This window comes from Salvelinus fontinalis, chromosome 3 (genome assembly GCF_029448725.1).
Source record: "Salvelinus fontinalis isolate EN_2023a chromosome 3, ASM2944872v1, whole genome shotgun sequence".
Classification (NCBI taxonomy): domain Eukaryota; kingdom Metazoa; phylum Chordata; class Actinopteri; order Salmoniformes; family Salmonidae; genus Salvelinus; species Salvelinus fontinalis.
The window spans coordinates 18,312,718-18,384,806 of record NC_074667.1 but is presented as its reverse complement, the minus strand read 5'-3'; the positions used below and the strand labels follow the sequence as shown (position 1 = coordinate 18,384,806).

The window sequence follows — 72,089 nt, the reverse complement described above, 5'->3', positions numbered from 1 at the left end:
GATGTTCTAAGTGTTTTACAGTGAAAACACAATATAACGTTATATTAGCTTAGCACAGTAGCAAACCAAACAACAGCATTGATTCCAGCCAAACATAGCGATAACGTATTCACCACCAAAATAATAATTTTTTCACTAACCTTCTCAGAATTCTTCAGATGACAGTCCTGTAACATCATATTACACAATGCATATAGAGTTTGTTCGAAAATGTCCATATTTAGCGGCACAAATAGTGCTTATACAATGAGAAAAGTTGCCAAGCTCCCCATAAAATTTCGGGCGCCATCTTGGAGAGTCACCTAGTCTAATCAATAAATAATCATAAACTTGACTAAAAAATACAGGGTGGACAGCATATGAAAGACAAATTAGTTCTTAATGCAATCGCTGAATTACATTTTTAAAATTAACCTTACTGCGCAATACTGGGTGCAATACAGGGTGCGATAGCGCAAGGTTACTTGGAAAATAATGTCGTCTTTTGCATGGCCAAAAGAATCGTTGCTGGGTTGGAGAACGTTTCCTTCGACGTTTTCCTTCGACTGCAATTAGCAGTGCACAATGGCATTCGAGAGAGAGACACCCAACTCAATACAACGTCAGAAAATGAAATGGCCGAATATCGCAATATACTGACATAAACTACAATAAATCGGTTTTACAATAACAAGATTATGATGTCTTTAAAGCCTATATCGAATAAAAACAGAGCCGGATATTTCTAGTTTCTAAAACCAGAGCTTCTAAAAAGACATTCCAAGACCCTTTTTGCGTCAGCGCGAAGGACCAAAAGGCTGGACACCTCGATTCCAACCAATTTATCAACTTTCTGAACTGCGTAGAAACTCCATTTTAACTCTCCCTATTCGCTAACAACCAGGGGAAGGCGTATGCAGTGCATCTCAACCAATAGAAGACAGTCAGGGTTATCTACAGGTCTGGGAACAGCGTGGAGTCGAGTTCTGTTTCACTTACAGACATAATTCAAATGGTTTTAGAAACTAGAGAGTGTTTTCTATCCAATAGTAATAATAATATGCATATTGTACGAGCAAGAATTGAGTACGAGGCAGTTTAATTTGGAGACGAATTTGTGCTATGTCGAAATGGCACCCCCCTAGTGGCAAGAAGTTAAGCAGTATGTTGCCATGCTGAGGAATGACGCCAGCTGTCCTGCAGACTGAGGCTCAGGCAAGGTGAGAATGGCATCCACATGGGACAGGGTGGGGGTGATGCCCTGGCTGGAGAGCCTGTATCCAAGGAACTCAATGTCTAACACCCCAAACACACACTTTCAGTGTTGAGTCTGGCCCCGTTCTCGAAAGCTGACGAAAAACCTGCTGCAAGCGAGAATCGTGCTCTGTCTGTGATGCACCGTGTACCACAATGTCATCCAGATAGATTGACACTCCAGGGATGCCTGCCAGGAGAAGAGTCATAATCTTCTGGAAACAGCTGTGCACGGAGCTGAGTTCGAATGGCATGTGTTTGTACCTGAACAGCCCCCTGTGTGTTATGAACGCATGAGATCTCGACTCCCATGTGCCAGGGGAACCTTGAGGTATCCCTGCTTCGGGTCTAGTTTGCAGAATACCGTGAACCCATAGAAATGGGTTGTGAGCTCCTCAGCGGTTGGTAGCGGGTACTTGACGGAAAGATTGCTTTGTTCACAGCCCTGAGGTCCATGCAGATCCAAAGATCAACATTTTTCTGGGACGCAACGACCAGGTTTGAGATCCATGGCCAGGCATCAATGGGCTCGAAGATGTCATTCTAGAGGAGGTTGTCAAGTCCCTTGTCAATGGGCTCCCGAAGGGTCAGTGAAACCCTCTGCAATGGTTGGAATACTGGCTTCTTGTCTTTGTTGACTCTAGGCTAATGGACAAAACCTCTGAGATGACCTAGCCCCTCAAACAGTTGTGAGTACTCCATAGGCACTGGTGTAGGCAAGTGTTGCACATGTGCACCAGTTGAATCTGACCGCTTGAACCCTAGGGCATGAAATAAGTCCAGTCCGAGGATGTTACGCCTTCTGTTGCAACATAGAACTGGGTGGCCTGTATGGTTTTGTTGTTGTAACAGACTGGCAATGAGACAGTCCCAATGATCGGTGTGTGGTTGTAGCTGTAGAGGGTTACTGCTGGTCTCTGCAGTGGCACATGTGAGAAGAATGAGTCATAAGTGGCTGTCTTCAAAAGTGACACGTTTGCTCCAGTGTCGATCACCAGTGAGGTTTTAACCTCTAACGCCTACCTAACCCGGATCCGGGATCCCCCCCATCACAAAAGCTGACTAGCATAGCCTAGCCTAAAGTTACAGGGATATCATAAAATAAAATGTTCATGAAATCACAAGTCCAAGACACCAAATGAAAGATACAGATCTTGTGATTCAAGCCATCATCTCTGATTTTTAAAATGTTTTACAGGGAAGACACAATATGTAAATCTATTAGCTAACCACGTTAGCAAAAGACAACAATTTTCTTACTCCACCACTTTCTTACTGCATCAGTAGCTATCACAAATTCGACCAAATAAAGATATAAATAGCCACTAACCGAGAAACAAACCTCATCAGATGACAGTCTGATAACATATTTATTGTATAGCATAGGTTTTGTTAGAAAAATGTGCATATTTCAGGTAGAAATCATAGTTTACAATTGCAGCCCCCATCACAACTATCACTAAAATGACTAGAATAACTACAGAGACCATCGTGTATTAGCTAATTACTCATCATAAAACATTTCTTAAAAATACACAGCGTACAGCAGATGAAAGACACAGATCATGTGAATATAGCCAATATGTCAGATTTTCTAAGTGTTTTACAGCGAAAACACAATATAGCGTTATCCTAGCTTAGTACAATAGTCAGTCACACGGCAGCATTGATTCAAGGCAAAAATAGCAATAACGTTATAAACCACCAAACGCTATTAATTTTTTCACTAACCTTCTCAGAATTCTTCAGATGACAGTCCTGTAACATCATATTACACAATCCATATAGGTTTTGTTCGAAAATGTGCATATTTAGCAGCACACACCGTGGTTATACAATGTGATCAGTAGCAACAGGGCATGCATTCTGGCCGGCGCCATCTTGGAAAGGCACCTACTCTTATCGAAAGCTATTCATAAACTTGACTAAAACAATACAGGTTGGACAGCAATTGAAAGACAAATTAGTTCTTAATGCAATCGCTGAGTTAGATTTTTTAAAATTAACGTTACAAGACATACAGTGTGCGCTACAGCCAGACTAGTGCCGAAATAATTGCGGTCAAATCCGTTTACATTTTTACACATAAATACGGAATAACATCATAAATAGCTCTTACTTTTGGACGAGCTTCCATCAGAATCTTGGCCAAGTGGTCCTTTGTCCAAAAGAATCCTTGCTTGGTTGTAAAACGTCGGCCTTCAACTTCGGAATTAGCCGCTAACAGTAGCTATGTGGTCACGCATGCCCAAATCCCCAAAACGTAATTCTAAGGAAATTCCGAAAATAGCAATATACTCGCATAAAATGATATAACTCGGTTTAAAATAACTTCGTTATGATGTTTCTAACACCTATGTCAAATTAAATTAAAGACGGATATATTTAAGGTCGATAACTGAGCGTTCCAAAATGCCATGCTGAGGTCCTGCTTTGCGTAAAGGCAAAAGTCGAAAAGAGGTCCTCTCGCTCCTTGGCCATTTATAAACTCTGAGAATGACGTAGAGACCCCATTCCACTTCCCATTGGTTACTGACATCCAGGGGAAGGCGGGTGCAGTTCATGTCGATCCATACGATACATACAGGGCTTAAAACTGATCTCAGAGCAGAGCTTCGTTTTCAGACCTTCGCAGTTCCTGTCATGGATTTCGCTGCAGAAAGAGTTCTGGTTCACCCACAGACATAATTCCAACGGTTTTAGAAACTAGAGAGTGTTTTCTATCCAATAGTAAGAATAATATGCATATTGTACGAGCAAGAATTGAGTACGAGGCCGTTTACATTGGGTACACATTTGTGCTATGTCGAAATAGCACCCCCCTAGTGGCAAGAAGTTTTAACACCCTCAATGTAGCAGTCACATTGCTTGAACACAACTGAGTCATCATATACAAAGTTAATGGAGACTTGGTTAACTTCGACCTGCATCTTCTCGATGCTGTCCTGACGCTGCTGAACGACAACTACGGGCAAAATGATTGTATTTCTTGCAGTTCTTGCAGTGTTGCCCCTTTGCTGTAGATGTAGATGCTCTTGCAGCATGCCCACTGGAGACACAATATGAACAACGTCCTGCACATTTTTCACTGGTGCCTTAGCCAATGTGTGAAGCCCCGCCGATCTCTAGGGAACGGGAGAAATGGAGATGGTGGAGGTAAGCTAAACTCGGCCATCCGCACCGCCAAATTTTACAAATGCACAGAGGCTTGTTGTGAATGTCTTTCCTTCAGATTCACATTCACATTTTAACAACTCGTACAAAACTCATGCGTCCAATCCTTACACCTCTGTTCACGCACAATGTGTCTGATACATTCTTAAAGCAACCGTATTCAATACTCAACTGAGCGACGACACCATATTACTGAACACAACAGTTCCTGCACAGCACATTTCCAGTGTTAAATGAACACTGACACTGTTAAATTTAACACTAGTCCAATGTTTATATGGGTCCAAACTTTTCAGTGCTAAATTAACACACTGCTTAGTGTAAAGCCTTATTTGCATATTTCCCAGAGTGCCTTTCCTTTCGAGTGAACTGTTGAGTTACCACCCATGACTATATTTGTTAGTGACAGAGACATTTTCAGTCCTGTGGCCTTCATCAAGTGAGATCCTAAGCGAATATGTTATAACTAAAATAAACAGCTCTACCAAATATTACCCAAATGTCTAGTTTGAAAAGATGTGTTGTGCCCAGTGGGTGGTTATTAACACCAAAACGCGGGATATTTTACACCAATGAGTGTTAATTTAACACTTACGGAGTTAATGTAACACCTGAATCAACACTAGAAATGTTACACTGAAAAATCAACACTAGGTACACTCTTAGAAAAAAAGGGTTCTTTGGTTGTCCCCATAGGACCCCATAGGACAACAATTTTTGCTTCCAGGCAGAACCCTTCTGGGTTCCATGTCGAACCCTCTTGTCACGTTCCTGACCTGTTTTTCCTTTTTCTTGTGTTTATTTAGTTGGTCAGGGCGTGAGTTGGGGTGGGTTGTCGAGGTGTTATTTTCTTGTTGGGTTGTTTGTGTTCGGCCGGGTATGATTCTCAATCAGAGACAGCTGTCAATCGTTGTCCCTGATTGAGAATCATACTTAGGCAGCCTGTGATTCACGTGGTTGCTGTGGGTGGTTGTATCGCGTGTCTGGGTTAGTACCACACGGGACTGTTTGCGGTTTGTCATGTTTGTTGTTTTGTATGTTGAAGTGTTCAGTCTGTTTTCATTAAATATGAACACTAACCACTCTGCATATTGGTCTGATCCTTCTCGCCTCTCCTCCTCGTCCGAGGAGGAGGATTACGACGATCAGTACAGAACCACCCACTAATCTAGGACCAAGCGGAGTGGAGAAGGGAGGCAACAGCAGTGGGAAAAAACCCAGGACTCCTGGACTTGGGAGGAGATCCTGGACGGCAAAGGACCCTGGGCTCAGCCAGGGGAATATCGCCGTCCCAAGGCGGAGCTGGAGGCAGCGAAGGCAGAGAGGCACTGGTATGAGGAGGCAGCGCGGCGACGCGGTTGGGAGCCCGAGAGTCAGACCCAAAAATGTATTGGGGGGGGGGACACGAGGAGTGTGGCAAAGCCGGGTAGGATACCTGAGCCAACTCCCCGTGCTTACCGTGGAGTGAGAGGTCGTCGTACTAGTCAGACACCGTGTTATGCGGTAAAGCGCACGGTGTCCCCAGTACGCGTGCTTATCCCAGTGCGGGCTATTCCACCTCGCCGCACTGGTAGGGCTAAGTTGGGCATCGAGCCGGATGTCATGAAGCCGGCCCAACGCATCTGGCCTCCAGTGCGTCTCCTCGGGCCGGCATACATGGCACCAGCCTTACGAATGGTGTCCCCGGTTCGCCAGCATAGCCCAGTGCGGGCTATTCCACCTCACCGCACTGGCAGGGCTACGGGGACCATTCAACCTGGTAAGGTTGGGCAGGCTCGGTGCTCAAGAGCGAGTGTCCTCCTTCACGGTCCGGTATACCCGGTGCCACCTCCACGTACCAGTCCACCGGTGGCAGCTCCCCGCGCCAGGCTGTCTCTCCGGGTTCTCTCTCCAGCTGCTCCCACCTGTCCAGCGCTGTCAGAGCCTTCCTCCTCTCCAGCGCAGCCAGTGACTACACCACGCACCAGGTCTACAGTGCGTCTCAGCCGGCCAGAGTCTGCCTGCCTGCCCAGCGGCGCCTGAACTGCCTGCCTGCCCAGCGCTGTTTGAGCTGCCTGCCTGCCCAGCGCTGTTTGAGCTGCCTGCCTGCCCAGCGCTGTTTGAACTGCCTGCCTTCCCAGCGCTGTCTGAACTGTCTGCCTGCCCAGCGTTGTCCGTCTGTACTGAGCCTTCAGAGCCGTCCAGCCAGGACCAGCCAGAGCCGTCCAGCCAGGACCAGCCAGAGCCGTCCAGCCAGGACCAGCCAGAGCCGTCCAGCCAGGACCAGCCAGAGCCGTCCAGCCAGGAGCTGCCAGAGCCAGCCACAGTCAGGCGCTGCCAGAGCCAGCCAGTCAGGATCCGCCAGAGCCAGCCAGTCAGGATCCGCCAGAGCCAGCCAGTCAGGATCCGCCAGAGCCAGCCAGCCAGGATCCGCCAGAGCCAGCCAGCCAGGATCCGCCAGAGCCAGCCAGCCAGGATCCGCCAGAGCCAGCCAGCCAGGATCCGCCAGAGCCAGCCAGCCAGGATCCGCCAGAGCCAGCCAGCCAGGATCCGCCCCTCAGTCCAGTGCTGCCCCTCAGTCCGGTGCTGCCCATCAGTCCGGTGCTGCCCTTTGGTAGAGTGGGATTGACATGGAGGATGGTCATTGGGAGGAGGCCAAGGAAGCGGGGTTTGACTATGGTGGGGTGGGGGCCACGACCAGCGCCACAGCCGCCACCGTGGACAGACGCCCACCCAGACCCTCCCCTAGACTTTATGCTGGTGCGCCCGGAGTTCGCACCTTAAGGGGGGGGTTATGTCACGTTCCTGACCTGTTTTTCCTTTTTCATGTGTTTATTTAGTTGGTCAGGGCGTGAGTTGGGGTGGGTTGTCGAGGTGTTATTTTCTTGTTGGGTTGTTTGTGTTCGGCCGGGTATGATTCTCAATCAGAGACAGCTGTCAATCGTTGTCCCTGATTGAGAATCATACTTAGGCAGCCTGTGATTCACATGGTTGCTGTGGGTGGTTGTATCGCGTGTCTGGGTTAGTACCACACGGGACTGTTTGCGGTTTGTCACGTTTGTTGTTTTGTATGTTGAAGTGTTCAGTCTGTTTTCATTAAATATGAACACTAACCACTCTGCATATTGGTCTGATCCTTCTCGCCTCTCCTCCTCGTCCGAGGAGGAGGATTACGACGATCGTTACACCTCTGTAGAAAGGGCTCTACGTGGAACCCAAAAGGGTTCTACCTGGAACCAAAAGGGTTCTACCTGGAACCCAAAAAATGGTTATCCTATGGGTACAGCCGAAGAACCATTTTAGGTTCTAAATAGGACCTTTTTTTAAAGAGTGTAACACTAGCCAATTTGCTATGTGAGACAATTAGCACAGTAATTTCGAAATTTCTACAAGGATAGTTTTAATGTCAGCTGTCCCCAAGGAAAAACATCATAACTTGTCGGTCCCTGACACAAGAGCAGAATAAACAGAATAAGGCTACGTCATTAACTCAATTTAGAAAAAAATGCAGATTGAACCTTATAGTCCCAAGGTCTCATATTTGCAACACAAGTTGACATGGGTTACTATGGCAACATCTACGGTTGTTCATTTTATCTAAAATTGACAAGAATAACAATTATAAAAGTCGGTCCACAATATTGATAACCTCTGCCCAAGATTAGCTCAAGTTTCAATGGCATGTGCACAAGTACAGTGAAATGCCTTTCTAGCAAGCTCTAAACCCAAAAATGCAGTAATCGATATCAATATAGTACTAAAAATAACATAAGGTAGAACAAAAACATACAAGAAATAAAAATAAGAAGAACACGAGAAGTAAGTAAGCTATATACAGGGTAAGTTCCAATACGATATTTACAATGTGCAGGGATACTGGAGTGATAAAGGTAGATATGTATAGAGCCAGTATAAAAGTGTGTGCATGACTAGGTGGTGATTAGGCATCAGGATGTAAGTAGCAGCAGTGTATATGATGCTTGTACAGTCGTGGCCAAAAGTTTTTGAGAATGACACAAATATTAATATTCACAAAGTCAGGGCTTTGAGAACAGTCTATGGCCTGGGTGGCTGGAGTCTTTAACTATTTTCCGGGCCTTCCTTTCACACCGCCTGATATAGAGGTCCTGGATTGCAGGGAGCTCGGCTCCAGTGATGAACTGGGCGTTCCGCATCACCCTCTGTAGTGCCTTGTGATGAAGGGCGGTGATGTTGCCATACCAAGCAGTGATGCAGTCGTATAACTTTTTGAGGATTTGAGGGCCCATGACAAACCTTTTAAACCTTCTGGGATTGTATTTGATCTATACCAGACATCACATCCAGCACAGGTTACAAGTATAGTCTCCTGAACATACAAAATAGGTAAAGGCCAATGTAGCCTATATTCACTTCTTTGATGATAGAAAACGAGCTATGTGAATTACTTAATTCATGAAATGTCATTGCATGAAATTAGGCTACATTGTGAGCGGGGACTCCGAATTTGCCTGTCAAAGGTCCACTCATCCAGTGATCAAACAAAGCACATCTGACAGCTTGCACCCGCTCTTATCCATCTATTCAGGATTCTGATAGCATGCCTTTCACCAGTATTAAACCATTAAACAGACTACACTAAGCCTTGTTATGGTATGAAAAGCAGCTTGCTACATCGAAGTTGATGTGTAAATTATCTGATCACAAAACATTTTGTCTGAATTTTTTTACTTTCAAAAGCCAAGAAGAAAAATAGATTACAATTATATACAGTATTTTACTTAATAAGGACTGAATGATCAGGCTACCAAGCTTTGCTAGAACAAAGAGATACAACTTCAATTAGCACTGACGTGTGAAGCGAGAGGTGTCAAAGCCTTTGAGCCCAACAAATGGCAGGCAACCCCACCCAGATCCAGAGGCCTTGAAGCCCCCTCATGTTGTTCAAAGACCATCCCCTGGCATTTTCTACAAGAAATCTGCCTCCAGAATTACTGCTGCTTGGATTCCACCTGGCGATCTATTCACTGTCTGCCCTGGCCTGTCTACCCCCACCACACTCTAACCCCAAGAAGTTATGGAAAATGGTTAAAGACCTGGAGAATAAACCCTCCTCCTCACAGCTACCCATGTCCCTTAAAGTTGATGATATGGTTGTTACTGACAAGAAGCACATGGCTGAGCTCTTTAATCACCACCAATTCCTCTATCGTAATCGCTCCTCTTTCACCCCAGCTGCCAAACTAACCCTGATTCGGATGACCATCCTACCCATGCTAGATTACGGAGACATTTATAGATCTGCAGGTAATGGTGCTCTCGAGTGGCTAGATGTTCTTTACCATTCGGCCATCAGATTTGCCACCAATGTTCCTTATAGGACACATCACTGCACTCTATACTCCTCTGTAAAATGGTCATCTCTGTATATCCGTTGAAAGACCCACTGGTTGATGCTCATTTATACAACCCTCTTAGGCCTCACTCCCCCCTATCTGAGATATCTACTGCAGCCCTCATCCTCCACATACAACACCGGTTCTGCCAGTCACATTCTGATGAAAGGTCCCCAAAGCACACACATCCCTGGGTCGCTCCTCTTTTCAGTTCACTGCAGCTATCGACTGGAACGAGCTGCAAACACTCAAACTGGACAGTTTTATCTCAATCTCTTCATTCAAAGACTCAATCATGGACACTCTTACTGACAGTTGTGGCTGCTTTGCGTGATGCATTGTTGTCTCTACCTTCATGCCCTTTGTGCTGTTGTCTGTGCCCAATAATGTTTTTACCATGTTTTGTGCTGCTACCATGTTTTGTGGCTACCATGTTGTTGTCATGTTGTGTTGCTACCATGCTGTGTTGTCATTTGTTGCTGCCTTGCTATGTTGTTGTCTTAGGTCTCTCTTTATGTAGTGTTGTCTCTCTTGTCGTGATGTGTATTTATGTCCTATATTTATATGTTGTTGTTTTTTTTGTTTTTTATCCCTGCCCTCGTTCCTGCAGAAGGTCTTTTGCCTTTAGGCAGGCTGTCATTGTAAATAAGAATTTGTTCTTAACTGACTTGCCTAGTTAAATAAAAGGTTCAATAAAATATCTTATTAACCATAATTTTATATCTCGAGGTATGGCGGCCCTTTCATTTGTGTCGATCGGCTTATCCGTAAACTGCAGAGCCATCATTGACGACCACAGCACACAGAGAGGTAAATGCTGAGTGCCTTTTGGAGTTCTTCAAGGGCAGTAATCTTAGCAAGACACTGCATAGTACCTAGGTCAACCTGCAGAGACACATGTTCCTGCTTCACTGTGACATTCTCTCCATCCCAAATGCCACCCTATTCCCTATAAAGTGCACTACTTTTGACCAGAGCGGGGCACCATTTTGGATGCACTGAGTTCCCTTCTGTTCTTTTCCAGGGGGAATAGTTAGAAAAATTAGGTACAAAATGGAATAGTAAGGTCTATGACCACAAAGTCTAAGGCAGTTTTTTTTTCTTACTCATGGAAATAAAAGGTGCACACTTTGCTATTGTGCAAATGCTTCATACAACTGGCACTAGTATGGTAGCTTGAGAGATTTGAACAGATTAAGGCAATCTCAAATATCATTTTCCGGGTAAAGTTATTTATATATATATTTTCTTTTATTTTATTTCAACTTTATTTAACCAGGTAGGCTAGTTGAGAACAAGTTCTCATTTGCAACTGCGACCTGGCCAAGATAAAGCATAGCAGTGTGAACAGACAACAACAAAGAGTTACACATGGATTAAACAATAAACATGTCAATAACATGGTAGAAAAAAAAGAGAATCTATATACAATGTGTGCAAAAGGCATGAGGAGGTAGGCAATAAATCAAATAATTACAATTTAGCAGATTAACACTGGAGTGATAAATCATAAGATGATCATGTGCAAGTAGAGATACTGGTGTGCAAAAGAGCAGAAAAGTAAATAAATAAAAGCAGTATGGGGGAGAAGTAGGTAAATTGGGTGGGCTATATACCGATGGACTATGTACAGCTGCAGCGATCAGTTAGCTGCTCAGATAGCAGATGTTTAAAGTTGTTGAGGGTGATAAAAGTCTCCAACTTTTTTGCAATTCGTTCCAGTCGCAGACAGCAGAGAACTGGAAGGAAAGGCGGCCAAATGAGGTTTTGGCTTTAGGGATGATCAGTGAGATACGCCTGCTGGAGCGCGTGCTACGGGTGGGTGTAGCCATCGTGACCAGTGAACTGAGATAAGGCGGCACTTTACCTAGCATAGCCTTGTAGATGACCTGGAGCCAGTGGGTCTGACGACGAACATGTAGCGAGGGCCAGCTGACTAGGGCATACAGGTCGCAGTGGTGGGTCGTATAAGGTGCTTTAGTAACAAAACGAATGGCACTGTGATAAACTGCATCCAGTTTGCTGAGTAGAGTATTGGAAGATATTTTGTAGATGACATTGCCGAAGTCGAGGATCGGTAGGATAGTCAGTTTTACTAGGGTAAGTTTGGCGGCATGAGTGAAGGAGGCTTTGTTTCGAAATAGAAAGCCGACTCTAGATTTGATTTTGGATTGGAGATGTTTGATATGAGTCTGGAAGGAGAGTTTGCAGTCTAGCCAGACAACAAGGTACTTATAGATGTCCACATATTCTAGGTCGGAACCGTCCAGGGTGGTGATGCTAGTCGGGCGTGCGGGTGCAGGCCGCGAACGGTTGAAAAGCATGCATTTGGTTTTACTAGCGTTTAAGAGCAGTTGGAGGCCACGGAAGGAGTGTTGTATGGCATTGAAGCTCGTTTGGAGGTTAGATAGCACAGTGTCCAAGGAAGGGCCAGAAGTATACAGAATGGTGTCGTCTGCGTAGAGGTGGATCAGGGAATCGCCCGCAGCAAGAGCAACATCATTGATATATACAGAGAAAAGAGTCGGCCCGAGAATTGAACCCTGTGGTACCCCCATAGAGACTGCCAGAGGACCGGACAGCATGCCCTCCGATTTGACACACTGAACTCTGTCTGCAAAGTAGTTGGTGAACCAGGCAAGGCAGTCAATAGAAAAACCGAGGCTACTGAGTCTGCCGATTTAAGAATATGGTGATTGACAGAGTCGAAAGCCTTGGCCAGGTCGATGAAGACGGCTGCACAGTACTGTCTTTTATCGATGGCGGTTATGATATCGTTTAGTACCTTGAGCGTGGCTGAGGTGCACCCGTGACCGGCTCGGAAACCGGATTGCACAGCGGAGAAGGTACGGTGGGATTCAAGATGGTCAGTGATCTGTTTGTTGACTTGGCTTTCGAAGACCTTAGATAGGCAGGGCAGGATGGATATAGGTCTGTAACAGTTTGGGTCCAGGGTGTCTCCCCCTTTGTAGAGGGGGATGACCGCGGCAGCTTTCCAATCCTTGGGGATCTCAGATGATACGAAGGAGAGGTTGAACAGGCTGGTAATAGGGGGTGCGACAATGGCGGCGGACAGTTTCAGAAATAGGGGGTCCAGATTGTCAAGCCCGGCTGATTTGTATGGGTCCAGGTTTTGCAGCTCTTTCAGAACATCTGCTATCTGGATTTGGGTAAAAGAGAAGCTGGGGAGGCTCGGACGAGTAGCAGCGGGGGGGGGGGCCGGAGCTGTTGGCCAAGGTTGGAGTCGCCACGAGGAAGGCATGGCCAGCCGTTGAGAAATGCTTGTTGAAGTTTTCGATTATCACGGATTTATCGGTGGTAACCGCGTTACCTAGCCTCAGTGCAGTGGGCAGCTGGTAGGAGGTGCTCTTGTTCTCCATGGACTTTACCGTATCCCAGAACTTTTTGGAGTTAGAGCTACAGGATGCAAATTTCTGCTTGAAAAAGCTGGCCTTTGCTTTCCTGACTTTATTGGTTCCTGACTTCCCTGAACAGTTGCATATCGCGGGGACTCTTCGATGCTATTGCAGTTCGCCACAGGATGTTTTTGTGCTGGTCGAGGGCAGTCAGGTCTGGAGTGAACCAAGGGCTATATCTGTTCTTAGTTCTGCATTTTTTGAACGGAGCAAGCTTGTCTAATATGGTGAGGAAGTAACTTTTAAAGAATGACCAGGCATCCTCAACTGACGGGATGAGGTCAATATCCTTCCAGGGTACCCGGGCCAGGTCGATTAGAAAGGCCTGCTCGCAGAAGTGTTTTAGGGAGCGTTTGACAGTGATGAGGGGTGGTCGTTTGACCGCGGATACAGGCAATGAGGCAGTGATCGCTGAGATCATGATTGAAGACAGCAGAGGGGTATTTGGAGGGCAAGTTGGTCAGGATAATGTCTATTAGGGTGCCCATTTTTACGGATTTAGGGTTGTACCTGGTGGGTTCCTTGATAATTTGTGTGAGATTGAGGGCATCTAGCTTAGATTGTAGGACTGCCGGGTGTTAAGCATATCCCAGTTTAGGTCACCTAACAGAACAAACTCTGAAGCTAGATGGGGGGCGATCAATTCACAGATGGTGTCCAGGGCACAGCTGGGAGCTGAGGGGGGTCTATAGCAGGTGGCAACAGTGAGAGACTTATTTCTGGAGAGATTAATTTTTAAAATTAGAAGTTTGAACTGTTTGGGCATAGACCTGGAAAGTATGACAGAACTTTGCAGGCTATCTCTGCAGTAGATTGCAACTCCTCCCCCTTTGGCAGTTCTATCTTGACGGAAAGTGTTATAGTTGGGTATGGAAATCTCAGAATTTTTGGTGGCCTTCCTAAGCCAGGATTCAGACACGGCAAGGACATCAGGGTTGGCAGAGTGTGCTAAAGCAGTGAGTAAAACAATCTTAGGGAGGAGGCTTCTGATGTTGACATGCATGAAACCAAGGCTTTTTCGATCCCAGAAGTCAACAGATGAGGGTGCCTGGGGACATGCAGGGCCTGGGTTTACCTCCACATCACCCGAGGAACAGAGGAGTAGTAGGATGAGGGTGCGGCTAAAGGCTATCAAAACTGGTCGCCTAGAGCGTTGTGGACAGGGAATAAAAGGAGCAGATTTATGGGCGTGGTAGAATAGATTCTGGGCATAATGTGCAGACAGGGGTATGGTGGGGCACGGGTACAGCGGAGGCAAGCCCAGGCACTGGGTGATGATAAGAGAGGTTGTATCTCTGGACATGCTGGTCACAATGGGTGAGGTCACCGCATGTGTGGGAGGTGGGACAAAGGAGGTATCAGAGGTACGGGGAGTGGAACTACGGGCTTCATTGCAAACCAAAACAATGATAACTAGCCTGAACAACAGTATACAAGGCATATTGATATTTGAGAGAGACATACAGTAAGGCATAAAGTAATTCCAGGTCTTGATTGGGAGAGCTAGCTAAAACAACAGGTGAGATAACAGCAGCTAGTCAGCTAACACAGCAACAGCAGGTAAAATGGCAATGACTAGGCAGAGAGGGTCGGATTAACTACACACAGAGCCTGATTGATTTAATCATCAGTCGGTTTCAGTCTGTCCATGGCAACATAAACTCAGCAAAAAATGAAACTGCCCTTTTTCAGGATCCTGTCTTTCAAAGATAATTCGTAAAAATCCAAATAACTTAACAGATCTTCATTGTAAAGAGTTTAAACACTGTTTCCCATGCTTGTTCAATGAACCTGCCTTGGCCAGCAAAGAGCCCGGATCTCAATCCCATTGAGCACGTCTGGGACCTGTTGGATCGGAGGGTGAGGGCTAGGGCCATTGACCCCAGAAATGTCCGGGAACTTGCAGGTGCCTTGGTGGAAGAGTGGGGTAACATCTCACAGCAAGAACTGGCAAATCTGGTACAGTCCATAAAGAAGAGATGCACTGCAGTACTTAATGCAGCTGGTGGTCACACCAGATACTGACTGATACTTTTGATTTTGAACCCCCCCTATGTTCAGGGACACATTATTCCATTTCTGTTAGTCACATGTCTGTGGAACATGTTCAGTTTATGTCTCAGTTGTTGAATCTTCTTATGTTCATACAAATATGTACACACAGTTTGTACACACAGTTTTCTGAAAATAAACGCAGTTGACAGTGAGGACGTTTCTTTTTTTGCTGAGTTTATATTCATACAATGCACCTAACTGGGACCTAGTAGCCATATGAAACAATCCCTAATTTGCTAGTGCCAATAAACATGATCTCATTTTGATTGATCGGATCCCATAGCCCGGTGTTGGTCGTAGTGATCAGGCTGGGTAGGGCCCATTCCCATGGGAACAATTTACATTTTCAGTGGGCTTACTGTATGTTGCATGTGTACTGCGTTGCTCTGTTGGCCCAGAGTTTCAGTGGTAGAAGTAGGCACACTTGATGGAGATGTAACAATGTTCATTCCTCCAGCTAATTAGACAGGATTTCTACCTGCATTGAAATTGAACAGCCCTTAGATAAACATGTTTAACACGTTCACATAGAAATGTATTGTGCAGAATGTATATGATTACTTGATGAGGATATCTGCTATAATAGAATTGGTAATGTTGTCCGCTCTACTGATTACATTTCTATCTGAAACATTATGAACCTTTCACCTCATCGAATAGGCCTACATGGAACTAATGCCATGGGTGTCCACTAGTGGATTCATTTGTATTAATACAGAATATGAACAGTGTAAGAGTTCCATTTAACAGAGTTATAAGAATTCCATATTTCGTTACACCCCTCCATCATATAGTACATGCAGTGACAATCTGCAACTTCTAATACATAGTCATGCATAACATGTTATCTATGAATATGAATATATATTTTTTAAGTGAGAGAGCAAGTAGCAAAAATTGACCCGTGAAGAGCTTTTAGAAGGAAGAATAGGAAACCTGTAAGTACAGTCGTATGAAAAGGTTTGGGCACCCCTGACAATTTCCATGATTTCCATTTATAAATAATTGGGTGTTTGGATCAGCAATTTCATTTTGATCTATCAAATAACTGATGGACACAGTAATATTTCCGTAGTGAAATTAGGCTTATTGGATTAACAGAAAATGTGCAATATGCATCAAAACAAAATTAGACAGGTGCATAAATTTGGGCACCCCAATAGAAAAATCACATCAATATTTAGTAGAGCCTCCTTTTGTTAAAATAACAGCCTCTAGACGCTTCCCATAGCCTCTAATGAGTGTCTGGATTATGGATTAAGGTATTTTGGACCATTCCTCCTTACAAAACATCTCCAGTTCAGTTAGGTTTGATGGTTGCTAAGCATGGACAACCCGCTTCAAATCATCCCACAGATTCTCAATGATATTCAGGTCTGGGGACTGGGATGGCCATTCCAGAACATTGTACTTGTTCCTCTGCATAAATGCCCGAGTAGATTTTGTGCAGTGTTTTGGGTCGTTGTCTTGTTGAAATATCCAGCGCCGGCGTAACTTCAACTTTGTGACTGATTCTTCAACATTATTCCCAAGAATCTGCTGATATTGAGTGGAATCCATGCGACCCTCAACTTTAAAAAGATTCCCAGTACCGGCACTGGCCACACAGCCCCACAGCATGATGGAACCCCCACCAAATTTTACTGTGGGTAGCAAGTGTTTTTCTTGGAACGCTGTGTTCTTTTGCCGCCATGCATAACATCCCTTGTTATGACCAAATAACTCAATCTTTGTTTCATCAGTCCACAGCACCTTATTCCAAAATGAAGCTGGCTTGTCCAAATGTGCGTTTGCATACCTCAAGCGACTGTTTGTGGCGTGTGTGCAGAAAAGGCTTCTTCCGCATCACTCTCCCATACAGCTTCTCCTTGTGCAAAGTGCGCTGAATTGTTGAACGATGCACAGTGACACCATCTGCAGCAAGATGATGTTGTAGGTCTTTGGAGGTGGTCTGTGGGCTGTTTTTGACCGTTCTCACCATCCTTTGCCTTTGCCTCTTCGATATTTTACTTGGTCTGCCACTTCTGGCCTTAACAAGAACTGTGCCTGTGGTCTTCCATTTCCTCACTATGTTCCTCACAGTGGACACTGACAGCTTAAATCTCTGCGATAGCTTTTTGTAGCCTTCCTCTAAACCATGATGTTGAACAATCTTTGTTTTCAGGTCATTTGAGAGTTGTTTTGAGGCCCCCATGTTGCCACTCTTCAGAGGAGAGTCAAAGAGAACAACAACTTGCAATTGGTCACCTTAAATACCTTTTCTCATGATTGGATGCACTTGTCTATGAAGTTCAAGGCTTAATGAGCTCACCAAACCAATTGTGTGTTCCAATTAATCAGTGCTAAGTAGTTACAGGTATTCAAATCAACAGAATGACAAGGGTGCCCACATTTTTGCATAGCCTATTTTTCACATCTGATTTAATTTCATACAACTTAATATTGCTACACTAAAAATCTTTGTCTGGACAATACCCCAGTACTCAGATTTTATTAGAAAATGAATGGCATGCCACTGTGATCATTTTCTGTGACGACAGAGTAAATTATTATGCAGCCTCAGAGGGGTGCCCAAACTTTTTCATACAACTGTAACACTCATAATATCCTACTATGTTTTGTATTTCTTATGAATCTATTATTTAGAGTAGCTGGAATATCCAGTTTGTATGGATGTTTTTTTTTAAATGTACCTTTTCTTGTTTAAAGGCTCGCCAAGTGGTGACCACAAAGAGGACATAAAGAGGAATCCAGCGCATCGAGAGCCTCACCTCATACTTCACAGAGAAGTAGCTCTTGTGAACAGTGGAAGCCTCTTATGGTTGTGCTCTGCTTCCCTTCTCCTGCTCTTGCGTTTCCACCTTCCTCTACACACCATCTGTAAATGTATAATTTTAAAAAACATGGAACCCAAACACAAATACATGGGTTGCGTGTTTTATTTAGACTGTTCAATGCATTCCTGACATTGGTTTTATTGGAACAAGCAAGCATCTGACTGATAAAGCATTCTGTTTGTTCTTTGTGAGCGCTTGTACATATTTACACTATGAAAGAAAATATGTCATAAGTATAGCTTGTATTTGTATTTTCCTCCGATTTATAAGACTACACTATACGGTGCATTCTGAAATTCGACTTGACTTTTTTCACATTTTGTTAGGTTACAGCCTTATTCTAAGATGTTTTTTCCCCCTCATAAAAGACTGAAATACACATTTACATAAGTATTCAGACCCTTACTCAGTACTTTGTTGAAGCACCTTTGGCAGCGATTACAGCCTCAAGTCTTCTTGGGTATGACGCTACAAGCTTGGCACACATGTATTTGGGGAGTTTCTCCCATACTTCTCTGCAGATCCTCTCAAGCTCTTTCAGGTTGGATGGGGAGCGTTGCTAAAACAGCTATTTTGAGGTCTCTCCAGAGATGTTCGATGGGTTCAAGTCCAGGCTCTGGTTGGGTCACTCAAGGACATTCAGAGACTTGTCACTGAACCAGCTCCTGCGTTGTCTTGGCTGTGTACTTCTGGTCGTTGTATAGTTGGAAGGTGAACCTTCGCCCCAGTCTAAGGTCCTGGGCGCGCTGGAGCAGGTTTTCATCAAGAATATCTCTGTACTTTGCTCTGTTCATATTTCCTTCGATCCTGACTAGTCTCCCAGTCACTGCCGCCGAAAAACATCCACACAGCATGCCTGCCACCACCATGCTTCACTGTGCCAGGTTTCCTCCAGACGTAAAGCTTGGCATTCATGACCAAAGAGTTCAATCTTGGTTTCATCTTGTTTCTAATGGTCTGAAAGTGCTTTAGGTGCCTTTTGGAAAACTCCAAGCGGGCTGTCATGTGCCTTTTACTGAGGAGGGGTTTCCGTCTGAACACTCTACCATAAAGGCCTGATTGGTGGAGTTCTGCATGGTTGGTCCTTCTGGAAGTTTCTCCCATCTCCACAGAGAAACTCTGAAGCTCTGTCAGAGTGACTATCGGATTCTTGGTCACCTCCCTGACCAAGACCCTTCTCCCCCGATTGCTCAGTTTGGCCGGGCGGTCAGCTCTAGGAAGAGTCTTGTTGGTTCCAAACTTCTTCCATTTAAGAGTGATGGAGGCCACTTTGTTCTTGAGGACCTTCAATGCTGCAGAAATGTGTTAGTACCCTTCCCCAGATTTGTGCCTCGACACAATCCTGTCTCAGAGATCTACGAACAGTTCCTTCGACCTCATGGCTTGGTTTTTGCCCTGACATGCACTGTCAAATGTGGGACCATATAGATGTGTGCCTTTCCAAATCGTGTCCAATCAATTGAATTTACCACAGGTGAACTACGATCAAGTTGTAGAAACATCTCAAGGATGATCAATGGAAACAGGATGCACCTGAGCTCAATTTCGAGTCTGGTAGCAAAGGGTCTAAATTCTTATATTAATAAGGTATTTCTGTTTATTTTTAATACATTTGCAATTATTTCTAAAAACCTGTTATCACTTTGTCATTATGGGGTATTGTGTGTAGATTTTGATGTCTTCACTATTATTCTACAATGTAGAAAATAGTAAAATAAAGAAAAACCCTTGAATTAGTAGGTGTGTCCAAACATTGACTGATACTGTATGTGGACACCCCTTCAAATGAGTGGATTTGGCTTTTTCAGTCACACCCGTTGCTGACAGGCAGTGGCGACCTGTCATTCAGGGTAGGTGGGGCAGACCCCGACATTGAGCCCCACATTTTTTGGGGTTGCCTGTTTTGCATGTTATTTTGGCATTAATAGGTGTCACATATCAGTTTGCAAACAATGTAAAAACATATTTAAAAATCATTGAGTTAATAAAGCTGCATACAAACATGGTCTCTTTTTTGATATCTTGAGTATGGCAGCTACAAAATGCAGGTGTTTCAGCCTAGCTCGGTGCTTTCTGTGGTGGTGGGAAAATACGGAGCGTAGGGGTTGGTAATGTTCTATTGTTGCGCCGTGACTGGTTTATGTTCTCTAGTTGTGCCGTGATTGGCTCAGTGTTCTGTCACTCATGGGGACACTACGTCACCACCAAATCTAAGGGTAGAGCCCCAAAATGCAAGCCCCTTGGGTGCTACCATAGTTACATTAGAAGTGCCCATCCAAGACAACTGGGAACTCTGAAAGTGCCCATCCATGGTCATTGGCCACAGATAAAATGACATCAAATCACTTTATATCTACAGGAGCTTTGATTGGACTGATCAACATCATACTTTCAAAATCTTAGCTAGCAAGCTAGTAGTCATCATCATGAATCAAGTCGACAATCTACTGGCAAATACTTTTTAATGCTTGTAATTTGAAGATAAATAATGAAGAGAAATTATAGATAAAACTAATCGGTGCTCATTGGACATAAACATTACACAACAAGTTGGAAATCTCAAATTCAACAATGAGTGGTTTGGAATTAATTAGTGGTTAACTGCAAGCAGTGAAACGCAATCACTAGCCTGCTATTCAGTGGAGTGGCTGTGTGGTCCCAAGTATGATTTCTGCCGTGCTCAAAACAACTGTTAATTAGGAACTGGGAAATCTGAATTCAGTGAGTTCAAGACAACTGAGAACTCAGGAAAAACGTGCTCCAGCTGGGAAAATACATTTTGAACGGCCTTCCAACTCGGAATTGTAAGTCGTGAACCATGAAAAAGTTTGATGACAAAATTTCCCCCACGAAGGACCACCGCACCACCTTCCTGTTCTTTTCCGCCACCATTCACAGTTGAGCTCGCTCAGTTTAGCTCAATGCTGATTGGCTAACTTTTTATACTTTTTTTGTCAAGGGAGGCCAAATGCTCGCTGGCTTCCCTTGCATTCAATGCTACTGGCGGCAACAATGTCATACTCGTTTGGACCAGACCGTATCAGATAGATGACCTACACATAGAGAGACAGAGGGGCGCTGTTTCACTCGTTTGGATGCGTTCTCCTCTGAGATACATTCAGCCTCTTGCGAATTGAATGAAAATGAGTCCAAAAATGTATCGTATGCTGCTGCATAAATTATGTAATATGCCAGGGAGATATTATTCTCTAGCTAAGAAATCAGTAGTAAGTGTATGTTGTGTAGTAAGCTGTTAGTAGCCTGTATGCCTCACCCTAATAATTTGGTCTATTTTCCCCTCTTAATTTGACCTACTGTTCTGACTTGGTGGTGCACATGTAGCCTATTCAGTAACCTGTTTTAGGGAAATGTAATCATTGAATATTGTAAGACCTTTCATTGTCTGCATATATGCCCCCTTTATTTATCCTATGGTGCTAACTTGGTGTACAGGGAGAATACTGTAAGAACGGCCCATGTTCTGAATTCTGTCGCTGTACATTTCAAAAGTGCTGAACAAATAGTTAGCGCGCTCATTAATGTCTTAATCTAAATTACATATTGCCTCTTATCCGCTTGTCGTCCCCTTATGCCATAGTTTGTACATCTCAATTGTCGGGAGAAACCAAATTTGTTTAAGCAAGTCAGCAATATCAGCTATGTTTTTTTTAAGGCAGAAAATGAGGCTGAATTAACTGTTTCGCTGCCAGACAAGGCTCCGCTGATAGCCAGGTGTAGTAGTGGTAAGGTGTTGGGACTGCTATTGGGACTCTGCTGTTGGGACAGCTTTATGTAGGCCCTAACAGTTTGTAGGCACTGTTTGTCACCGTTATAGGGCAATTAATGTATTGTTTAGTGTTGTGTTGTGTAGTGGCTTTGCTGGCATGCATCCCTCAAGATTTACATGCTAAAATTGCCACTGCTGACAGGTGTATGAAATCGACCACGCAGCTTGTGATCTCCATAGACAAACATTGGCAGTAGAATGTCCTTACTGAAGAGCTCAATGACTTTCAATGTGGTACTGTCATAGGATGCCACCTTTCCAACAAGTCAGTTCGGCAAATTTCTGCCCTACTAGAGCTGCCCCAATCAACTGTAAGTGCTGTTATTGTGAAGTGGAAAAGTCTAGGAACAACAATGGCTCAGGCTCAGCTGCAAAGTGGCCACACAAGCTCACAGAACAGGACCGCCGAGTGCCGATGCGTGTAGCAACGTAAAAATATTCTGTCCTCGGTTGCAATACTCACTACTGAGTTCCAAACTGCCTCTGGAAGCAATGTCTGCACAATTACTGTTTATCGGGAGCTTCATGAAATGTGTTTCCATGGCAGCTGCACACAAGCCCAAGATCACCATGTGCAATGCCAAGCGTCGGCTGGAGTGGTGTAAAACTCGCCGCCATTGAACTCTGGAGCAGTGGGAAGGCATTCTCTGGAGTGATGAATCACGCTTCACCATCTGGCAGTCCAACGGACTAATCTGGATTTGGCCGATGCCAGAAGAACGCTACCTGCCTGAATTCATAGTGCCAACTGTAAAGTCTGGGGAGATTTTTCATGGTTCGGGCTAGGCCCCTTAGTTACAGTGAAGTGAAATCTTAACGCTACAGTATACAATGACATTCTAGGCGATTCTGTGCTTCCAACTTTGTGGCAACCGTTTGAGGAAGGCCCTTTCCTGTTTCAGCATGACAATGCAACCATGCACAAAGCGAGGTCCATACAGAAATGGTTTGTCAAGATCGGTGTGGAAGAACTTGACTGGCCTGCACAGAGCCCTGACCTCAACCCCATTGAACATGAATTGAATGAATTGGAACGCCGTCTGCGAGCAAGGCCTAACCGCCCAACATCAGTGCCCGACATCACTAATGTTCTTGTGGCTGAATGGAAGCAAGTCCCCGCAGCAATGTTGAAACATCTAGTGGAAAGCCATCCCAGAAAAGTGGAGGCTGTTATAGCAGCAAAGGGGGGACCAACTCCATATTAATGCCCATGACTTTGGAATGAGATGTTCGACGAGCAGGTGTCCATTTACTTTTGTAGTGTACCAGGGGACACATAAAAATGCCAAACCTGTTTACTATTCATATTCTTAATTTGGATTCTATTTAAAAAGATTATTGAATGATAATGTCATCAAAAGAAAAACATTGATTTGCAAAGTCTACGACGTTCACGTTGATTGAGAAAGCAGGAAAATGCCCTCACCCTGACTGATTTTTTTTTTAGCACATTTTGAAAATCACTGTTTTTGCTCTTGATGACATCATCAAGTGGGACCTTTTCTTTTTGACTAGAGAATGTAGAATTGCGCCGTTTTCACATATGTAGAATTATATTACCTATATCATGTTTTGTGTTTGACCCTTCCATACAGATATGGAGAGGCGATGCAGTTTTCAGCAGACAATATGTTCACCCCGATCTGAAAGTGGTTAGAGAAAATATATACATTATTTTGGATCAACCTTTCTAGTAGCAGACACTGGATGGGAAGACAGGTGTCTCAATTTCTACCTATAGTTTTCAATTACTTTACTCAGCATGATGCTCTTCAGGTATTCGTCATTTCACATTCATAAAAATTGTGATATGTTTTTGTCTCACCTAGCTATCTTAAAATGAATCAAATCAAAGTGTATTGGGTCGCGTATACAGTTTTGCAGACGTTATCGCAGGTACAGCGAAATGCTTATGTTTCTAGACACAGCAATGCAGCAATATCTTGCAATACAATAAAAATGCACACATAATCCCAAAGTAAAACAAATTTAAATACAAGAAATTAAGACATAATTAATTGTACTACTGTAAATCGCTCTGGATAACAGTATCTGCTAGTGCTGAGCAATTACTTATTTTTTGGGTCGGTTTGGTTTTGGTTCGATTATGGAAGAAATAATCAAGGTTTTGGGAAAAAAAATAATCTTTCATTAAATGCATTATGAAATAACAGGTAGCCTAGTGGTTAGAGCGTTGGACTAGTAACCGAAAGGTTGCAAGATCGAATCCCCGAGCTTACAAGGTAAAAATCTGTTGTTCTGCCACTGACCAAGGCAGTCATTGAAAATAAGAATTTGTTCTTAACTGACTTGCCTAGTTAAATAAAGGTAAAATAAAAATTCTAATAATTGTTTTGCTTTTTAATGGAAATTCCAAAGCCAAAAATAGTGAACATTAAAATTACCAAAACACTTTAAATATTCCATTGTCTCTGTCAGGTCCACATTGGGTAGACATCAATAGAAAAATAGGAAATTACTATCAAATAATACAATATTTCAGTTGTGTATACGTATTACTTATTTTTTATTTGATGCCTTTACTTTTTTAAAGTCCTCATCTCTGCTCAGACAATAGCAGCCAAACAACGTTATCTCTGTACTCCCAATACTGTTCTGTCTTTTGTCATTATATTTAGCTAGGCTAGCTGCAGAGCTGTCTGACAAAATGATTTTACTAGTTATTCAAAGAAGACAAGGCATACTTTCATGAACGGTCCCTCTCTCTCGTCGTTGTGTTGTGTACATTCTTCTCTGTGTATCTAACCTAGCATAACACGAGCAAAAGTTTATCCACCTGCCTGAACATAAAAAACTGAATTGAATGCAAAATAAATATGTTTATTAAAATATCATGGTACACCAAAAATAAATCAGTGCAAAAATGAAAGGTGAAAATAAAACAGAAATGTTTCGGCCTCAGGCCATCATCAGTGTGAATCGTTGGCACATATACCTGGCTTCTATTTCTAGGATAATTGCATATATCACATGATCAAGCAAGAACACACATGAATCAGTACCTAGTACAATAGAATAGTAGGGTCCTTGTCCACTACCTTGTATACAAAGCCTACAGACAAGAACAGTATACAAAATGTCTCTAGTGCACATCCCACATTTCTGAAGGAGGGATTACGTACACACAATTTCTGAGACTGAAGCACATTACTGGTAAAACTGACTTTGAAAATTAGGCTATAAAAATGTATAGACCGTTTGAGTCCCGCTTATACTGTAAATAACGGCTTGATGATACTCTTGGTAGAGTACGTACCATTGATGAGACTTCAACCAGAAGGGATACAAGTTATTTTTTAAACATTCATGTGTCTGTTCCACAACATATTCTCCTTTGAGTGATGACATCAATGGAGTGATTTAGAAACATTGGAATGTGCTCATGGCTGATCCTGCTTGCCAAAAGTTTGTCTCTGACCCTGCTCTCTTTTCACACTACAGTGCCAGGAATGTCAGGGACTTCATTGTTTGGGCTGACACTCATGTCCCCCTGTAAATAAATTATGGAAGACTGGATGAGGTGACTGGCTTCTACCCCTGCCGTAGTTGTGCGACATGTAGCGATTCCTATAAAAAAAAGTTTGAGAATTGAGCAGCTCTGCCACTGGCAAACAATATACTATCAAACAGTTCTTTACATGCAGCTCTTCTAACGTCATATACCTTATCCCTTGCCCATGCAATAAGCAATACGTGCGCAAAACCAGTAGACAGATAAGAACAGGTATTATAGAACACAAGAGTGCTGCAAGGAGAAATTACCCTAAATCCCCTATTGCACGTAACTTCTCAGAGTCTGGTCAACCCGTCTCCTCCATGTCCTTCTGTGCTATACAGCAGATAAAACTTTCGCGTAACAATGAAGAATTGTTATTGAAGTGTTTTCTGTAACTGGTATTTTGCCTCCCACTGGTGTTCAATACCCCCATCTGGTGGTATCTCTAGCTCTATACTCTTACAATCCTGTGTTATTTATTCTGAGGAAATGTTCAAATGGCATATGTAAAAGCAATAATTTATGATATTTCTCTGTCTGATTTTGTATATTTTGTATAAAATATAGATCATGCATTCTATTGTACTAGGTACTGAATCATAGATTTAACATCCTTATTTTGCATTCAAGCCTCAGTATTGGATGTATTATTTTTTTTTTTACAGTGTGCGAGCCTCCATCTCTTCCATTGTAGTTAATTACCACGTTTCTGCCCTGAACTAGGTTGAATATTTGCTTAATGAAAACTACAACTCCCTTCAGCCCAGTGTCCCACATTGTTTTTTTGTGTTTATTTCTCTGTAGAGAAATGGTGTGTTGGGCTCACACAAAAAAAAAACTAAATACAATTAAAGTAATTTAACTGAAAAAACTAAACAAAATGTTGGTTAATCGCTCAGCACCAGTGTCTGCTAAATTACTCAAAATGTAAAAATACCCTTCATGGAAGGCAGTGGTCTGTATTCAATGGAAGCAAGGCTTCTCTCTGGGTTTCATAATTTTCATTCAATTCGCAAGAGGCTGAATGTATCTCAGAGGAGAACGCATCCAAACGAGTGAAACAGCACCCCTCTGTCTCTCTATGTGTAGGTCATCTATCTGATACGGTCTGGTCCAAACGAGTATGACATTGTTGCCGCCAGTAGCATTGAATGCAAGGGAAGCCAGCGAGCATTTGGCCTCCCTTGACAAAAAAAGTATAAAAAGTTAGCCAATCAGCATTGAGCTAAACTGAGCGAGCTCAACTGTGAATGGTGGCGGAAAATAATAAGTGTCAAGAGAAGCCAACTTAGATTTGGCATCTCTCCTATCAAATCTCTTTAAGAGCACACGTCCTTCACAGAAACAACTTGAATTGTTGCATCTCGTTGTGTGGTTGTTCTCCGGTGGCTAGCTAGCTAGCAAAAATTGTCCCTTTCCTAAATTAGCCATGGATGGAGATAGGGATTTGGACTTGTGGTTTGACTTAATTCTCCGTATTGGCCAATGATTATAACAGCGATTCAACCATTAATTCATACACTGGCCTGAGAGGATAGAAATTCAATATGCACAGTAGCTAGATGTAGAAGGCTAATATTAACTAGCTAATGTTGTCCATGAATGGAAGTTAGGCTAGCGAGGAAGCATTTTAGCCAGGTAGCCTAGGACAACAAAAAATAAAAGTGCGCGTGTACATGCGTTCAAACAGAAATCAGAACCATGGACAGCCACATCATATTTAGCTTATGTTGATTGGACAAAAAAAAAATTGGTATCTTTTAGTTGTCACTGTGTTAGACTAAGCAGAGGTGATTTGATGATGTTGAAATGTTGAAGTTGAAATGGTGCTGGATAGGTGGAGGCAGCTCCTGTTTTCTTTGCGACTTGCGGTAACGCTTTATGGTTATAAATCAATAGTTATGTAGTTGTCCGAAAATGTCGGAAACATTAACGTGCTTAACCATGCTGTAGGTCATGTAACTGTCTGTGGTATGCAATATGCGTCAAGGACATCACCGGACAGAGGTTGCTATCTGGTTTTGTGATAAAACAAAGGTGTGGTTGAATTTATTCTGCCACTATCTTCTTATTGTCTCAGCCTTTAGATCACATTCACAAGGCATATGAATTAACAGCAAACAATGCAATTATGGCAACACACACAGTGTAGGTTGTAATATGGGGGGGGGGGGGGGCTTGGCTTCCCCAGTGTTTTTACCCAGGCACCGCTACTGCTGGAAGGACATTACAGCTCTTGTAAAGCAGAATGACAAATCATTGCCATTTTGCACACTGTTGACCAAATTTTACCAGACAGCTGATTTTATGGGGCTTTGACTCCATCTACTGGTCTATCTCATTATTCAGGTCGACCCAATATGTTACCTACAGCATGCTTGAAACATGCAAAAACAAATATTTTAATATGATTATACCAGTGTACCTTTTATTTACAAATATGACAGTCATGGGCTGCATGTTAGATTTTTTGGGAGGGGAAAGTAGGCCCTGCACTCTCCAGGGCAGGGGATTATTGGAGGACAGCTGCTGCACGAACACACTACACTGCTATCTACACGCTTACAAACCAATGCTGCCATCTCTTGCAACTTCTGACCAAATAAGACTATTCAATAATTTCAAGAAGAATTAAACAGTTAAACACAGTTTTGTCATCTTAAAGTCCCCCGACCAATAGGTGTCGCCGTTTTTATTATGGCCTTCACAACTTTTTATGAATTAACTTCAAATAACGTCTGATATTCGCTATATTTCATTCGTTCGAACAATAAAACATGATTATGTAGACATTGTCGATACACATGACACAAAATTGGCTGTCAAACACTTAAAGCAAGGCAAGGTTGTATAAACACATCTTGTGTAATTTTCTGTAGGGAAGGGGAGGGGCAGTGGATTCAGCCGCGTTCCGCTGTCTTTCGAGGCATCAGACGACAAAAATATGGCGGCACTACGAGTGGTCGTGCTATCGGGGACTGGACGAGCCTTCCTATGCACGCCAAAAATGATCAAGGCTCCTCGGGTATGCTAACATGTTTATGCTGTTTTGGAGTTTGTTCGTTTCTAAAAATAAATTTAACTTTCAAAGCCACCCTGACAGCTACCCGGGTAGCTAGCTTACACATACAAGGTCACTCGGGCAATGATTACGTTACCCAGTGTGAGGTAGATAGCTACATGTTAAAGTGCAACTCAGTGTGCTATATTTGACGTGATGGGTGGTTGATAATAGTGATGTTACGTTTGATACCGGAGCATGTGTTGAAATCGAAAAGCAGTTTACTTTAAAATCAAAGCAGTATGCCGGTATCACCAACCTGGTCTCATAGTATTTCGTATTACTCTGTACATAAATCCGGGACATCCATTTAGTATGGTGTGTATCAGTACTTGACTTGGACGGGAGCTCACCTGAGCTGAGTAACGTAAACTAACTCACTCCTGTACATCGCCTTGGTCCGTACAATTGACCTTATTTTAGCGCCCAAAAAACGTAATACTTCCAGATCAACTGTAATGTCAATACCATTGTAAAGCACAATTTCTCCCCTTTCTAACAAAATCATTGACGAGGCTTTTGAGTCATGACTGCTTGTAGTGATGAAGCAACAAATGACTAGGTATCACCCTTACCACTGTCATTGTCCATTTCTTGTTTTTAAATGGTAGAGAGAAGTGCTACACCTGGTGGAGAGAGATTGTAAGACAGAAATAGTTGCTTTATGCGTGCTGTATGTTATGGCATGATACATTTGTACGGAATGGGGTGAGTTTACGTTACCGGTGTTGTGCCGAAAAGTTCCCCCCTGCCAGAACCCCCCCTTCGCGTGAACGCGCACGCACTCAATTCTTCATTGCTTTGACTTGCTTGCTTGCTAGTTGAGATTTCTGATCACATTAGGCTGTGTTTCATTTTATTTTTTTATGGGTGATTTAGTTATGGACTAATACACATGAACAAATAGCCAAACTGAAAATTGCAGACATTACTAGTGCCTCCCGTGCGATCAAACCGACATGTAAAATGAAACGCAGCAAAACGTAATCAGAAATCTCAACTAGCAAGCAAGTAGCAGCAAGGAAGAATTGAGTGCGTACGCGTTCACGCGAAAGGGGGGGGGGGGGGGGGGGGGTCGGCACAACACCAGCACCACACGTTCTACAGCTTGATCTCCTGTTCCTCTTATTGAATATTAGCTCAAAAGCATTGTGGAGGTCCTGCACCTAAATATAAACAGTACTATTTCAGTCCAGGTCAAGCACGGGTATGATTTTATTTGTGTCCATCACCCATTTCATATGATATGTTACAAATTAAAATTACTATGAATTATAGCTAGGTGGCTAACGTTAGCTGGGCTAGGGGTTAAGTTTAGGAGTTAGGTTAAGGATTAACTTGAAGGGTTAGCTAACAAGCTAAAATAAAAATTGCTAAAATGCTAAAGTTGTTGATTATGAAATACACTGATTGTTTAAAGCAAAACTACCAAAACTATTACTGATGGTGAACCTGAACAATCAAAATCAAATCTATTGTATGCTCTGTGCTGCATGCATAGCCAGATTTGTTTCCGGTACCACTAGCTTACTTTTATTCCGGTAAAACACAATTTAACAGGGCATAGATGAAAATAACATAGCAAATTATAATTAGCTAACGCTCTTTTGTACACTGCGCTGTAATGTACAATTTACCTTATTTTAACATCCCAAAAAACATAATACTTTTAGGTTAACTAATATGAATACCATTGTAAAGCTGAATTTCTTCCCTTTCCAGCAAAATCAATGACAAGACCTTCATGTTGCCGTCTGCATGATTGAAGAAGGCAATGAGCTCTGTCGAGTCTTTTTAAAAATGGCGGGTGGAGAAGCGACACCTACTGCGTGATAGGAATAAGCCTTGTGTGCAAACTGCTTTTTTCACCTTATCTGTCTAACTTATCACTGCAAAAATGTAAATAAAACACTATAAAGAGTTTATATAATGTGTCATATACCTATTTGAAGGTTTGTGTTGAATTTGAAACTGTTTTTTAGGGCGGGGCTAAAGTTATCTCCGGTCTTCTGGTCAAACTTCGGAGGTGAGCACACCACCCACCGCTTCAGAGTATATTACTCGCTAATGTCCAGACTAGATAACAAGGTAGAAGAAATTAGGGCATGGGTTGCTTTCCAGAGAGACATCAGGGATTGTAACAATCTTTTCCATGGAAACATGGCTCTCTCGGGATATGCTGTCAGAGTCGATACAGCCACCTGGATTCTTTGTACGTCGTGCCGAAAGGAATAATGATCTCTCTGGGAAGAAGAAGGGCGGGGGTGTATGTTTCATGATTAACGACTCATGGTGTAATTATAACAACATACAGGAACTCAAGTCCCTTTGTTCACTTGACCTAGAATTCCTCACAGTCAAATGCCGACCGTATTATCTCCCAAGGGAATTCTCCTCGGTTACTGTCACAGCCGTGTATATCCCCCTCAAGCCGATACCACGACGGCCCTCAAGGAACTTCACTGGATTTTATGAAAACTGGAAACCATATATATCCTGAGGCTGCATTTATTGTAGCTGGGGATTTTAACAAAGCAAATTTGAGAACAAGGCTGCCTAAATTCTATCAGCATATTGACTGTAGTACTCGTGGTGGCAAAACTCTGGATCACTGCTACTTTAACTTCTGCAATGCATACAAGGCCCGCCCTCCTTTTGGCAAAACTGACCACGACTCCATTTTGCTCCTCCCTTCCTATAGTCAGAAACTCAAACAGGATGTACCCATGTTAAGAACTATTCAATGCTGGTCTGACCAATCGGAATCCACGCTCCAAGATTGTTTTGGTCACGCGGACTGGGACATGTTCCGGGTAGCCTCAGAGAATAATGTCGACGTATACGCTGATTCGGTGAGTGAGTTAATAAGGAAGTGCATGGGAGATGTTGTACCCTCTGTGACTATTAAAACCTACCCTAACAAAGAAACCATGGATAGATGGCGGCATTTGCACAAAACTGAAAGTGCGAACCACCGCATTTAACCATGACATGGTGACTGGAATTATGGCCAGATACAAACAGTGTAGTTATTCCCTCCGCAAGGCAAATAAGCAAAATGTCAGTACGGAGACAGTGGAGTCGCAATTCAACGGCTCAGACACGAGACGTATGTGGCAGGGTCTACAGACAATCAAGGACTACAATAAGAAAACCAGCCACGTCATGGACACCGACGTCTTGCTACCAGACAAACTAAACACCTTCTTTGCCCGCTTTGAGGATAGTGACACCGACCCGGCCCACTACCAAGGACTGTGGGCTCTCCTGCACTGTAGCTGACGTAAGACATTTAAACGTGTTAACCCTTGCAAGGCTGCTGGCCCAGACGGCATCCCTAGCCGCGTCCTCAGAGCATGCGCAGACCAGCTGGCTAGTGTGTTTACGGACATATTCAATCGCTCTCTATCCCAGTCTGCTGTCCCCACATGCTTCAAGATGGCCACCATTGTTCCTGTACCCAAGGAGGCAAAGGTAACTGAACTAAATGACTATCGCCCCGTAGTGCTCACTTCTGTCATCATGAAGTGCTTTGAGAGGCTAGTCAAGGATCATATCACCTCCACCGTACCTGTCAGCCTAGACCCACTTCAATTTGTCGCCTAAAACCCTCACAAACTTTTGCAGATGCACAATTGAGAGCACCCTGTCGGGCTGTATCACCGCCTGTTATGGCAACTGTACTCCCCACAACCGCAAGGCTCTCCAGAGGGTGGTGTGGTCTGCACAACGCATCACTGAGGGCAAACTACCTGCCCTCCAGGACACCTACAGCACCCGATGTCACGGGAAGGCCAAAAAGATCATAAAGGACAACAACCACACAAGCCACTGCCTGTTCACCCTGCTACCATCCAGAAGGTGTAGTCAGTACTGGTGCATCAAAGCTGGGACCGAGAGACAGAAGCTGTTTTTCAATCTCAAGGCCAGCAGACTGTTAAACAGCCATCACTCACACACAGAGGCTGCTGCCTACTTACAGACTTGAAATCATTGGCCACTTTAATAAATGGATCACTGGCCACTTTAATGTTTACATATCTTTAATTACTCATCTCATATGTATATACTGTATTTTATACCATCTATTGCATCTTCCCTCTGTCATTGCTCATCCATATATTTATGTATATATTCTTATTCCATTCTTTTACTTAGATGTGTGTATTAGGTAGTTGTGGAATTGTTAGATTACATGTTAGATATTACTGCACTGTCGGAACTAGAAGCACAAGCATTTCGCTACACTGGCAATAACATCTGCTAACCATGTGTATGTGACCAATAAAATTAGATTTGATTTTGAGAAGTAAACGGCGGCTTTTGAGAGTCATGATGGCTTGCAGTGATGACGCAAAAAATGAATGCATTCAGTACAATTGACTAGTGCTGCGTTTCAAACTCAAGACACCCTCGTCCACTTACCCTCGCTTTATGCCCTTGGGGGAATCCCCGTCACCATATTGGACGTCGGTCCAAACGATTAGCCAAACGAGAAGTTTGCAACGTAAGCCCCTCAGCCCTCGTTTTTGATCGAGTGTACAATTATGCTCACTTCGGGGCTTGAAACGCCCCATAGTACAATCATTGCAAATTGAATATCCGCTAAGAAAAGTCTGCCGAAGGGTCAGTTTTTTCCTCAATATTATCGGGCCATTACCATGTTAATCAATGCTTGAATATAAACGTAGTTCACACCTCAGATTTTGATGCTAACACATTCGCTACAGTCCCATTCGTTTTTATTGCAGCCTCGTTTGAATGCAGCGGTTGCGCAAATTTGTACGAAATGGGGTTAGTCAACAGTACATCGGTTGTTACTCAACTAAAGCTTAATATCACACAAGACTTTTTGGGGTTTGAATGCTGAAGGTGCCACGTAGATGTACAAGATCAGGAACAGGCCGTTTACCTCGCGTTGGTCAGTGCGCAGTTTGACCAGGCTACTGATGTTGCCTGTGGTTGATCGGCATCCAAAATGACTTTTAGATCAATGACTCAACACAGTTACATGCAGTTCGACACTGAAGGAGAGAAAGCATCAGTTGTCACAAAATGAGGTATTTTCGTAAGGTAGAAAGATTATAATATGAGTAAACTTTTTTGTGTGAACTGGCGATTTGTAACGTTTGAATTGATTTTTCTGACCAATGCATGCTACTTTTGGATCGGTTTGGGGTCTGCTGACTGATGCACTTGTATCTAATACATTTGAATAAGGGACCGATGTGAATTGTTACATCCCTACACTATAGTATTAGTTACCTAGCAAGCTAGAAAGGAAAACCCAGGTAGCCAGCATTATGAGATTTTAACTGAGCCAGAGCAGAGGTAGTTTGAATTTTCCATAGCTAACGTTGTTCGGTAGCTAGATAGCCAGTTTGAAAACAATTGACTCGAGACTTGCTAACATTAGTCAGTATTTTATGAGGCTGCAAACTGGGAAACGTCCTCCTAACTACGTGAGCTTGTTTCTCGGTGTTTCATGTGTGGTTATCATTATACTTGTGAAAGGTATTTGATGCCAGCCAGTATAGCAAATTGATATCCTACTGACTTCATGCAACTTCATTAATCACTAGCTATGCTATCTATGTTGCTGTTTGCCTACCCCAGTCCTCTTGTGATGCTAGAAGGCTGACTCTTTTGGTATCTGTTGTGAAACCAAGGATGGATAAAGGGCAGTTTCATAAGTGCTTAGTTGTATGCCTTTGCCTTGACATGGGACGCATATTCAGTGATCTCGTGAACCAACAAATATTGACCACAATATTATGGTTATTTTGGCTAAGGCAAAAAGTATGGCGACGAATACCTCAAATGGATAACAAATGTCAGTTTGTTATCTACATTCATTCTATGTCAACTCTCTTCCTCAACAGGCCAACATGTCGTTTGCCAGTCTACCCAGGTCAAAGAAGGTGGCCCTGACAACATTGGGCGTGTTGACAACTGGAGGGGCCGGACTGGCTCTGATGCTGCAGCAGTCGGTTAAGGCTTCAGACCTGGAGCTTCATCCCCCCAACTACCCCTGGACCCACAGCGGCATGCTGTCAGCCCTCGACCACGCCAGGTATTAGCTAACTCCTAACCATGAAGGCCATACAATTACTTTAACATATCTCGTGTAATTGCATGATACATCATATGATATCACCAAGGCTTTTTCCAGTGCTAGCAATAGGAAATTTGATTTGAGACATTTAGAATCTTAAGGAAATATAATTTTTCTCAAGGAATCTTATTACATGCTAGATCATATTTACCTGAAAAAGAGGACTGGATGTAATGTCTGTTTTTCATTATATTGCAGCATTCGCCGTGGATATCAGGTGTACAAGCAAGTGTGTTCAGCGTGTCACAGCATGGAGTACCTGGCCTTCCGTAACTTGGTCGGCGTGTCGCACACAGAGGCCGAAGTGAAGGTTTTGGCTGAGGAGGTAAGGGTTTGTCCTTGGCCATTAGATTAATTAACTTCTTATGGCTGCAATCCCGTTAACGGGATGATATGACAACAGCCAGTGAAAGTGCAGGGCGCCAAATTCAAACAAATCTCATAATTAATATTGTTCAAACATACATGTATCTTATACCATTTTAAAGGTAATCATGTTGTTAATCCCACCAAAGTGTCCGATTTTAAATAGGCTTTACAGCACCACAAACGATTGTTAGGTCACCGTAAAATCACAGAAAAACACAGCTATTTTTCCACCCAGAGACAGGAGTCACAAAAAGCAGAAATAGAGATAAAATGAATCACTAACCTTTAATGATCTTCATCAGATGACACTCATAGGACTTCATGTTACACAATACATATATGTTTTGTTCGATTAAGTTCATATTTATATCCAAAAACCTCGCCATGTTCAGAAATGCCTCCAGAATATCCGGATAAATTGCAGAGAGCCACTTCAAATAACATAAATACTCATCATAAACTTTGATGAAAGATACATGTTTTACATAGAATTAAAGATACACTTGTTCTTAATGCAACTGCTGTGTCAGATTTCAAAAATCTTTACGGCAAAAGCACAATATTCAATCATCTGAGAACAGCGTTCAGCCACAAAAGGAAGCCATACAGTTACCCGCCAAATTGTGCAGTCAACAAAACTCATAAAAAGCATTATAAATCTTCACTTACCTTTGCTGATCTTCGTCGGAATGCACTCCCAGGACTCCCTCCTCCACAAGAAATGTTTGTTTTGTTCGGTAATGTCCAAGTAGCTACTTTTGTTAGCGCGTTTAGTACACAAATCCAAACGCTTGTGCAGGTCCAGCCGAATGTCGGACGAAAACTTCAAAAAGTTATATTACAGGTCGAATAAACTTGTCAAACTAAGTATAGAATCAATCTTTAGGGTGTTGTTATCATAAATATTCAACGTTCCAACCGGAGAATTCCTTTGTGTCTATAGAAGTAATGGAACGTGACCAGGACCTGGCTCTCTGCCAGACCACTGACTAATTCCCCTCTCATTCAGCCCCACATCACAGTAGAAGCTTCATTCAAGGTTCTACAGACTGTTGACATCTAGTGGAAGCCGTAGGAATTGCAAACAGATCCATATCCTACTGTGTTTTCAATAGGCTTTGAGTTGAAAATCGACCAACCTCAGGTTTCTTCCCAGGTTTTTGCCTGCAATATGAGTTCTGTTATACTCACAGACATAATTCAAACAGTTTTAGAAACTTCAGAGTGTTTTCTATCCAATACTAATAATAATATGCATATATTAGCAACTATGACTGAGGAGCAGGCTGTTTACTCTGGGCACCTCTGTGCACCTTTCATCCAAGCTACTCAATACTGCCCCTGCAGCCATAAGAAGTTAAACAAGGTCATGGCCTTATAGATGACTGTCAGTCACTGGCTAGAACGTGTCCTTGGGCAACGTTTTAGGATCAGCTTTTCCAAATCCTAACTTTAACCATTATGACTGAAAAATTAAAAGCTGACCTATCAGTTTCTAGGGACATCTTGGTCTTTCTCCATGTCACTGACTACTGTCTGTTCTCTGCTCAGATTGAGGTGGTGGATGGCCCTGACGAGTCAGGAGAGATGTTCACCCGTCCAGGAAAGCTCTCAGACTACTTCCCCAAGCCATACCCAAACCCAGAAGCTGCCCGTGTGGCAAACGGGGGAGCCTTACCCCCAGATCTCAGCTACATTGTCAATGCCAGGTACTGTGCTGCTCACTCCAGAGCAATGTTCTCCAACCTTTTCTAGCAGGAGAGCACAAGCTACTATTTTTTTTGGTAGCTTTCTAATAGGCACGTTCTTCTCTCCTTCCCTGGGTCCTTAGTGCACTACTTTCTCTTTGACTAATTCCCCTTAAATTGTGCATCTAGTGCCTGAGGAATGTGGCGGTCTAGTGGTGGTTCCGCACTGCTGCTGCTCATTTCATGGCAAAGTTTATAAATAACAAATAATACATAAAAATGATATACTTCTGCCTGGTAAGCCTACGTTGCTGTTAACATTTGAATTGATAAGGTTTTTGGTAAAGCATCTGTCAACCTACAAGATGGTTATCACATCAACTCGCTACACACGGAGTGATAGACAAATGTACTCGCCACACAGGCGGGCAATATTGCTGGAAATTAATTGTCAGATAGTGTTAGGTTTGGCTTTTTAAGCCAATAGTGGCTAACCAGCGTTGGGATAATGTCAATGGTACATTGATTAGATGGGAGCTTGCGGTGTCTGATACTTGTACGATTTGTTTATGACAGTTTGCAGTGGAAAATGTATGTATTTTCAGAATTGTTTGGCGAGCTACTCATAGGTGGGCTGCGAGTTACCGGTAGCTTACGATTGACCTGTTGGAGACCCGTGCTCCAGAGTATCTGGGGATTTGGGAATATCGACAGTAAACGAAACGTTAGATTCAAGGTAGAATATATTGTAACCTTTTCTTCACCAAAAATGTTTTTAAGTGTCTAGAAAGCAGGATAATACTTTTGTAAATCCACAACAAGACACTCCACTGCTATTACCATGATATTATACCTTAGCTTGCAAGTGCTATGTCCTAAGTTGTTTTTCTCCATTGTTCCAGACATGGAGGTGAAGACTATGTGTTCTCCCTGCTGACAGGCTACTGTGAGCCCCCTGCTGGAGTGGAGGTGAGAGAGGGCCTCTACTACAACCCCTACTTCCCTGGCCAGGCCATCGGCATGGCTCCCCCCATCTACAATGAGGTCCTGGAGTTTGAGGACGGTCAGTAGGATTCCCTCTGCTAGGGATCACTAACTTGAAATAATATAATGATAAATCAATTCAGAAAGTGCTTCTTTTTTTTGCATCGCTCGCACGACTCCATTTTGACCCTTGACATGCCAGACTAAATATCTAGGTTCTGGTTATAGATTAATAGACTAAGGGCTCCAGAGTGGCGCAGCGGTCTAAGGCACTAGTTCGATTCCAGGCTGTATCACAACCGACCGTGATTGGGAATCCTATAGGGCAGCGCACAATTGGCCCAGTGTCGTCCAGGTTGACATTGTAAATAAGAATTTGTTCTGAACTTACTTGCCTAGTTAAATAAAATGATTCGATATTGGATATATACTGAACAAAAATAAACGCAAATTCAAAGATTTTACTAATTTACACTTCATATAAGGAAATCAGTCAATTTAAATAAATAAATTAGGCCCTAATCTATGGATTTCAAATGATTGGAAATACAGATATCCATCTATTGGTAAAATATGGCTTTTTTAAAAGTAGGGGCATGGTTTAGTATCTGGGTTGTCCATCTTTTGCCTCATGCAGCGTGACATCTTATTCGCATAGAGTTTATCAGGCTGATGATTGTGGCCTGTGGAATGTTGTCCCACTCTTCAATGGCTGTGCGAAATTTCTGGATATTGGCGGGAACTGGAACACGCTGTCGTACACCAGAGTATCCCAAACATGGTCAATGGGTGACATGTCTGGTGAGTATGCAGGCCATTGAAGAACTGGGACACTTTAGCTTCCAGGAATTGTGTACAAGTCCTTGCGACATGGGGCCGTGCATTATCATGCTGAAAAATTTGGTGATTGAGGTAGATGAATGGCACAACAATGGGCCTCAGGATCTTGACACGATATCTCTGTGCATTCAAATTGCCATCAATAAAATGCAATTGTGTTCATTGTCTGTAGCTTATGCCTGTCGCTACTATAACCCCACCGCCAAGGCCACTCTGTTCACAACTTTGACATCAGCAAACCACTCGCCCACACAACGCCATACATGTGGTCTGCGGTTGTGAAGCCAGTTGGACGTACTACCAAATTCTCTAAAACGACGTTGGAGGCAAGCATATTGTAGAGAAATTAACATTACATTCTCTGGCAACAGCGCTGGTAGACATTCCATCAGTCAGCATGCCAATTGTACGCTCCCTCAACTTGAGACAACTGGCATTGTGTTGTGACAAACCTGCACATTTTTAGTGGCCTTTTATTATCCCCAGCACAAGGTGCAATGATCATACTGTTTAATCAGCTTCATAATATGCCACTTCTGTCAGGGGGATGGATTGGCAAAGGAGAAATGCTCACTAACTGGGATGTAAACAAATTTGTGTGCAGAATTTGATACCTTTTTGTGCGTATTAGAGGTCGACCGATTATGATTTTTCAACACCGATACCGATTATTTGTAATAATGACAATTACAACAATACTGAATGAACAATGAACACTGCTGCTGCCTACCACCGCCTCGTCAGACTGCTCTATCAAATCATAGACTTAATTATAATATAATAACACACTGAAATACGAGCCTTAGGTCATTAATATGGTCAAATCCGAAAACTATCATTTCGAAAACAAAACGTTTATTCTTTCAGTGAAATACGGAACCGTTCCGTATTTTATCTAACTGGTGGAATCCATAAGTCTAAATTTTGCTGTTACATTGCACAACCTTCAATGTTATGTCATAATTATGTAAAATTCTGGCAAATTAGTTCGCAACGAGCCAGGCGGCCCAAACTGTTGCATATACCCTGACTGCATGCAATGAACGCAAGAAGTGACACAATTTCCCTAGTTAATATTGCCTGATAACATGAATTTCTTTTAACTAAATATGCAGGTTTAAAAAAATATACTTCTGTGTATTGATTTTAAGAAAAGCATTGATGTTTATGGTTAAGTACATTCGTGCAACGATTGTACTTTTTTCGCAAATGCACTTTTGTTAAATCGTCCCTCATTTGGAGAAGTTGGCTGTCTTTGTTAGGAAGAAATGGTCTTCAAACAGTTCGCAACACGCCATGCGGCCCAAACTGCTGTATATACCCTGACTGTTGCACAGAACGCAAGAGAAGTGACACAATTTCCCTAGTTAAAATAAATTTATGTTCGCAGGCAATATTAACAAAATATGCAGGTTTAAAAAATATATACTTGTGTATTGATTTTAAGAAAGGCGTTGATGTTTATGGTTAGGTACATATTGGTGCAACGACAGTGCTTTTTTCGCGAATGAGCTTGTTAAATCACACGTTTGGTGAAGTAGGCTGTGATTCAATGATAAATTAACAGGCACTGCATCGATTATATGCAACGCAGGACAAGCTAGATAAACTAGTAATATCATCAACCATGTGTAGTTAACTAGTGATTATGTTAAGATTGTTTTTTATAAGATACGTTTAATGCTAGCTAGCACCTTACCTTGGCTCCTTGCTGTACTCGCATAACAGGTAGTCAGCCTGCCACGCAGTCTCATCGTGGGGTGCAATGTAATCAGCCATAATCGGTGTCCAAAAATGCTGATTACTGATTGTTATGAAAACTTGAAATTGTCCCTAATTAATCGGCCGACCTCTAGTGCGAATGGAACAATTCTTGGATCTTTTATTTCGGCTCATGAAACACATGTTGCATTTATATTTTTGTTCAGTGTAGTTTAAATCTTGCATTTTTGTCATTAAGCAGACGCTCTTATCCAGAGCAACTTAGTCAGTGCGTTCAACTAAAGTAGAGAAGACGATCACATCACAGTCATTGCAAGTAAAACCTTCCATTTTCATGTGTTGACAGGAACCCCAGCCACCATGAGCCAGGTGGCCAAGGACGTGTGCACCTTCCTCCGGTGGGCGGCCGAGCCTGAGCACGACCAGCGCAAACGCATGGGCCTGAAGGTAAGCTGGCAGGGAGGCGCTAGCCACTGCCGTAATGGAAATGGTTGTAATCAGAAATGTATTTGCAACCTAGGGTGTATTCAATAGTCAAACAGTTTTTTTTTTTTAAAATATACATTTTCCCCTTTCTCCCCAATTTGGTGGTATCCAATTGTTAGTAATTACTATCTTGTCTCATCGCTACAACTCCCGTACGGGCTCGGGAAAGACAACGGTCGAAAGCCATGCGTCCTCCGAAACACAACCCAACCAAGCCGCACTGCTTGTTAACACAGCGCGCCTCCAACCCGGAAGCCAGACGCACCAATGTGCCGCACCAACACCGTGCACCTGGCTCCCTTGGTTAGCGCGCACTGCGCCCGGCCCGCCACAGGCGTCGGTGGTGCGCGATGAGACAAGGATATCCCTACCGGCCAAACCCTCCCTAACCCGGACGACGCTAGGCCAATTGTGCGTCGCCCCACGGACTGTTTTTCAATAGAACATGTTTAACAATGGAGAAAAAAAAATGTGGGGGGGGGGGGGTACAAATGCAGGTAGTCCCTCTATTTTGGATTTTCTTTGGTTGGTTTCTAGTGAATACATCCCTGATTTAGGACATTCCTTTCCATTGTTTGACACAATACCTTTGTAGTCTTCAAAATTGGTAGGTCTATGTGGGGCATTGCTTGGATCCCTCAAGTCTTTTTAAATTATATTCATTACATTCAATTTCATATGTATGGAACCACTACTTGTCATGTTTTAAAACATAAAATAAGAAGTTTGAAAGGAGTCACTAAGTCAAATCCCCTGTTTTGGATTGGTCTTTTTGGCCCTTGCTTCCAAATTGCTCCCTTTCTACATTACACTCATCACAGTTGACATTGACCCCATCTCACTCAAACAATTTCTTCCCCCAGCTGCTCATGGGCTCTGCCATCTTGATCCCCCTGGTCTATTACATGAAGAGGCACAGGTGGTCGGTGCTGAAGAGCAGGAAGATCGCTTACAGACCCCCAAAGTAAAGACAGCTGCATTCTGACTGCCCATGTTGCTTCTCGGCTAAAATTCTGACCCCTCTGATTTGCGATTGTCCTTTAAAAAAACAACAACATGTATTTATGATATGGTTGCCCTAATTCACTTTCTGGGTAACCTCTCAATGAGTTATTTCCTCCAACGGGAAAGGATGTAAACACAACCTCTATACTGTTTTACTGTACAAAATAAATTATCGAAAGAAACGTGTCCAGGTTGTTGTCTAATGGTTAACCTGTTCTTTGATGGGACTCAAGTCCTGCAACCTTGTGCTGTTGGGAATCTGTCACATCATGGGTTCTCTACACTTTGTTGTGTAAATATTGAGTAAACACTGGTGTACCGAATAAACCGTTATAACTCGATGCTACCTGTGACCATGTTCTGCAATGCACCTACGCCACAAATTTCTTGTCTTGATGTGGTTCATACACTTTCTACATATTTAATTTATGCACTAATTTATAGTGATTCTTAAAAGTCTGGATAATCCTTGTCCAGCAAGGAAACTTTATTTTTATAGTTGAAAAATGTTGCATTATTTGAGCTTAATTTTTACATTTAGGTGAATTTTATAAGGGGAAAGTTTTGCTTTTGGAATTGTTTAAATATTCATTTCCATGTCTGCTCTAGGCCGAGAATTGCCCTTGTCTAGAGCAAAATATCCTAATTTCAAACTCTGTTAAATTCTAAAAACTGGCAATTAATATTAACTGCAAAAAAATGATCTAATGTAGTTTCTTGCAATAGCCCTCTGACGTTTGTCTAAAATCCTAAATTAATCATGAATGAGCATGGCTTATTTTTAACAATTTTGAAATCACCATGATCACAACCATATACTGTCAACTCTAGCTGCCTGAGATAAGATCTGCATTTTGGTTCAAATGTTTCTTTTAATAAGGTTTTTAGATTCGAAGCAATTTAGGAAAAACAAAATTGTTACTTTGTGTACCCCTTGAATGGATAAAAATGTAATTTGTCACCTCTAAAACATCTACTCTGTCGATTGTATTCTAAACGTCAGCTCGCTGAAAGATCAGAATTGTTATTGGGGATTTTCAAATGAATCATTTCATAGTTTACAAATGTTTGTATTGAACTTTTATTTTGAGGCAAATATGTCTTTTGAGTATTTGTTAACTTCGTCACTGATGGCTATTAAGATGTTCTTTGTGTTCTTTACACTATTGTTCTTTACACTAGATGTTCTTTACACTATTGACATATTTGCTGTGCTAGATCTAAGGGATAATGTTTCCTTTATAAATGTTTTAAGTTCTGAATCTAGAAAAACATGCCAAAATGCTAACAAAATTTGCCCTGAAGCATTATATAGCGCTATAAAATAAAACAAGTTTTGATATTTGTATTACATATTTGAATAATCTAATGTTATAATTAAACCGCAGCGTCAGTTTACTACTGAATACAATTTTTCTAAAAGCCAATTTATGCTTGATCTGAAATGTGGTTGGAGAATGTGACTCAATCGCGGAGCTTCAGAGGCATGCAGAGGCCAAACCAAGCTCCAAACAGCTCCGCTGTGCGCCTCTCAAATTTTGTAACTTTGTGGAGGGCTACTTAGAGCTTCGCTTTGACATGATTGGTTCGTGGTGGGTGAGGCGGGAGGTCCTGTATAAACACCGTCAGCCTGCTCATTATTAGGCGGCAGGTTGGTGAGGGCAGCCTTTTCTGAGCTAAATTGACCAAGACCACATAAAACCTCACATAATTCTGCCCAAAAACTATTTCTCTCAACCAGTAGCATATGTACTTTTTAGGTAAGCAATGCCCACTTTATCAAAGGCACAAAATATTGTGCTTGTCCATTCCCAGCGCTCCACCAACGTTCTGTCCCCCCAAAAAAACGAACATAAATCATGTATCAGTTATAGTATATGGTAGAAATAATGTGGCCTTTTCTGTAGCTTACAGGCTGGACATAAAGTGTATGACAACGTAATGAGGACCTACACTTTTTACATCATGCCGTTTTCTCCGATCAAATAGCCTAACCTAATTGGCGCTCAATCAAATAAACAATGCGCTGACATGTTAACAAACAACATATCCTAAAAACAGGACAGGTCAAAGTAAAATGGACAGTATGGAATTGACAATGACAAATGATGTCCAGGAGTTTCACCATATTGTCATGATCAGTGGTTTCAAGTTTGTATCTACATTTTTGACAAGCTGATCATAGCAAAAAATAAAATATTTCTGCATTTCCCGCTATGTAAATACATTGCACATAGGCTCGCGATAAAGTTGGGTAGCTGATATTCAGCGTTTTAATAGCCAAATGTATTTAGTCACAGGAATCAGGATTAATAACTCCAATGCAATGGCCTGTTTTACAAACGGTGGGCCTAAAACATGTTCGGTTCAAATTTGGTGCAGTCCAGACAGGCTTTGATTTTAAAGTTCAATGACATATTTTTGGTCCGGTCCGCACCAAATCTGAACCAATCATAGACATCTATGTATGGTTCAGACTTTGTCAGGTCTGGACCAGACTTGATTTGGCCCAAACATAAACGTCTATAAATTACTTATTTTCAACTTTCATTCAGAACTGAAAATGAACCGGATTTCAACATCAGGAAAATACATATTTTTCAACGTCCGGAAAATATGCCTTTTCAACGTCCTGGAAAATAAACATTTTAAACATACGGGGGAAAAAACTTTCCCCCTTTCATTCAGAACCTAAATTGAACCTAACTTCAAAGTCTTGAAAATTCGTATTGTAGACGTAATTTTGCTTACTGGAACTATTCTAGTTTTGCAGGGTGTCATTTGTTGGTCTCGGCAAGGACCGGCCCTGTGTATAAACACTAACTCACTTCCTAGACAATTTCCAGCTCTGCAAAGAGCAAGAAGTATGAATGCCCTGCCTTCTGCTGTAAATACTGCATGGCCAATGCAGACATCAGATTGACCATGACGCGCATTTAATTCTGCTAGTTTATACAAAACTCCCAAATTGTAGTCAAGTAAATTCATATACTGACCCTTATGCGGTCAACGCTGATTGGTTCCTTACGCATGCATGCCTTGTGTACCGGAAGTGAATGTCGAGGACTGATGTGTCAGGAATTCTTTCAGCCGATGGTATGAAAGAAGATGGACACACTAAATAAACTGAAACAATTTGATGCATATCCGAAAACTCTTGAGGATTTCCGAATTAAAACATGCGGTGGAGCTACGGGTGAGTGTTTTTGTGCAAAGTTCTTGTTACAAGCATAACACTAATACTATCCCCAATTGCTAGCAGTAGCATAACCCATTCATAGACGCTAACTACCTTGAGCGCCTATATTGACGATATTATCTTCTGGCCGGCGAACTTTTGTTAAGAGCCCCGACGTTCGTTCTGAACGTTAAAACGCATCGCTTGCGGTACGGCTTTTGGAAACAAGGAACGTACCTTTTCATATCACCCAGAAATAATTTTACATTACTAAACCTTTTATAGAGTTAGGGTTCCACACAGCCATATTTCCATGTTAGAGCTATTGTTTACGGAAAACAGACAGAAGGCAGAAGCGTACGAATTAGCTAGCTAAGTCTCCGAACACCTGTGTGTAAACGGAAGAAGACGACACAAACGTGTTGTCACTGAAAAATACTGTCAGCTGCAACTGTTAAAACAGGGTACAGTAAGTGTATATTTAGCATTTGTGAAATTATTTTGATGTGAGGGCTTTATAGGTTTCTAGAACCGTACCGTAATTGAGAATCTGTATGGTAGTATTGGCTGTTTTGTCTGCCAGAGCCTAAGTCCTTGGACTATAGAGTACCACAGTATGAGTGTAATACCCATAAAACCTAGCGGTCAAACAGGGAAATGGTTACTTTCGTTTTTCCACAATTCAATTTTACTATAGGAGATTCTAGAACCATTTAATAAGATCTGTGTTTCGTGTAGGTTTATCCTGGCGTGACATTTTGATAACCGTGTAACTCTCTCAGACAAGGTGACATCAATTTATTTGGCTGTATTTACCCCCAACAAATGAAACACAAATTAGCTGCTAATGTGGCTTTCATAAATAACTACAAATGACATGATGATCTGGAGGAGACTGCCGAATTGAGACAACGGTAAAAATCTCTGGATTAACTATGTTAGCTAAATGTAGTAATTAATACATTGGCTACATTTCTTTAGATTTACCTCTTAGCAAAGGTGCAAGCTAAAGATGGGTGCTTGCAGGGATTTGTTTTGATGCTAATTAGCATTTTCCAATCTGGAAAATGAATTATTATTTTCCAAATAGAGCCATATATCTTGATAAAAGTCACCTTGTCGGAGAGAGATTTACATGGTTATCAAAATGTCACTCCAGGGTAAGCCTACACGAAACATAGTCCTTATTTTAAGTGTTTCTACATCTGGGGGGAAACGGATGACTAGTTACAATAGTTTGCTAAAAATCAATGGGATTTGGTGATATTCTGACATGCATTTTTGTCTTTCCCCCTTTTACAGTCACCATCATAAGTGGTCTCATCATGTTGATCCTGTTCTTCTCAGAGTTGCAATATTATCTCACGAAGGAGGTGGGTTCATGTGATTTTTTTTTCCTGAAAATAGTCAGGTACGCTAGTGTAGGTATGCCAGCTAGGTATGTGGTTAAGAAGCTAGCTCTAGGGCCTCCCGAGTGGCGCAGTGGTCTAAGTGACTGCATCGCAGTGCTAGCTGTGCCACTAGAGAACCTGGTTCGAGTTCAGGCTGTGTCGGACCACGACCGGGAGAACCATGGGGCGGCGCACAGCGTCAGCCGGGTTAGGGGAGGGTTTGGCCAGCAGGGATGTTCCTGTCCCATTGCGCACTAGCGACTCCTGTGGCGGACCGGTCGCAATGCACACTGATACAGTCGCCAGTTGTACGGCGCTTCCTCCAACACATTGGTGCGTCTGGCTTCCGGGTTAAGCGGGCGTTGTGTCAAGAAACAGTGCGGCATGGTTGTGTTTCGGAGGACGCACGGCTCTTGACCTTCGCCTCTACCAAGTCTGTATAGGAGTTGCAGTGATAGGATAGGACTGTAAACTACCAATTTGATACCATGAAATTTGGGAGAAAAAAGGGGGTAAAATAATAATTAATAAGAGGCTAACTCTGTGTGGACCATACTGAACAATTCTCTACTGGAGAACAGGCAACTAGGAGAACAATGGAGTTGAGCGGCGAATTGTGAGAGCGGACTGGAGTTCCGACATCGCATAAAATAACGTTTTTATCAAAAGCATTATATTTCAGAATAGCTTGCATTTACACTAGTCGTCGCTCAACTCCATTGTAAATCGTTGAGTTTAGTCGGCTAGGAGAACAGGGAACTAAACATCTAGCTAGCTACTCTGTTTAGGTTCAAGCTTTGCATGTCACACTTGTAAACTCTTACGACAGACAGTGGTATTCAAACTTTTTCAGCCAAGCCCTATGCGATTTAAAAAAATGTGTAATTAATTGTCAAGTAAAATTCTGGTCTGATTAATCAGGCTGTAATGCACAAATTGGTTTATTAATTGGTATATACAGCCTGAAACATTGGAGTGCAAAATCGTTTAAATGTTCCTTACAAGCCAGAATGTTGAATAAAATTACATTCGAACTTTACCGGTTGTCTGTGCAACCGGTAGAGTAAGGAAAGTATTGCTTACCCAACTTTTTAAAGAGCTGGTAGGTTTGCCCTGCTAGCTGAATGTGAGGGAACGTAATTCGGTAGTGTTTACATCGGTTGTGTCAGTAGATTGAAAATACACATCGAAAATACAAGCCAACAGAACCATATACCTACCAGCTCTCTAAAAAGTAGTGTAAACAATACTTTCATGTGGATATGTTGTAAAAAATGTAGGGCGGCTGCAAGACAAGCCGCACAGACAACCGTCAGAGTACATAAAAAAATAGATATATATTCGACATTCTGGATTGTAAGGTACATTTACATGATTTTCCACTTCAATGTTTCAGGCTGTATATAACAATTAATTGTGTATTATAGACTGATTAATCAGACAAAGTTAATTTCCACTCCATTGCCACCTGGGCAACTGGGAGTAGTAAACATATCAATGGTGGGTATAGTGCTAAAATACAATGACTGGCCTATTTGAGGATGATTAGAATATCACAAATGTTATGTTTTTCTTATTAAGCCATCTGTCATAACTTTTACCCACAATTCTTTGAAACTCCAGCTATGGGGCCCGGTCCACACTTTAAGTACACTGCTTTATGACTTGCAAAAATTCATATCGTTCTGCCAATCCAGGTCCATCCTGAATTGTTTGTGGACACATCACGAGGAGACAAACTGAAAATCAACATTGATGTGATATTTCCTAACATGCCATGTGCCTGTAAGTAACTTTAGAAAATGAATTGTGTTCAGACCTAGCATGAATCATCACATTAACTTACATGTGCACAATTAACCCCTATATGTGCTTGTTTATGTGGTATCATAAACCATTCAACAAAATGTCACATGAATAAGGAACAAAATATGACATTAACTGAATGTGTAAGGTTAGGCCTACTTCAACTTAAAATCTTCGGTAATATCTTTAGGAATGTACATGAAGCTATAGGGTAATTGCACAGTTGAAGTATATGACATTTGTAACCACCTTGTCCTTCAGATCTAAGCATTGATGCCATGGACGTTGCTGGAGAGCAGCAGTTGGATGTGGAACACAACCTGTTCAAGCAAAGGCTCGACAAGGAGAGCAATCCTGTCACTACAGAGGCAGAGAAGCACGGTAACCATCTTGTTAATTAGCTTGCTTGCAATTTCATTATATTTCTTGAAGAGCATTCTACACCATGGAGAGCAGTGCGGTTTTCCCTCATGGGAAAATATAAGCTGTATGAATTGTATTAAATAGTTCATGTTTTTCACTGGGTCATGGAATTTGTTTTGTCATCTCATGTAGATTTGGGAAAAGAGGAAGGTGACATTTTTGACCCCAGTAAGCTAGACCCTGAGCGCTGTGAAAGCTGCTACGGAGCAGAGATGGAAGATTTGAAGTGAGTTTCCAAGACAGGAATGTCTTCCAAGACATTACAGAACAAACAGTGCATCTACTACACCATCTTCCCATGACGGAAAAGGGGGTTTCTGTCAATTTCATAACTAAAGTCCCTTGACTGTGAACTTGGACTTGCTACAATGTATTTGAGGTTTTGTTTTAAAATATGACTGCCCCCACCTTTTTAAGACCTTAGATATTTTTCAGAACATAGACCATGAATGAATGAGCTTATCTATTGTCCAAAATTTGAGTATGACATTGACATATTTCCTGTGCTTTTCTGTAGGTGCTGTAACACCTGCGATGATGTACGAGAAGCCTATCGCAGGCGGGGTTGGGCCTTCAAGAACCCCGACACCATCGAGCAGTGCAAGAGGGAGGGCTTCAGCCAGAAGATGCAGGAGCAGAAAAACGAGGGCTGCCAGATCTACGGCTTTCTGGAGGTCAACAAGGTAACTAGTCTTAAACGGATAATTTGGCTAAGTTCATAATCAAAAGAATAGTCAGTACTCGCACTCTGATTTACACTCCAAAAAGGGATGTTTTATTTAATGGCTGACAGTGTTTAAACCATTGCCTGGTCTTCAAATGGTCAGGTTAGAAACAACATATGATCTGAAATGAATCATCACTTTTTGAGAGCATAATTCTGTGTGGTTATTTAAAAAGAAATAGGGATGTAAGTGTACTGTAACTGGGAGTTATATTTTGTGGGGTGCTTTAATGCATTTATATACATTTTCAATCTGCAAATATTATGTTCATTGTCCGACTTTCTTTTAAACTCTTTACTCCGTCTATTTTTTTTTTTAGGTGGCAGGAAATTTCCACTTTGCCCCTGGAAAGAGTTTCCAGCAGTCACATGTTCATGGTAAGATCTGCATTTTACTGTCCTAAGTGTAGACAACCCACATTTGATTTTCTTTCTATATCCAATCTTTTTTTCTGACTGTCCACAAATTTTACATGTGCACCATATCAGATTTGTGCATTCACACTGATCTGAATTGGGCTGCCTATGTAAATGCAACCCTGGTCGAAATGGGTTGGTCCCCTGGTCTGATAACAATTATCCAAGGAAAATAAGAATTCTGTTTTCCATCAATACCCATGACATAAAGACAAACAGGTAGCAGACTGATTTGGGTTGGAAATCGAAAATTGCTTACTTGCTACCAGAAACACCTTGTGATTTATTAAAACAGTCTGTCTCAGACCAGGTACAGACCCTTTTGTAGTGTAGTTAGCACATTCTCAGAGGATAGCAAGGAAAGACCAATGTTAACCGGTAAGTTCACTTGCAAGTCACTATGCCAGTAAAGGCATTTCTAGTGCATCCATAACTAATCTTTCCAGTAAAACTCTCGTAAATCCTTTTGTAAATGGTGCATGTTTTTCTTTTTCATCGTTCCTTTCGTTGTCATATGCTAGACTTCTTCCCTTCTTTCCTAATAGGATCTGTTGCAATCTAAGTAGTTAATTGTAGCTCTTTTTTTATCTCATGAAAACATCTGATCTTTATGGCAGAGATGAAAATGTGTCAAACTAAGTAGCTCATTTTTTCAACATATAAACATAACGTTTTGACTGTAAATGGATAATTGACTCACTTGCTTTATCATTGTTGCCTACTAATAACACTAACATACTAATCAAGTTATTTTGCATTGACACTTACACTCTGGATAAATATGAATGTGAAATGTATTCATTTGTTTGGCAAACTGATTGCAAAACATTTATTGCATTGGGATTTACAAAATTAAATAATGTTACTCGGCTTGACAGAAGTCTGAATTGCACTCCAACTGTGGAAGCGGGCATAAGAACAGAAGTCGTTACTATAACAATTCGCTGATGTAACCTTTGTAACTGTGACAATACAGACATATTTGTCATTGAGGCACTGTTGTAATTTCATTTACCCTAATAACTAATTTCTCAAGAATTGCTGATAGAGTAGCATGGTACATAACCAGATGAAGTTGTAGGACCAAAATACTATACTCTCAACTTGCTTGGAGGCATTGAAAGGTGTCTTTTGTCATCAACACCATGTACAGAAAGCATAGAGCAGAAGGATTCACCAGCTCAATGCTGATTTTATTTGCTAGACTAGTACTACTGTCCATATCTGCTTAAAGGCAGAAATAAGAGACAAGAATCCCTTTTTGATAAGAATTTGGCCATATATGAAATACCAGATGTGATGAACCCCCTTCAGAGGCTTATTGCCTTTGGCCAGCCTCTTAGGACTGTGGCTTTTTCTATGTAGCCCAACATGCGTCATATAGTGACTCTTCTCTCTTCTTTCTGCAGTGCACGCTGTGGAAAGTAAGTCCATCTTTTTGTAGCTTTTATTTTGGTAGTAAACATCCCCCCCTACCCTGGTCCCAGATCTGTTTGTGCTCTTGTCATGACAATGAGTTGGCATAAGAGCACAAACAGACTGGCACTCAGGCCACATCCCTCCCTTCTAAATTGTCCAGTCAAATATCAAACTTTGTTTATGAAGAGGTTGTCAGTCAGAATTGACCCTGTTTAATTAAAGCACCAGAGCTGCTTCTTACTTGTGGTTTAAAACAGTCCTTTTGAATAACCAACGTGTGATTGTTGGTTTGATCTTTATTGGAGGTGGTACAAGCAGTAATCTAGATCATTTCTCAGGGCTCAACAATTATAACTTGTAATGGGAGAGTCGTAAATTGAGTAGTAAGCCCTCATACTCTAAACAGAACATAACTGATGATGCTATCAGATCACAGCATTACTAACATCTTGTCTCAATTTATTTTCAGTTCATGATCTGCAGAGTTTTGGACTAGACAACGTAAGTACATTTGACAAATCTTGTCTTGCCCAAGCAATGTTCTTTATACATGTGAGCACTTATTTGTGTTGTCCTACAGATCAACATGACTCACTTTATTAAACATCTATCCTTCGGGAGAGACTACCCTGGTATCGTCAATCCTTTGGATGGCACCGATGTTGCAGCACCACAAGGTTAGTCATCCCATTTATCAAAAGCGCCACACCAAACATTTGGCCTACTACCAGCAATTGAAATCACAGCATTTATTGACATTTCTCCATAGTTCTGGGACAAAGTGTGACATAGGAATGAGTTATGACAAAAGTCCCACTATGTAATTATAAGTAAGTATGGTAGGTGGTCTCAGCAGCGGATGCCCATCCCAATGGACATAAATGTACCAAATGTGCCTCCACTCTGCATCATCGTCTTCCCAACTCCTCCCATCAGCTCTCTGCCTCTCATGCCAACTCTGAGGGCAGAAAAAATACAGCATTTGAACAAAATGAAAAAACAATCGAGTTCTATTGAACAAACCACAATATGCAGTGTGGATGGCTGCAACAAAAACATGTAATGCCCAAGCACAGACTATGGCATTCTTACAAAGTATTGCATTTCAGTGTAGGCTTACTTGTAATAGGTAAATAGTAAGACGTTGGGTTAACTTAACTAACCTCAGACAGGAAAATGTTCCAAACATAGCACCAGCTGCCATCCCAACAGCGAAGCCCATCATGAATCCCATTTTAATTCTGTCAACGCAGGCTGGCTGTTGCTGGCCATACGGTCCTACCGCAACTGGCATCTGTATTGAAAGAAAGCACAACCATCAAAATCCATGGCAGGTTCATGAAACAGTTGCGCTAGCTAGGCGTTTGTAGCTAGCTTGCTACGTCATAACACTACGCCAGTGGCTAAGCTTAAACGGCAAGTTAGCTAGCTAAACTATCAACGTTATTTGCACAAGACAGACATTTGCCACCGAAAACAGATTGATATGTAGCTAACGTTAGCTAATGTCACGAACGTTGTCCACACTTTCTCGAGCTTCTGTTTACCCAGCTTCTAGCTAGCAGCGTTTTGGCTGGCTAACTGGTTTGCATGTCACCTAGGTCAGGCCTTGAAGACATTTGAAAAGATGGTTAACGCCCGACTATATATTTTCTCTATCATCACTATTATTCGCTCTAAGCAGCACTTACCTTGGTTTATTGCGTAATGTGAGTTATCGGTCACTAGAGAAGACAACCCTTTTCGATGAGACTAGGTAGCTTGAAATGCTGTACTAACAGGCGGCCATTACTTGAGAGGATTGCGAAACCAACGCAGTAGAGACAAAGATCCGTTCGTGAACGATTCGTTTTCCTGAGTGAGTCGTTCATTTTAGTCGTTCCTTTGACCTGCTAGCTGCAATGAATTCTACAGCAGGATTCAAACGCGTTCCGACCAACAACTCTGTCATATGTGCGCAGGCAAAATAGATCATGCTGCAGGCAGCATAGAGAACAGATATTTTTATTTATTTATTTCACCTTTATTTAACCAGGTAGGCTAGTTGAGAACACGTTCTCATTTACAACTGCGATCTGGAATAGATAGTTGACAGCATGGTGCAAAAATGAATGCAATTAATTGACTATTGAATGTTATGATGGACACAGCTTTGAAGAACCATAACATACACAGACTCTGCTCAACAAACTCGAGAACGAATCGTTTGCGTTCCTGCATTTCGCGAATGAATTGTGCGTATCACACTCACGGCAGTCAAGCAAGGAATTCCGCCAAGTCGTTCACGAGCTAGTCCTTTTGCGGCGAAACTAGATCTCCGTTTCAAATGTACCAATAAATAGTCGTATTTGTAAGCTTAGTATTCAAAAAAAATGTACATTTGTTTAAAGCACGCTTCTAAAAGTGTCACAAATGACAGCTCCATTAAACCCCTTGATGATGATGAACGAGAGGCTTGTAGAATCATGCCTATTTCGGGGGGGTGGGTGTTCATCGTTCGACGGTAGGGGTCCATCGTGCTCTGGGCATTACTGACTCAAATGAACTAAATTGGTCAACAGATTCGTTCTTCTGACTGGACGAGTTGAAAAGATCCGAGTCAGTACAAATCAGAACTTCCCGTCACTTGATGGGTAAACCCGGTCCTTTTGAAATTATCCCTTTTGTGAACGTCGGGAACCGAATCGCATCTGTGATATGATATACTGCAAATTTGAGCCCCAGACGTCGATTATCTGTAGATAAGTTATACTAACATTCTCTGAAGATGGTAATTCTTGACTAATTTTTTTTATCGTGTTTTATTATTATTATTTTTTATCAAAATGTATTTGTCACATGCGCCGAATACAACAGTAGACCTTCGTTCGTGAGTAAGGTAAGGTCTACTGTTGTATTCAGCGCATGTGACAAATACATTTTGATTAAAAAAATTAAAAAACACGATAAAAAAATTAGTCAAGAATTACCATCTTAAAAGCTTACTTACAAGCCCTTAACCAACAATGCAGTTTTAAGAAAATATTTACTAAATTAAGTAACATTTTAAAAAAGTAACTCAATAACGAGGCCATATACAGGGGGTACCAGTACCGAGTCAATGTGTGTGGGTACAGGTTAGTCAAGGTAATTTGTACATGTAGGTGGGGGTAAAGTGACCATTTGATTAATTGCTCAGTCTTATTGTCCTACAGATCAACATGATCTGTTAATGAGCCTTTTGGACCTAGACTTTGTGCTCCGGTACCGCTTGCTGTGCGGTAGCAGAGAGAACAGTCACCAGCAGAGAGAACAGTCTATGACCATTTTTGGGGCCTTCCTCTGACACTGCCTAGTATAGAGGTCCTGGATGGCAGGAAGCTTGGCCCCAGTGATGTACTGGGACGTACACACTACCCCTGTAGCAGCCTTGCTGTGATATGCCAAGCAGTTGCCATATCAGGCGGTGTTACAACTGGTCAGGATGCTCTCGATGGTGCAGCTGTAGAATTTGTTGACGATCTGGTCTCCTGAGGGGGGAAAGGCATTGTCGTGCCCTCTTCACGACGGTCTTGGTGTATTTGGACCATCGTAGTTTGGTGGTGATGTGGACACCAAGGAACTTCAAGCTCTCGAATCGCTCCACTACAGCTCCGTTGATGTGAATGTAATTTTGTCATGTAAAAAATGTATTTGAACTCGCATTTCACGATCTGAGATAATGGTTGGCAAAGTTTTAGGCTTTACATTAGAAATATGCAATTTTTCTTTTCATAAATGTTTAAGCACTGAATGAAGAGTTGTTTGTGAGCCAAGTGAATGGCTCTTTTAGGTGAACAGAGCTAAAAGATCCTGCTCACCAAAAAGACTCAGAATGCCTGCTAATTATGTGATGTCAATCTATAGCGCCACTCTGCGTTCATGCTGAGTGAAATGTTGCATTTCTGCAGACTACATGGGTTCTGCCGCTACACATTACAAAACAATCAATTGTTTTATTCCAGCATCCATGATGTATCAGTACTTTGTGAAGATTGTCCCAACCATCTACGTGAAATGGGATGGAGAGGTGAGTATACATTAGACATGACAGCTGTGAAATGAACTCGGGTGGGTAGTTATTGACCATACCTACAAATTGTTGCTATTTGATGGAGTTAATTTATTTTTATAGCTATATCACATTTAAATTAAGTGAATTCATTATTAATTGTTGTATATTTCCCTGTGCATGACTGTTTATGCATGCTAAGAAAGGTACTTAGGCGTCATGGACAAACAGGGACGTCTTTTGTATTGCTTGTGTCTTACAGGTGGTTAAAACAAACCAATTCTCTGTCACCCGACATGAGAAAGTAGCCAATGGGCTGATCGGAGACCAGGGCCTACCTGGGGTGTTTGTATTATATGAACTCTCCCCTATGATGGTGAAATTCACAGAGAAACAGCGGTAGGTAGCTTCAAACAAAATTGAAAATCCATATACAGTTGAAGTCGGAAGTTTACATACACCTGCGCCGTCTTCACCACGCTGTCTGTGTGGGTGGACCATTTCAGTTTGTCCGTGATGTGTACGCCGAGGAACTTCAAACTTTCCACCCTCTCCACTACTGTCCCGTCAATGTAGATAGGGGGCTGCTCCCTCTGCGGTTTCCTGAAGTCCACGATCATCTCCTTTGTTTTGTTGACATTGAGTGTAAGGTTATTTTCCTGACACCACATTCCGAGGGCCCTCACCTCCTCCGTGTAGGCAGTTTCGTCGTTGTTGGTAATCAAGCCTACCACTCTAGTGTCGTCTGCAAACTTGATGATTGAGTTGGAGGAGTGCATGGCCACGCAGTCGTAGGTGAATAGAGAGTACAGGAGAGGGCTGGGAACGCACCCTTGTGGGGACCCAGTGTTGAGGATCAGCGGGGTGGAGATGTTGTTACCTACCCTCACCACCTGGGGGCGGCCCGTCAGGAAGTCCAGGACACAGTTGCACAGGGCGGGGTCGTCGACCTTAATGACGAGTTTGGAGGGTACTATGGTGTTAAATCCTGAGCTGTAATCGATGAACAGCATTCTTACATAGGTATTCCTTTTGTCCAGATGGGTTAGGGCAGTGTGATGGCGATTGCGTCGTCTGTGGACCTATTGGGGCGGTAAGCAAACTGTAGTGGGTCTAGCGTGTCAGGTAGGGTGGAGGTGATATGGTCCTTGACTAGTCTCTCAAAGCACTTCATGATGACGGAAGTGAGTGCTACAGGGCGGTAGTCATTTAGCTCAGTTACCTTAGCTTTCTTGGGAACAGGAACAATGGTGGCCCTCTTGAAGCATGTGGGAACAGCAGAATAGGATAAGGATTGATTGAATATGTCTGTAAACACACCAGCCAGCTGGTCTGCGCATGCTCTGAGGACGCGGCCGGGGATGCCGTCTGGGCCTGCAGCCTTGCGAGGGTTAACGCGTTTAAAGGTTTTACTCACGTTGGCTACAGTGAAGGAGAGCCCGCAGGTTTTGGTAGCGGGCCGTGTCAGTGGCACTGTATTGTCCTCAAAGCGAGCAAAAAAGTAGTTTAGTCTGTATGGAAGCATGCATCGTGATCCGCGACGGGGCTGGTTTTTCTTTTGTAGTCCGTGATTGACTGTAGACCCTGCCACATACCTCTCGTGTCTGAGCCATGGAATTGCGACTCCACTTTGTCTCTATACTGACGCTTAGCTTGTTTGAATGCCTTGCGGAGGGAATAGCTACACTGTTTGTATTCGGTCATGTTTCCGGTCACCTTGCCCTGATTTTAAAAGCAGTGGTTCACGCTTTCAGTTTTGCGCAAATGCTGTCATCAATCCACGGTTTCTGGTTGGGGAATGTTTTAATAGACGCTGTGGGTACAACATCACCGATGCACTTGCTAATAAACTCGCTCATCCGAATCAGTGTATTCATCAACGTTGTTGTTCGACGTTATGCGGAACATGTCCCAGTCCACTTGATCGAAGCAATCTTGAAGCATGGAATCCGATTGGTGGTACCAGCGTTGAACAGACCTGAGCGCGGGTGCTTCCTGTTTTAGTTTCTGTCTATAGGCTGGGAGCAATAAAATGGAGTCGTGGTCAACTTTTCCAAAGGGAGGGCGGGGGAGGGCTTTATATGCATTGCGGAAGTTAGAATAACAGTGATCTAGGGTTTTGCCAGCCCTGGTAGCACAATCGATATGCTGATAGAATTTGGGGAGCCTTGTTTTCAGATTAGCCTTGTTAAAATCCCCAGCTACAATAAATGCAGCCTCAGGATATGTGATTTCCATTTTACATACCGTCGATGTGTCTGCTTGGGGGGGAATATACGACTGATTATGATCGAAGAGAATTCTCTTGGTAGATCATGCGGCCGGCATTTAATTGTGAGGAATTCTAAGTCAGATGAACAAAAGGACTTGAGTTCCTGTATGTTGTTATGATCACACCTCGTCTCGTTAATCATAAGGCATACATCCCCGCCCTTCTTCTTACCATAGAGATGCTTGTTTCTGTCGGCGCGATGCGTGAAGAAACCAGGTGGCTGTACCGACTCAGATACCGTGTCTCGAGTGAGCCATGTTTCCGTGAAACAAAGAACGTTACAGTCTCTGATGTCTCTCTGGAAGGCAACTCTTGCTCGGATTTTGTCTACCTTGTTGTCAAGAGACTGGACATTGGCGAGTAGTATGCTCGGGAGCGGTGCGCCCGTCTACAGAGCCTGACCAGAAGACCGCTCCGTCCGCCCCTTCTACGGCGTCGTTGTTTGGGTCGCCGGCTGGGATCCGATCCATTGTCCTGGGTGGTAGGCCAAACAGAGGATCCGCTTCGGGAAAGTCGTAATCCTGGTCGTAATGTTGGTGAGTTGACGTTGCTCTTATATCCAATAGTTCCTCCCGACTGTATGTAATAAAACCTAAGATTTTCTGGGGTAGCATTGTAAGAAATAACATATAAAAAAAATAATACTGCAAAGTTTACTAGGAACGCGAAGCGAGGCGGCCATCTCTGTCGGCACCGGAAGAGTGACTGATGTTTTGAGTTCCTGACTGATGTCTTGAGATGTTGCTTCAATATATCCACATAATTTTCCTCCCTCATGATGCCATCTGTTTTGTGAAGTGCACCAGGCCCTCCTACAGCAAAGCACCCCCACAACATGATGCCTCCACCCCCGTACTTCACGGTTAGGATGGTGTTCTTCGGCTTGCAAGCCTCCCCCTTTTTCCTCCAAACATAACGATGGTCATTATGGCCAAACAGTTATATTTTTGTTTCATCAGACCAGAGGACATTTCTCCAAAAAGTACGATCTTTGTCCCCATGTGCAGTTGCGAACCGTAGTCTCGCTTTTTTATGGTGGTTTTGGAGCAGTGGTTTCTTCCTTGCTGAGCGGCCTTTCAGGTTATGTCGATATAGGACTCGTTTTACTGTGGATATAGATACTTTTGCACCTATTTCCTCCAGCACCTTTACAAGGTCCTTTGCTGTTCTGGGATTTATTTGCACTTTTTGCACCAAAGTACATTCATCTCTAGGAGACAGAACGCATCTCCTTCCTGAGTGGTATGACGGCTGCATGGTCCCATGGTGTTTATACTTGCAAACTATTGTTTGTACAGATGAATGTGGTACATTCAGGCGTTTGGAAAATGCTCCCAAGGATGAACCAGACTTGTGGAGGTCTACAATTTTTTTTCTGAAGTCTTGGCTGATTTCTTTTGATTTTTCCCTTGATGTCAAGCAAAGAGGCACTGGGTTTGAAGGTAGGCCTTGAAATACATCCACAGGTACACCTCCAATTGACTCAAATTATGTCAATTAGCCTATCAGAAGCTTCTAAAGCCATGACATCACTTTCTGGAATTTTCCAAGCTGTTTAAAGGCACAGTCAACTTAGTGTATGTAAACTTCTGACCCACTGGAATTGTGATACAGTGAATGATACGTGAAATAATCTGTCTGTAAACAATTGTTGGAAAAATTGCTTGTGTTGTGCACAAAGTAGATTTCCAAACCGACTTGCCGAAACTATAGTTTGATAACAAGAAATTGGTGTGGTTGGTGAAGAAATTGGTGAGAGTGGTTGAAAAATGAGTTTTAATGACTCCAACATAAGGGTATGTAAACCTCTGACTTCAACTGTAGCATTGTCAGTGTGTAGCCTATATAAATAGTAAGATGTGTGTTACATCTAACATGTTTGCTCTTTTTTTTCAGATCATTCACTCATTTTCTCACAGGAGTGTGTGCCATCATAGGCGGTGTATTTACAGGTGGGCACCTCTGCATTCAGACAAACAAAAGGGTGTAATCGGTTTGCTAGATGTTGCATAAAGCTTATTTCATTATTCAATGTTTTTTATTATTTTCACTGGGATAGCGTACACAGATGTTTTGACTTTCACATTTTACAAATGCAGTACACATAGCAAACACATTTTTCACTCACTACATCTTCAATATAATTTAATCTTGTTTATCATTAGTGATGGCTTTCTCAATTGAGGTACCATGCAGTATTGGAGGTAGATGTTATTCATTTGTTGGAATGAACCATATGGACAGTGGTTCTACTGTATGTGTGTCAATGATATGTCATTTTATATACTGTATCTTGTATATTTTTCCCAGTGGCTGGACTCATTGATTCATTGATATACCACTCTGCAAAAGCCATCCAGAAGAAGATTGAACTGGGCAAAGCATCTTAGTGGAGTGTTTGACACGAGCAAACCAGCCTGTTCATCAGTCTCTGGAGGGGCCTATCTGGAAAGAGGAAGTGACTACAAACTGACTCACACTTCCTAACATGGCAAAAAACACTAAGAATCTGAAAAATCTCCCTCAATATGGAAAGGAACTTTGACTGCTGTGTCTCCCATGTTGTTCGTTTTACATCCCCATCCATACAAAGAATGAAAGACAGAATCACTGACCAGATTCATCCCCAGTCCTAACAAACTGTACGTCTATCAGTTGGTTCCCTGATATTTTATTTTGCCATTCTCAGCTACCCTAAACATACTTCAGTGGCCAGTTGACATATTTATCCTTAAGTTTATCCCAAGCCTTAATTTCTAAACATGTACCCTTCTTTTACATCTGTATTGCTTCCCCATCACAAATTAAGTATTTGATATGATATGCGACCCGGGCAGGGTGAATGTGTTTTTTAATGTGTGTTCAGGGGTGTATTCATTAGTGCAAACTGAAGCAAAAAGTTTGGCAATGGAAACGAGAAACTCTTATTGGACAAGTTCAGGTAGGTCCCTCCCCGTTTTGGCCTGTTTGCTTCCAGTTGGTTCTTAGTGAATACCCCAGATTGTTGGAAGCTCTGCCTGTCGTTGAGAGGACTACTTGAGGAGACTGGATTATGCAGTTTAATAATGTTTTTGTTCATTTGTTGTGATTGCACATTTTGAGATCCTATTCAGGGGCCTGGGTTGAGTGAAGGAGTGTGTGTGCAAGAGTGCACGTGTGTGTGTGTGAGCGCATGTGTTTGGTGCTGTACAAAGCCTATTTTGTGTGTGGGAAAGATGTATTTATATTTTGATTGTCCTCAACTGTTTTTAAAATTACAAATAAATGTTGAATACACCAGCCTGTAATGTAATGATTTGTCTGACATTTTGTGTACACAATGTGTCCTCTGTCCAATTCCTATCCCAGGAACAACCACAAGTGACATAGATTTCAGAGATCTAGAACCCTTAACTGAAAAATGTATGGAATTTCTTTTAACTCACTTGCTTACGCTTGCTTTAGCTCTTTGCCCTTCATAGAATTATATACAGCTGAAGGGGACCATTTATTTGGGTTAGGGGTTTCTTATTGAACACCCTTAAATACAATTGTAAAATGGCTGGTTTGAGCCCTGAGTGCTGATTGGTTGACAACTGTGGTACACCACGGGTAAGACAAAACATTTATTTTAACTGCTCTAATTACTTTGGTAACCAGTTTGTAATAGCAATAAGGCACCTCGGGGGTTTGTGACATATGACCAATACACCACGGCTAAGGGCTGTGTCCAGGCACTGCGTTTCGTCGCGCTTAAGAACAGCCCTTAGCCTTGGTATATTAGCCATATACCACCGCCCCTCGGGTCTTATTGCTTAAGTATTGTATGTGACTTTATTTTCATCCCTCTTCTGGGCCTTGACTAATTTACTTCTTCTCTAGTGTGAAGTACTTAGTCATCATTACAATAAAAAGATATGGGTCCTGCTATACAAGTTAGAGATCTTACTGTCTACTCTGTTGCGAAAGGACTACTGATATCTGTGGAATGTCAGTGATAATGTCACTTCCTCTCCAAGCTCATGTGCAATAGCTTAAGGACAAAGAGGTTACCAACCAAATGATCACTGTAGCTGTATGAGCCTATAGCGGTCTCTTTTCAGTGATGTCTTTGTCGAAGTAGGTTACTGTTCAATATCCTTTCCAAAGAGGTTTCATGTTTCAGCCACAAGGGGGAGCACCGGTTCTTTCAATATACCCAGCTAAGTACGATAATAATTGTGGGAATAAAAAAAAATAGTGAAATACCATCCTAGACAGCTGAATAACATTATTGTGAGTAACTTCCTGTATATGTGTCACAGCCACGTATCTATGAGCCATCTTGCTCTTGAATGGCTTATTTTTAAATGGGGGCCCAATGTTGACCCACAATATGCCTGTACAAATGCATTATTCCGTAGTTACACTCATACAATGCTAATTCCCTGGGGAGTCTACAGCTGGAATTGCTTTTCCATTGCATGTATTCACTGGAAGCTCGGCCTCTAACTCCCACATCCTGCGTTTGGATTGTGATGCAATCATCCACACAAGAGCATGAGGGGCGCTAAGCAAACGGCTTTGAAAAGTTGCGGATGTTTTTTTGAGTTTAGCTGGGAGCTGTATGAGTCTGGTGAAAGGAAAGGCAATGTCAGTGAATCTGGCTCAAGCCCATCACGGCCGGCGTATTTGGAGTGTGAGAGAGGATAGGATTGTCTGACACGATTCAATGACCACTATTTCAAATGGATACTCAAAAGGAAGTGATTCACAACCTCTTTAAGTTAATGAATCCCCAATCACAATTTGTTCTACCCAAAGTGCAACTGATCATTCGGCCTATGTTCTTATGAGTCTTGCCAAGTACCCCCTGTGGATAGGCCAGGTACCCCCTGGGGTACTAGTACCCCAGGTTGAGAACTACTGCTCTAAGGCATAAGTATAGGGGGTGGAGAAAGACAGGGGAAGTATAGGCCTATAGTGTAGGGTTTAGCTGACTTGAAAAAAGGTACTGTTACAACTTTGACTTCAATCACATCACTGTGACAGACACAAAACATAATTTGCACAGCTATCTTATTCTTCAATGTCACACAGAGCAACTGAACACACAGAGAGAAAAATATGACCATTTCGTTGAACAGGTAGGCGATGAGTGGCCTACATTTCACACTACATTAACACCAGGCTAAATGGGGCCTTTTGAATGAATGAAGCTGTTATGGGCCTCTCCAGTTAGTTAGTCATATACATTTGATTTCATTTTGGAAATGTAGAAGAGTGAGACACAAAGAAAACCTATGCGGTCTGTAGTGTCTCCAGTGTTACAATTAAATAAATCAAGCATGTCATCCATTTGTCATATGTTTTGTACTACCAAGTGTACATAGTGGACAAATGCGCACTTGGTAGTAGTGCAAACGCTACACTGGCCAGTCATTTTATAGTGGAGGTGATTGTGCCGTTTATACCAACATCAACTAAAGTTCTGCCTGGACGAGTGCTGCATATCAAGCGTTTACATCATTGGAAATCTATGACAAGGATTTGGATCCATGACAAGCATCGCTATGACAATAGATTTTCCAGGATAATCAAATTGCATTTAAAGTGCTATTTGACTTTGGGCATCCTTGTAATCTATGAGGCTAATCTTGAATGAATCACTAGATGGGGGACTACATAAAGTGACCAGACCACAGATTATTCAGACTTTACCCCATCTCCTAAACAGAGGGCAGAGGGTTCGGAGAGACAGAGAAAAGACAGAGGTAGTGGGGGGTGAACATTTAAAAACAGCTTACTTACCCTTAATTCTCAATGCATTCCTCATTGATTGCTGTGTTGGCTTGGGGGTCTTTCAGGGATGCAAGAGGGCACTCAGGCCAGCAATTGAACAGTGGATAAGACTAAAGCTGTATTGATTGGCAAATGGTCTTGGGTATGCGCATGAGTGGGGGAGACATGAGTAGCACCCAGGTGTGATGGGGGCAGGGGTCCTCTGCTGCAGCATTGAGTGTCATAAGATAAATGTAGGGGATGGTGGTTGCTGTGAACTTCTTTTGACCAGAGCTCTAAGGGCACTCGACAAAAGTAGTGCTCTGTATTGGGACTAGTGTGTTCCAAATGGCACCCTATTCCCTATATAGCAGACTACTTTTGTCGAATGCCTATAGAGCTCTGGTCAAAAGAAGTGCGCTATGTAGGGAATATGGTGCCATTTGGAAAGCACCCAGTGACTCCCTCCTCATATGGCAGCAAATTACAGTCGAAAAACAGTCAGGTGCAAAAGTAGGAGAGTTTATGTTCTTAGAGAGCTTATGTAACAGAGATAAGAACGTGCCATAAGCTCACTTCACAGCTAGCTTGAAATGTTGCCGATGGAGCTATTGAATTGAATTATTTTTAATTGTTCTAGTGGTTGGTACATTGTCAAGTAGGACGGTCACGTTTGTTTGCGATCACAAGACTACTGGTTCGAGTCCGGTATGGGGACAGGGAAAGTCGAGGAAGCTATAGTGTTAGCCAGAGGTATGGACTCGAGTCACAAATATGATGACTTGCAACTCGACTTTGACTTTAACACCAATGACTCGTGACTTGACTTGGACTTGAGCCTTATGACTCGACCTGACTTGATACCCTCCCCAAGCCCAAATATAAAACATTATGCTATTTAAAAAGGTGTGCAGCGCATCAACTCTTCATTTAAAGGATTACAGTTTGAATCGGACAGCAGCCAATCAAATTGTGCCAGCTGAGAAAAAGCCCTTGGAAAGATGATACCCAAAATTATTATTTTCGGATATAAAGACAACGCTGTATCAACAAAAAACGGATTGCAACTTCCAAAACATGCGGGAAGAAAATTACAGACAGAGGCGCAACAATTTCCAACTTTGTTCGACATTTGAAGCTGCACAAAGAACGGTAAGTCGTGGCTAATATAGCCGACAGCTAAATATTTTATTACTTTACTAGTGTATCATGTAGGCTAACGTAACGTTAAATCAATGAGCCTCCACACAGTCAGTCAGTGGGGGAATGTGATTATTGCACCCAAGATTGAGCTACAACTGGCTAGGCAGTTGGTAGCCGGTAGCCCAATCCTGCCTGATTATACTGCTGTTCCTAAAACCATTGACATAGCCTACTGTAACCACACAGAGTGTGTGTGTGTTAAGGTTGGGAGATTGTGTACAAGCCTACATCGCCAGATTGCGCCCCATAGCGATCGGGGGGGGGGGGGGGGGGGGGGGTCTTTCTCATGGCTACCCATGTATTTCCATGGAAATATAACATTTATTTTGAAATTAATGAATATATAGATATTTTTAAAAGCATTCATGATTTGCATAAATGTGATATACTAACTATTACTCTTGTTAAAAATATGAAATGTTTACATTTGGTGAGGAGCACATTATGACTTGTTTAGGACTCGAAACTCAAAGTTTAGGACTTGAGACTTGACTTGACACTTGACTTGACACTTGACGGTCTTGACTTGAGACTTGACTCGGACTTGCCTGTCTTGACTTGGGACTTGAGCGCTAAGACTTGAGACTTACTTGTGACTTGTAAAACAATGACTTGGTCCCACCTCTGGTGTTAGCAGCACACTGACGGCGGTTTCACTTACAGCTTTTCATTCCCCCCCCCTCCCCCCATTCTTCATATAGATTTATTTGACTACAACTAACTCTGCTTGATATAGGCAGAGAAGGGGACACCATTGTTCCATTTTGACAATATTTTTCCCACTTCTATATTACTTCATTTCAGAATAACTTTTACATGGATTCAGTTTTTACGTGAGATTGAGGACAGCCTACACTTCTTATGGGAGCCAAGTCAAGTTTTTATGTTACATAAAGAGTACGCTCAAATGCCAATTACCTAATTGGCATTTGAGCTTACTCCTCATTTGCAACATAGAAATTGCATCCATGTAAAATAAGTTATTGTAGTAAATAAAGAAATTGAAAGCTATGGCGAAATGCTAAAGAGCATACATTTTTTTCATCATTTGGAACTATTTGGAACCACATTGCAAGGCTAGGGTGTCCAGCAGTGCTAGTCTGGAGTATCTGGTGGGCTCCTCTTCACTCTTAGTGTGAAACAGGCTGTGAAATGCGAGGAGTTCAGTGGGTCATGAGAATTTTGGGTCCATGACCCTCCCATTCTTGAAAGAACTCAGGTGAACTTTCACAAAAGAAAAATCTTACTCTCAGAATAATTTGTTAAATGGAATTCCATACATCTTTTTTTGCATTTTATTGATATTGGACACATTTTATACATATTCATATGAATGATTGATATCCAATCAATTTCTGTCATCATGTGCAGTGCTATCCATCATTTCAGTTTTCACCGCTGCCAATATTTCCTTTATCTTGATTGTCCATAATTGAGTTTCATAATGAATTGAGGCTCGTAATAAATTGAATGGGCAAAGCCCCTATGTGCATAGTTCCATTGGCAAGCCATATTTCATCGGGCCCATATAGCAGCACACGCGCTGTTAAATTTCATGACACTTGCGGCAGCTGGAGTTTGCCATATAAGACTGGCCCCAGTGTTTCTCAGAACTTCACCCCATGAATGACTGGGGTTGTGCATGTCGCTGGCTTGCATGGTGTCAGGTTTTGGGTCAAGTGCGGGCACCAACTGACTAGTGCTTTGCCCTATATGGCGAGGACTCTCATAGCGCTAGGCAGCAATGTGCCACGCTGAACATACAGTCATAAGACTCCCCTGGCATCTGGAACAGCTCTCCGTTCCCTCTCTTTTTCCCTCCCTCCCTCTTTCTTTTCCCTCGTTCTTTCTCTCTGTCTCTATCTATGTCAGAGCAGTCCTAAAAATAAATACTATGGTATTGCTCCAGACTCTGAGTTCTTCCACCACTAGTAACCTCTCTCTTTCTCTTTGCTCCCACCACCCACACTCTATCTCTCTCTCTCTGTTCCCCCTCTCTTTGCTCAGCCCTTTTTCTCACCACAGTTGCAGAGTTCCTAGTAACATTTCCCTTAGGATTCACAGAAGAGCTCCTTTACTTCCCAAAAACTCCTGCAGCCCCTTTTTTCACTTTCACCCACATCATCACACATGTGTAATCCATGTGACCTCCCCTGCAGCCCTGTCTGTCTGTCTTCCTCTTCTTTCCTTCATCTCTCCTCCAGTCAGGAGCACTGTTTCTCTCTTTCTCTGTGTGTATGTGTGTGTGTACTGGGCGCAGTTTGGGAACAGTGCCCTCACCCTGAATGTTCTATATAATAACTCAATAAGGGAATCTACCTCCATCAATGTTCCTGCCAACTAACAAATTCATGAATTAGTTGATTCATCAATATGTCTTCTTTGGATAATTAACTGTTTTTGTTGTGAGTATATACTGTGAAATACATATGATACTATGATATTGTCAATGATATATTTCAATGTGTGGGTATATTTAGATGACCACCTATGTTCCATGTGCTACAATTATGTGATTTCTTGGGACCCAACCTACAAACTGTAATGACAGCTTGTAACTTGAGTCCCATGTAGTCCAAAGGCTCCTCTATCAACTCCCAACTCTGAGAAACAGGGAAGTCTTATAGTGAGAGACACAGTAAGTGAGGGGGGAACTCCATGTGCACAGAAACAGATGTTGAGCTCAGCAACTGGGGGCCCTGTGTGTGTGTGTGTGTGTGTGTGTGTGTGTGTGTGTGTGTGTGTGTGTGTGTGTGTGTGTGTGTCTGCGCTGCAGGGGCCGGCTGATTACGAATAAGTCAGGGGTCTGTTTCTCATTCCAACACAGTGCCCCTCTGTTCCTCTTGTGGTGTCTCTCCATGGTAGAAGGGAGTAGGGGTGGTCACTAAAACGTCCTGAAAACTTGGTGTACTCACTGACCTTTAATACTAATGTCCCATCTCCTCATTTGTCACAACTGCTTACAAATGCTCATAGTTATTATTTTTGAGCTAAAGCTGCGATTTTACACTGGATGAAAAAATATATTTTTAAATAAACTTAAATCAAGATGCCGCATACAAAAGAGTAACATTTAAATTAACCCTAGACAAACTATAGATAGTACCGTACATATTGAGTCTTTTGACACCTTTAATGGTCCTGTTCTTTTAAGATCGAGCCTATGTTAAGAAAACGAGGAAGCGAAAATGTCAATGTAGCCTTCAGTTGTAACAGTTTAGACGCTTCCTTCCTCTTAATTTCTCTTACCTTGTCATTATTATTTTTTTCCCTGTCCTGTGCACTTCCCATATCTTAGTAACATGACCACCATAGACATGAAGTTGAACAAGAGAGTTCATTTGGGCCAGAATCTTACACACTCTTTCAGCCAACACAAGAATTGTCCAAGCTCGTATTGACATTAAAGGCCCACTCCTTAATGAAAAATAAATAAATAAACGGCAGCCACTTGGTTTGCTACAAAGCTAAGGGCTGCAGCTTGAGAAATGCACACTCAAATTCATAGATGGCACAATGGAGGAACTGACAGTCCATGGGGTCACAATGAGAATTTTCATAAGTGACATTCTTGAGGAATCAATTGATATATCTCATTAATTAAAAAAAAATCTAAAATGGCACGAGTGGTTTTTTCACCTCATTAAACTTTGTCCAACAATAGACAATTTGATGTTGCGTTTGACATTCCCTGTCTCCTCTGGAGAAAGCAAATTCCAAAGGACACGTATGGGCCTATTAATTTGTGCTTCATTTCCCAAGAATAATCAGTTGCATGCTGCCACCAATGAGATAAGGAAATCCAGTGTGGTAATCTGTAGAGGAAGACCCTGGATCACTCTGTAGTGGTATCTGTGTCCCCCACACAGCCCCCTATCACAAAGCCACAAGCAACACAACCCATTTCCCCCGAACCACTGCCCATAGCAGACCTGTTGAGGCCGGCAATGTTGAAATGGCAGATTTCTTTAAAAGAACAGAAACGTTAACTGGTGGTTTTCATTTCAAACCCCTTCCTGGTCACCGCCCTCCTCCTCTCTCCTCACTGCACTATCGAGGGACACAGAGGAGATGTCACAAGGTTGCGAGGGACCCTTCCCTCGCCAAAAAAGGCCGCAAGGCTGGGGGTGAGGAACCGTTCTCCGTGTCTTACAAAAACTGACATGGCAGAAGAGGCAGAGGGGTCACCCTTTTCTCAGAAACGGTCGGCATCTGGAGAACACTGACGTGTGGCATGTTCCCTTGCCTCTATGGTGACATTGTGTCACATTGTCCTACTCATGCTTTCATTGTCCTCACAATGCAAAGGGATAGAACCTATGCACATGGTACATCCAATGGCTTTGTGCAGGGTGGACATCCAAGTATTCATCAGCAAATAAGAAATCTATTTTACTAAATATCTCAAATGTGTTTATTGTGATAATATATTCAACCCTTACATCTTCATCAGGTCATCACAATGTACATCACTGTCCTATTACTTTTTGATATGTATTCAACATAAAGATTTTGTTCACAGACACGAAGGGCAAAGTGAATTGGGAAACACATCCATGTTCTTCTGTGTTGTCTGGGGTATATTCGAGGTTTCACTGCAAAGAAATGGCCACATTGAACGCAGCAGCAAGTGGAGCACCTCGGCCCACCTCGGTCTGGGAGCCCCAGTACGGTAAATGGCTCTACAATACCCTATCTGTGATTATGTCAACTGCATTATCCCAGCTGTCATCCATTATAACTTTCTCTATTCATGTGTGCAAATAAAGATCAGTAGCCTTTGTCTGCTAAGTCATGTAAACTCCTACCTAACTCACCCTTGCTACACAGCTATATGCACAATCAGCGTTTCACTCTCCAACATTGTCCAGTTCCAATATGGGATGTACAGTTAACAAATGTCTGTGTACATTTTGTGACAAATGATTTCCGTTAAACCATTGATATCATAATGGAACAATGACAGTCTTTGTTTAATTCACATGATTCTGCGCTACGACCCTATTACAAACTGTTCTATTGTGTCTCCATATCCCTTTATACACTCTTAGAAAAAAGGTACTATCTATAACCTTAAAGGGTTCTTCGGCTGTCCCCATAGGAGAACCCTTTGAATAACCCCTTTTTGGTTGCAGGTAGAACACATTTGGGTTCAATCTAGAACCCTCTGTAGAGAGGGTTCTATGTGGAACCAAAAGTGGTTCATCAAAGGGTTCTCCTATGGGGACAGCCGAAGAACCCTTTAGGGTTATAGATAGTACCTTTTTTCTAAGACTGTAGGCATATGGGAGCTATTGCTGGGTTAGCTGCATGCCAGCAATGCAATCGAGTGGACTTTAATATATTCCCAAAAGAGACTGGTTTCTCTGATGTATACCACAAAGCATGACAACCACACATAGCGCCCACCACATAAAAACGGGCCCAAGTGGAAATGTACACCGAAATTCACCCACCCCACCTCAAAAAAAGTTTCTCCATTACACAGAAATAAACTTTTTTCTACTATTAAGTCACTGACAAGAAAATGTTAGGATGTTACAGACCTCAAGCTAAGACAAGCCTCCTAAAATATTTAGATAATTGGCCCTCAGCTAGAGATGTTCTCACAACTTATTCTAAGGATTCTGAACAACTTGAACAAGGATTTTGTACAGCTTGAACAAGTAGTCTCTGTTCTCTCATAACATAATGATAACTCAAAAGTTATTTCCATAGAGCAATTTTCTGTATATAAACTTTTGGCAAACGGAAAGAGGACAGTCTATTGGCTTTCATGTGCTTGTTCCAGTGATGTAACCAAGCCATTATCCAACCCTGTCACGTTCATTGGTAGTTGGAGTCCGAAAGTAAAGTTTTACTCTTAATTTATTTGGCAAGCGTTTGTGGAAAGATCCTCAGTGTATTGTATTGGGAATGGCATACGTATTGAAAGTAGATGGAGAAAAGTTATTGAATTTATTAAGATCTAAGCCATGGTCCATTGATAGAATACAGTGTTTGAATACAGTGTGCCTACAGTACCAGAATAAAACTCTACATTTCAGCAAGAAATGGGATTACAAAAAAACATGTTTTATGTAATTGAAATATGAAATAGGCCCATGCATGGTGTGGTTTGTAGGTAGCCAGGGAGAAAGCAGCAGTTCTATGGCGCTTACATTATACGAGCCGAGGCGTGAGCAGAGTTAATTCAGTTTCTATTACAGGCTACACTGGTTCAGTGGGCCAGTCTGACAGCATAGTGCATTCAGGTTCTACTACAGGCTACTCTAGTCGTGGGTCAGTCTGACAGCAACTTCTAGGTGGCACATTAACCCACTCTTTCAGTTCACCCATATTAGCCTGGTTGAGCAAGAGCCAGCAGCCAGTCAGTCCTCCTAACAAAGACTGATCTTAGCTCATATAGACAATATTGTTCATGCTATTTGAGGTAGCCTACTGATTGGCACACTGATTACACATGACAATGTCAATGATAATGTATGAAATTAGCTCACTGACATAATTCCTATAGTTTTTCAGAAATTAATACATTATTTTATTTTGCTTTTAAAAATTAGGGTAGATTTGTATTGCAAATCTAATTTAAAACCCATGTAAAATCAAAAATAAGTTGATTGTTCGCATAGAGTATATTGCAAAGTGATTCAATTCCTCACTTCTGTCCTTAAACAATAGATTGTGTCTGAAAAAAATCCACTTTGTAGTCTGGAACAATTGTAACAGATGCAACTCCCGCAGCACATACTCCTTGTTCTACTACGCAGTGCATTCCCCAGAGAATAAATGGCGAAGCGAGAGAGGTAACTGGGCTCACAATCTGTCTTCTCCAGCAGGGGACTTTCTTTTCCGCTCACCGAGCGAATTTTTGTACGGAGGTCAATGAGTGTAGAATTTGGTTTAAAAAAAACATGCAATGGTTTATTTGCTACGTGTGGCTTATTTGATCGGATAGAAGTTTCATAGTGATTAGGTTGTTACGAGTGTACTGATATAAGTAGGAGACGTGACATCCAGGCAATTTTAAGGAAAAAACACTCTATAGGAGTTGTGCTCGGTCTTCACTAGTTACCACAGCCACAAAGTCATAAACCCAGTTTATATATACAATGTATCTTCTTAAAATGTGATTTTAAATCTAACCGTAACCACACTGCTAACCTTGTGCCCAACCCTAACCTTGAAGTAGAACCAAAAAGCAATTTTGGCTTTTCATGATTTTTTACCCCAATTTAGCATTATCTTTACTTTGTGGCTGTGGTAACTAGTGGAAACCGCTGTGCACGCGTATCTGCCCTCTTATTGGCTAGAATGGTCCCACCTAGTCTTTTCTTCTCCCGACTGCCTTCCATTTTTGAAGACGTTTCTTTACATTGTTCAGGCGGCCACTACAGTATCTGGTCAATGTAATCGATCATCTAATCTGTGATTCCCCACCGAGTTTTGCTTTTCCTTATGTAACTAATGTGAATACTATAGTAGGGTACCCTCTACTTCCATTTTCGCAAGGTTAAACCGTGTAAATCATTACTATTATTTAGTAGTTTCGTTTTGTTAGGCGTAAATGCATGCAAATAATCTATGGTGCGTTCCTGGGCTGGCTGGTGAATTGCTTTGAAATGTCCAACGTGGCCATAAACTCATTCCCATATCATAGAACGGAAGATGCCTTATTATTCTTATTATTACTAGTATTATTGCTGCTGCTAAGAACCAGACGAGACACCCGGCATTTGTGAGATCACACGTGTAAATTTGTACCCAGCCCGCCTCCATTTTCTTGGAATTCCATAATGCGCATGGAGAGTAGATCCATCCGCGTCTCCAGACGGTATAGACCT

General features: G+C 42.2%; 3 protein-coding genes across 5 annotated transcripts; 2 read left to right on the top strand and 1 right to left on the bottom strand.

Annotated features, from left to right (window-relative positions):
* Positions 1-28,265: 28,265 nt before the first annotated feature.
* On the top strand, positions 28,266-41,984 carry LOC129840443 (cytochrome c1, heme protein, mitochondrial). Its single transcript, XM_055908348.1, has 7 exons — positions 28,266-28,398; positions 34,317-34,507; positions 34,748-34,874; positions 36,470-36,627; positions 37,509-37,669; positions 40,499-40,599; positions 41,502-41,984. Exons 1-7 carry the CDS (start codon positions 28,318-28,320, stop codon positions 41,604-41,606), a joined length of 924 nt encoding a protein of 307 aa, XP_055764323.1. The 5' UTR covers positions 28,266-28,317; the 3' UTR covers positions 41,607-41,984.
* A 2,688-nt stretch (positions 41,985-44,672) lies between these two features.
* ergic3 (ERGIC and golgi 3) lies at positions 44,673-60,595 on the top strand. Of its 2 annotated transcripts, XM_055908305.1 has the most exons (14): positions 44,673-44,839; positions 46,124-46,194; positions 47,910-47,997; positions 48,280-48,399; positions 48,574-48,667; positions 48,959-49,124; positions 49,486-49,543; positions 50,992-51,006; positions 51,471-51,502; positions 51,582-51,678; positions 54,985-55,049; positions 55,294-55,430; positions 59,200-59,255; positions 59,614-60,595. In XM_055908305.1, the coding sequence occupies exons 1-14, from the start codon at positions 44,752-44,754 to the stop codon at positions 59,691-59,693; spliced, it is 1,167 nt and encodes a 388-aa protein (XP_055764280.1). In that variant the 5' UTR covers positions 44,673-44,751; the 3' UTR covers positions 59,694-60,595. The 2 variants fall into 2 exon arrangements, with proteins under 2 accessions (XP_055764280.1, XP_055764291.1); XM_055908316.1 differs by lacking the exon at positions 50,992-51,006.
* On the bottom strand, positions 51,736-53,457 carry romo1 (reactive oxygen species modulator 1). 2 transcript variants are annotated; one of them, XM_055908337.1, is made up of 3 exons: positions 53,253-53,457; positions 52,165-52,295; positions 51,736-51,959 (listed from the first exon to the last, which is right to left on the bottom strand). In XM_055908337.1, exons 2-3 carry the CDS (start codon positions 52,293-52,295, stop codon positions 51,851-51,853), a joined length of 240 nt encoding a protein of 79 aa, XP_055764312.1. In that variant the 5' UTR covers positions 53,253-53,457; the 3' UTR covers positions 51,736-51,850. The 2 variants fall into 2 exon arrangements, with proteins under 2 accessions (XP_055764312.1, XP_055764303.1); XM_055908328.1 differs by lacking the exon at positions 53,253-53,457 and adding an exon at positions 52,693-52,908.
* Positions 60,596-72,089: the final 11,494 nt, after the last annotated feature.

Excerpts from the sequence above, each read along its gene's own strand:
- LOC129840443 (XM_055908348.1), top strand. The coding sequence starts at position 28,318 with ATGGCGGCACTACGAGTGGTCGTGCTATCGGGGACTGGACGAGCCTTC. Across the intron at positions 34,875-36,469 it reads TGAAGGTTTTGGCTGAGGAG|ATTGAGGTGGTGGATGGCCC; the intron begins GTAAGGGTTTGT and ends TTCTCTGCTCAG. Across the intron at positions 37,670-40,498 it reads GGTCCTGGAGTTTGAGGACG|GAACCCCAGCCACCATGAGC; the intron begins GTCAGTAGGATT and ends ATGTGTTGACAG.
- ergic3 (XM_055908305.1), top strand. The coding sequence starts at position 44,752 with ATGGACACACTAAATAAACTGAAACAATTTGATGCATATCCGAAAACT. Across the intron at positions 44,840-46,123 it reads AACATGCGGTGGAGCTACGG|TCACCATCATAAGTGGTCTC; the intron begins GTGAGTGTTTTT and ends CCCCTTTTACAG. Across the intron at positions 47,998-48,279 it reads TCCTAACATGCCATGTGCCT|ATCTAAGCATTGATGCCATG; the intron begins GTAAGTAACTTT and ends CTTGTCCTTCAG.
- romo1 (XM_055908337.1), bottom strand. The coding sequence starts at position 52,295 with ATGCCAGTTGCGGTAGGACCGTATGGCCAGCAACAGCCAGCCTGCGTT. Across the intron at positions 51,960-52,164 it reads GGAACATTTTCCTGTCTGAG|AGTTGGCATGAGAGGCAGAG; the intron begins GTTAGTTAAGTT and ends TTCTGCCCTCAG.